The following is a 72,089-nucleotide window of genomic DNA, read 5'->3' as shown; positions in this document are numbered from 1 at the left end:
TTTAGCAAGCAATCAAATGGCAAGGCTTTAAATATTTTGCTGTTTTCCTTCCATTTCTCCTCAAAAGTGTTTACCTTTGGGCCAAGCTGGAACTTACCACACAGCAAGACCATGTCATAGATAAGGTCATATCCAGATCTTATCATATTCCACTCGTGTGGTATTCCGGTCTTTATGGCAAACATGGTAACTATCTTTGTGATGTCATTGAAATCTTGAAAGCAATAATACATTGGGATGCCAAACAGCATAAAAAAGCATAACATGGGCAAAAATAAAGGGGCTCTTTGGAGACCTAACAGCTATACCTATATGTATATGTATACCTATAGATGTAGATGTAGATATAGATGTTTCTTCAGACACTTCAGTAGAGGTTCCTCATTTTCTCCAGTGCTTTGACAGCTCCTTTATCTGTGTACTTTAGGAAACGAGCCCACACGTTTTTGGCCAGGCAGATGTGGGAATTAACATTAAGTCAAAGCCCACGGAACGTAGCGGGGCCCACCGTGGAGAATCAGGCTGATGTAGGAATGCTTGCGTTTGGTATCGATGGCTATCTCTGTTGAAACATATACAGTTCATATGCTCCAAAAAAAAGAAAAAAAAAAAGAAACACTGCATATGATACCCTGCCTGTGCAGCTTTTCGTGACTAGCTTGAGTACACGGACTCCTGCCAGCACAAATCCCTCAAGGCAGAGTTAATTATTTATAGCAGCCGTGTCGCCCGCTGGAAGAATGCTATAAGTTTGATTTCGAGTCACTTTTGTCTTACTTTTCTACCTCGCATCCTTGTTCCATACTTTATAACATTCATCCCCCACCCCCCTCCCTCCCCCTCCCATCAAACTTCCACCCCTTAGGGCGAGGATTCTGCTTCGTTTAATACAAGCGGAATGTCACACAGCTCAGAGGCACTGGCATTACTTCCGGCTGGCTGGCGTCCACCTGCCCCGTAATTAATAAAGAGCTGCCATTTAGCGCAGCTCTCCGTCTTGCACTTTGATTCGCCTGTCAAAAGCTATTAAAAGCCCCTCCGGAGGCCCACAGTGTGGCGGCAGGAGGCCTCGACACAATCACATCATCCTGATTCCCATGCCATATTGAACAGAGCGTGAGTCACAATCCACAACAAAAGGTGCATAGAGAGCGGATAGAAAGAACAGGATGTCGAAACTTCCAGACAAGCATTGTTTGGATGGACATACAAAGGTTTGTATCAACTAAAAGTGGACAGTTTTGCTACAGGGCCTTAAATTAATTGACAATATCTCAAAGAAGATGAAAATGGAAGTTAAACATGATTTGACATGACTGCCAACTGATTCAATCGGGCAATCATGGCAAGCATAGAACATTGTTTCAGATAAACAACAAAAAAACTGATGTAAATCATGTTTTTTTAGGGAAATTACAAAATATGCAGTATCAAATGTAGATAGTCCCTGGGCAATTAAAAACAAGAATCTTCATTTTTTTAAATACTTTAGTTTACTACATAATTTGAACATGCAATGGCCTTCACACTGTCTCAACATTTCTTGATGAATGGGCCAATAGAAATTCTCCAAAATCAGATCTGATAAATAAATATTTTTTACATTGACTTCTATTGAAAGTTAAGAAGGTTTTATCATTCTCATGTACATTTGCTCTTTCGGAGATGCATGTTTCTTATTGGACAGCAACCATATGCCTTCTGTGCTTTGGAGAGCAGTGTGGCTAAACACAATTCAATGTGTAGATTTCAATAGATTTCAACTTTGCTATAAACAATTCAATAAAGATCAAACTGGTTGAAGCTCTGCTGTCAAGAGATGCCAGTGTTTAAGATATACTATTTGTTGCACAGGGTGCGTCCTATTCACTGAGCTCCTGAGCGTGACCTGTTCTTTCATTGATGTTTGTAGAAGCAATCTGCGTGTCTAAGAGCTTGTTTTTTACACCTGTGGCCATGGAAGTGATTGGAACCTAAGAGTTTCAGCAATATAGTGCATCTTAAATATTACACTCTGCTCCTTGTGAAAGTGTAGATTACACATTAGATATGTTCTGTTGGATAAAGTAGGTTCTGTAGCAACAACCCAGACTGCCATAGAGTGGCATCACTGAGATGCTTATCACAACAGTCCTGTGTGGCCACAGCTGTCCACACTCATTTATCATCTCCGTCTCTCTTCCCTTCCATGATCTGACTGTAGCTCTGTTCGTCTGATCTCTCCCTCGCCTCTCTTGCTCTCCATTATTCTCTTTCTCTCTGTCTCTCATGTCTACATGCTTCTCTTCCTCTTTCGTCTGCTCTCTATCTCTCTCTATCTCTCTCTGTCTGTCTCTCCCTTTTCCTGAGCACTAACCGGCTCTTTTGTTATGCATTTTGATGTGTTTATTTACCCTGTGGATGCCTTTGATCCTACATAGACAGAAATATATATATAGAGAGAGAGAGAGAGAGAGAGAAAGAGGAGGAAAGAGGACATGATAAATGCACAGCAAGCATCTCCACATCACAAGCATTCAGGGTTATTGTCAGCAAGCCTGATTGATCAGAATAAGAGGGAAAGATAGCAAAAAGGATGCAAGAAGAAGATCAGAAAGATGTGCAAGGTCAGAGACAGAAGATAAAAGGAGAAAGAAGAGAGAAATATCCACAGATCTGCTCAACATCACAGTACGGGCTCTCTGTACTGTAACCGTTCTCTATGTTCTGGAAAAAGCTTGTAGGACAGAACGTTAAGATTATAATGAAGGAACAAAGGAAAACAGAAATGGGATTAGCGCAAAGAATCAACATACATGAACAACAAACAATGGAACATGGAGTCTGCTCATGTACAAAGACTAACTAAACACAGGTGAAAACAGTGATGATGAAGGACAAGAAAAGAGACTATAAATCTCCTGCAAAAATGTATGGATATCTTGTAAATGTTAAGATGGATGAATATAAACTGTATACTTAAAAAAAAAAAAATTTCTGGCTCTTTTTTTACATTTTACCACAGCTAGTTCTGACCTTGCAATTTGATTTGATTGGCTGAGAGGTGTTCTGTGAGTGCCGTTATCAGCCGATTATGCACTGTAACCGAAGCTCTCCATGTATTACTCCGCCACATACAGGTAACCTAGCAACAATGCAGCGCTTACAAACCAAACAGCGCAGCTACAAACAGAGCAGCAATGGAGCTATTTAAACCAAACAGATCTAATTGTCTTGTCCTCTTTAACTCAAAATCTTTCAATAAACAGCGCTAATGGAACTGTGGTATGATCGCAGTAATACCCAATAATAAGGTTACAAAAATGCACAATATTTTAAATAAATGTAGCATATCATTTTTGGTCATTTTTCTAAAACACCTAAACCTACATAGGTCTGAATTTCACTACATGACTTAGAAATATGTTTCTCCAGTTAATAAAATTAAATTGTTTCTGTTATAAGATAAGAAAAGAGTAATAATTTACAATACAGCTACAACTTATTTTTAAGTACAATTTATAACATATAAAACGTGTATTATTATATACAATTACAATTATACTGTATACAATTATAATTATACTATATACAATTATAATTATAAACACGAATAATTCTTCGATCATTTCAAATCAGCTTTATTTCATTTATTCTTTTGTTTTAAGTATGCAAAACCATGCCAAGGCCACTGCAGTACTGAGACCCACCAACCTAATAATACCTGCTGTGGGCATCAGAGGTGATTCTATCACTTGCAGCATGCACAAGCAGAATTAACTATGCACTATCTAGCATCAGACAAGCAGCATTAGTGATGCTCTAGCAAAGTTTACAGCTCAAAAATGATTATTACAGTATAGATATAGGCATACTTCATTGATTTATCTTATTAAAATCCAGGTGTTGTGATAGAAAGGTGTGTTTTATCATTTATTTTACCATTGTTCCTTATTTACATACACTGTAAGGGCTTTATGAGCTATGAATTTATTTTGTGCAATATTGTCAGACATGAAAACATTTCATTTCTATACAAGCAGACAAAGAGTAAACAGTCTTTAACCAGTCAGGGAAGTGCAGGGTTTGCCAGACAGTGATTTAGTGAAAGTTGTGGAATGTGCTCTACCATAAATCAGATAAGAAGGCTTTAAAGACTAGAGACTAAAGAGCCTGTGTACAGAAACACAGCCTGTTCAACGTTCATGTCAGTCGGCCACTTATAAAAGCACTAACCTCTCTGCTCAGGCGGACGCAGACAGAACACTTCGTTATGTAGAGCCAGACGGTATTAACTCTACTGGATCAATAGTTTATATAATGATTTAGGACATGCTCTCATTTTATTGGCAAGAAAATGTGCATTTGTTATTGCTTGGGCTAATGGCTTAATCTGGCTCATGATGAAGAGCGTTTGTCCTTCTGCAAAGCATGTTTGCGTAAAGCGTTATTAGCCTCTCACAATATATCAATTCAACATGCCCCAGTGAGGATCAGTGTAAATCAATGCATTACTTAATGACTGCTGCTATTGCTTAACATTGCGTTTTGAGGTTGTTTGGGTTGCAATAACTTTATGTATTGCACAGAAATCTGTTAAGATTTTTGTTAATAAAAACTGGCCTTCATGGTATATAAGTGAAAAGCTCTATTATACAAACACAACTTGTTTTTACACCATAAACCACAGGTGAATAGAGTCATTTTAACAGTAGACATCACAATGAAAGCAATCTGAAAAGCATGTTTTGTGTCCACAGTTACAGTTGTAAATGAAAATTAGATTTTTTTTTTTTTACTCAGAAATCCTGTATAATAATAAATAGACTAATACAAATAATCCAAATAACATATTTATTTTACTTTCTCTTTTGTGTGATGATGGTTTAAACTATACATTAAATTAGTATGTTGTATAAAAAAAAAAAAAAAAGAGACACCGGGTATTTTTGTAAATGTTTATTGCATAGAGAAGACATCCTCCAAATCAGGGGTGGTCAATTAATTTTCCGGCCACATAATACACTGGGAGACAGTTTTAAAGGGCTGGGCCAACAGATTCACCCCAATTTGGCTCAATGCTAATTTTATCTAGTAAGAAATGCAGCAATTATATGGATTTGATAAGCTATTATAATAAGTTTATGATAAGAGTAGATGTTACAATTAACATTATAAAAGTTGCTATATTATATTTTATCATTATTTAATCAATATTCACATAAACAGTTGTAAACAAAATATGCATTCCTTTGTAGTAAACACAATTTAATTAAATTCACTTAAAACTAAGTAAATATATATTTAGTTTGTAGTCTTCTTACATCATTTCCTGTTTTTCAGTACTGTTTTTTTTTTTTTTGGTGTGTTGTGATGCTCACTGCTATCTTACAACCCACCAACTGTCCATAACTGTGTAAAATAGCGACAGAGTTTAGAAATACAGTATATCTACGCTAATGGGGTGTTATGATCTGGAAGGGATGTGTGTTCAGGTAAATTCCTGCTATTGTGTATTGCTATCTTGGCAACAGAAAACACAGATGCATGCCCCAGGCCGTAAAATTCTCCAAATAGTGGAATTTTATACAGTGGTCTTTATGTTTTACTTCAAGGATGGGATGGATTGTGATTACTTTATCTTCTCATGTTATTAAAACGTAACAAAGTCTGTAGATGTTAGAGCAGGTTTCATAATAAATGTGTGGAGAACGAGTGGAGAAATAAGTAACACATCGATGTGAGGAGAAAAGGAGTTTACTGATAAAAAGTGTTCCTTTGTGTTGATGGGAGGTATCCTGCGCTGACCTGGCCTTATTTGGAGGTCATGCTGGTGTTTTCACTTGCTGGCTCTTTAACTGGTATTGATTGGTGACATCTCTCACATATTTAAGCACACCCACACACACACACTTTTCCCTGACCCCATTAGCAGGTCATGGGAGGACGCCATGGAGAGGCACGGGGTGTTGTGTTATCAGTCTGTGGACGTCCTCCTGAAAACAGTCGTATCAGAGCACTTTTTTTTGGAGTGACCTCTGGAATCTAGGTTTAGGCACCAGTTCCTCCTCCACTGCATACAACTTTGCTGTAGGCCTTATTTCTGTCAGCTAAATCCCAAAAAGATAACGCCTGTTCTGTTCAGCAAAACCACTGGTTTTCCACTTTATGGAACTTTAGAAATGATCTGTAGGACCCTCTCCTCATTAACTAATGGTTGAAGCTTAGTAATCAATAAAAGTCAAAATTACTGATTTTTGATTATTGATCAAACTGATGGAAGATGCAACAAATTTACTAATTTAGTTAATTAATTTTCACCTCAAATAATAAAAAAAGGCTTATGACTTACGTCTTTTGCTGTCACAAAAGATTCTAAACACAATATAACATTTAATGGCCTTTCAATTAATTGTTTAATTACCTTCCTAAGTTTCTTTAGCACTTTTAAGCAGTGTACTCTTATGATAGAGTGCTAGATGCACAGTATGGTGTAAAATTAATGTCATAAAAGTAACAAAATAACACAATAAATTAAAGTCGGCAAATGTATGCGAAATATAGCTGTGAAAATATCTACCTCGACTACAGGGTAGCTTCTGCAGCTTGACCGATTTTTTGACATATTTTGGGTTGGAGAGTTGCAAGAGGCCCATTTGGTCCCTCTATTTCTGTAGTGATGAGGTTTACCCCCTCTGAGGGTGAATTTTTTTCTTGGAAGCACTTGGCCTTCTCTATGCACTCTAGTCCTGTGCTCATAATGTCCAGACAGTTAGGCTAACCAGTTAGCCTCTTTTCCCACCATGTTCCTCATTCGGGGATTTTCAGCAGCTTCTCTCCTCCAGCCAAACTTTGATTGCTAGCAAGTTATTCAGCAAAATTCATCTCCTGAAGGTTTCTGTCTGCAATTGCCAAACCCTCAGGCTAATGCTAGTGACTATGCTAGCCAGCTAGCCTCTCATTACCTGTGTGGCGGAGCTCATTTGCAGTCTTTCCCCTCAGTGAACTACAGTAGGCTAATGTGTAAGGATCAGTTTTTAGGGTCAGGGTTTACTATATTTGAGTGACCTCTTCACCTTGGTTATGGTTAAATGTTGTAGCCTGAAAAACTACATGGCAAATCTCCTTTACATGCACATTTCTCAGTCCCACAGTGGACTTCCACAAACTCTGTATAATTTCAGAAAATATGACTAGTTTTTAGTGACTTCTTTGCCTCAGCTGCAGCTCAGCCTACGCTCTTCTACACACCACCTAAGGTCTCATATTAGCAGGGTGGTAGATAGTTAGTACTTAGTCACATGTCACCGGGAGATCCAAAGACTGACATTAATTTATCTGAATAACAGGTAGCACTTTATGTGGATGGTCCATTATAGATGCCTCATAGATGCTCAACTAACATTAAAATGTCTAATACACGCAACTGAACTCTTAGTTTAAGTATCCCTACACCTAACCTCAACCCTAAACCTCACCTTAACCATGAATTAACCCAACAACCTTAAACCTTAACCTAAACCTTAAATCTAAATCTAAAATGTTAGTATTGGAGTTTTGGTTAGAGTTAATTATAGGCTTACATTCAATAGAGAATCATCTACTTTCACCTTACAGTTCAGTTACATTTAATAGACATTCAGTTTAATGTAGTTGAGCATCTATGAAGCACCTATAATGGACCATCCAAATAAAGTGGATAAATAAATAGAATAAAGTACCGAATAACCCAACGTTTGTTATGTTTCAAACTAATTTCAAGCCTTCATTGCAGCTAAAAAGCTTAACTACCTTTTAGCCTTCACTGCAATTAATCTTAATTTTGTAGAAAATGACATTTTAATGTTCGTAAATATTGTATGCAAAACTCTGTAAAAGTACAGATATTGCCTGCATTTTAACAACCCAATTTCTCGCAATTTTTTTCTTGTTTTTATAGAGAAATATACTGTATTATTTAAACAGTATTTTATTACTTTTATGAAGTAGATGAATGCATTCGTAAAAAAAGGACGTTCCCAAACATTTGGAAATAGTGTGGCTCATCACTGTCTTCACAGTGTAGCTTTTCCAAATAGCTACACTATTTCCAAATGTTGGGAACAACCTTTTTTATGAATGCATTAAAAAAAAGCTTTATTTTTCAGAATGTTCCTCACAGACACTGGATTTCTACATTTTCCAATAATTAGCTGCTGGCAAATTGCAGCCTTTGCTGTTTAAGGTTCAGACCGTTTGGAGGTCAAGTGGCAGTTTGTGTGGCATTTGGCTTCAAAGCCCCTAGTGGCCCAGATCCAGGACCTGTAGTATTGACAAAGTTATTAAATAATTATGGGCTCGGTGGTGACAGGGCCATGGCAAGCTGCAGCTCCGGCCCTTCACCGCCGGTGGATGAGCGGTGTGGCTTGCGCCTCGCTAGGCCAGATCAAAGTGGGGCCGCATCATAAATAATAATGCTCAAACAGGCCTGTTTTTGCTGTTTCTGCGATAAGCCCTACTCTCTTGTTCAGAGAGCTTGTCCTCAGATCTACCCCAGTCTTCTATCTCTCTCCCTGTCAAACATGAAGGCCTTTCCCAAAAAAAAGATAAGTCTTCAGTCTCAGGGAGAGCTTTTTTTTTTTCTTCTTTTTGTAACTTCTTTTATGCATGCTGTGCTGCGTGCATAATATCAACCAGTGTGAGTCCTGCTCAAAGAGTGTCGAACGCACCTTTAAACATATCTTTGACCCACTAAGTCTCCATTTATAATTGGAAATATTTCACTTCTTAGAACAACCCAAGGTGAGAATTTGTCCCTAAATCCATGTGCGAGTTTTCTGCTGAGTTATTTATGCATCTGTCTCCTGAGCCAATCAGCTGACCTCTCGTTCCACTGATAGATTTTTTTTTTTCCCCTAGCAAACGTTCTTTGGCATTTTGCAACAATTCTGAACATTCTTGTCATGCATTTATGCATTAATTCATTCATCTCTTCTCTCATGAATACAAATGTGCCGGTGACCCGCCGTACCTCAACCTCCGGCAGTGTTTGAGGGAACGTGGCCGTGGCTTTCTGATACCTGGTCCCCCCCCCTCATGAATACACATATCGGATCAGACCCCAGCGACGGCATCCCGATGACTGCGAGTGATGCGGCATCAGTGCGCCGTGCGCTGTTTCGCGTGCTGCAGGTTGTATTTGCATGGATCAAAATGCAATTTCATTTGGTCCAGTTCTGGAGGCGGATGTCGCCTATTTCCACAAGAGCCAATCCATTTGATGTTACCCGCAAAACACACACTGCTCCCTCAGACTCGCAGAAAGTGATAATTATTCGTTTTTCGAATCCTTACTACTGGAAGTAAAACATTTTAAAGTTTAATGTTAATGTCATTTAACATATTAATACGTTTTGCTTCATGTAACTTATATATATATATACAGCACCAGTCAAAAGTTTGACTTTTCTCATTCAATGTGTTGTCTTTCTTTTTATGATTTTTTAACTTGTGAATTTGATACTGAAAACATTAAAGCTATATAAGAACACATATGTGGAATTATTTCGTAAACAGAAGGTGCACCTGTGTCTACCACTTATCTCTTAGCTCTTAGAGATACCCCACACACATACATCACTCATTAACTCCCTCACTTGACTGAACACATGACACCTCCCAGACTACAATCATCAGAGTATTGATTTCACCTGTTCCCCTTACTATATATACCTCTGCACTTCATTCACTTTACTTCCTAGCATTAGATTTGGTTCTGTCCATCTATACAAAGTGTTTACCTGTGTATTGTTTATTCTTTGTTTGAGCCAATTTTGTATTTTATTATGATTTAATTACCATTGCCATGCCTTGGTATTGACCTGAACTGTCTCACCATTCTTGGTATGTTCTCTGCCCTTCATGTTTGCTTTTTGATTTAGACATTGCCTCTATGATTTTGAATTACCCTAATTTGATTAAGCCCTTTTATTGTATCCGCTACTCTCTGCCTGGCCCTAACAAAATGTTAAACAAACCAGAATACATTTATACTTTAGAGTCTTTTAAGTGCCACATTTAGCTTTAAGGAATAGTGGAATAGTTTTCTTAACATTTTAAAGGAGTTTCTGGAGGTGCTGAAGAAGAGTTACTGCTTTTCCTTCACACTGTAAAGCTACAGCTAATCAAGTCTGACATATATTAGATAGAATAAAACAAGTAATTTATTTTTGTTAGATGTGGGAGAAATGTTTAGTCATGACCATATTTAATGAGGGCCAAATTGTAATTGGTAGATTTCTAGGTTACCTCAGCCCCCTCAGGTGGGATGTGGGCTAGGTGGGTTCCAGGTGGGCACAAGGCTTCACATGAGCCAAATCTAGGTCCTATATACAGTGTACAAGCCAGATCGGCCCATGTTCAACCCCTTCTAGTCCCATAACTGATCATGATGGGACCCATCTTTAAGGTACAAATGTGGGGCCAACATAGAACCTATGAAAAAAAAAATCTGGTTCCCAGTTGAGCTTCTGATACAGGCCTCAGATGGGCATGTTATTTAGGCCAAGGCTTGTTGGGTGCCCCTGTTCATGTGACCAGAAACCTACTGATAGTGGTCTGAGGATGAACAAACAATGGACTGGCGACAAGATGTTGGATGCTCTGGGCTCACTACTGCATATTAGACAGAAATGATCAGTCTGAGTGCTAATGGTAACCCAATAAAAGTGAAAATATTGCTATGTATATGTGCTGTTTATCAGGAAGAATAAAGGAGCCAACTTGCATTTCTTAAAGCATTTAAGGACCTGATGCTAAAATATAGTTTAGAATGAGGTGCTGTATTATGGCCAATAATTAGAATTAGATCTTTTATGTGATGTTTGAAATATAACACTTGATTTGAGAAATATTTCCATGCTGTATAGATTTCCTAACACATGCAAAGACATTGAATAGCTGACAATTTACAAACAGCTTATGGTATATTTCAAGTCAATTGAATAGACATAAAGAGCCTTATTTTATTCCAATAATAATAGATAGTGAAGCCTAGATAAAACCCTAATGTATCAGATCTATAGAGATTGTATGGTAATTACCAGGTTATATGTAGGTCTTCAGTAAATTAACCAGTTTAATTAATTAATATGGGAACTCAATAACAGTGTTCTAAACTGAAAAAAAAATCTATAAAATGGGTGTAACTTTAGTGAAGCACCCTTATATCAATACTGTGACATTTACTCCATAGCACAATTATCTCATGTTGTGTTATTGTGTTTACTAAAATAACCTGGTCTGAAATAATCTAAATATTCCAAATATCATGTTATATGCATGTTATTACATGCTTATGCATGTGTTATAAAGTTAAAAAAATTGTATTCTTTGAATATGAATGCAGTGTTATTGGAGCATTTGAGGATGAACGAGAAGTTATATGGGAATGCCCTGTTACAGTGTATTTACACATATTTTTTACACACATTTTTTTTATTTGATCCCTATTTTGCTGGCACATAAGATTCTAAAATTAGTTTTATTACAATTTGTTTTGTTACCATTTGTTTTGTCATAGACTCATCAAATGCATTTTGTATTCTGGGCAGTTTATTACAAATTATTTATGTTGAAAATAACTACCATATGTTACACATTTATTTGGAGGCAAATTGATGTAAAAAAAAAACAAAGAAATGTATTAAGCATTTGCCGAATCTGCAAACTGAAACTGAATCAGCTGTCCAGCCAGACAGATTAATGTCAGGACACCTTTAATCTCTGCTTGCAGTGTTTGTGCATGTTTTATTTGTTTTTCTGTGCAGTTTGCATTCTTTTCATCGGATCACTTACCATCGAAAGTGTAATTCACTGTGTTCCAAAGGAACAGATCCGAGCAACATCTGTAACAAATATCCTAGTTTTTAAACATTTAAGTAATCCTGAATCTTGTATTCTGATGTTTAATAAACTCTTTAGGAACGTTTTATGATCACAGCATTAAGAATGCTTTATTACTTATCAAAGATAAACTAAAGCAGAAATTATTTACCGACTTAGTAGATCACCTCCAGAGAATATACTAAGCATGTGATTATGTTTATAGGTTTTGAAACATCCACACTCCCAATTCCCCAAAAAATGGAATGCTATGTCAAACAAAAAAATAATGCAAATTAAAAAACAGATAACAATAATTTGTGAATCTCATGGACCTACATTTCATTTATGATAGAACATAGAACCCATATCAAATGTTAAAACTGACATTTTGCCATTTTTTTTAAACCTGAACTCATTTAGAACTTACACGCATATCTAAAACAAGTTGTGACAGTGTAACAAAAGGCTTGAAAAGTAGGTGGTACTAATAAAAAAGCAATAGAAGAAAATTTCCAACTAATTTGCATGGCTGGGTATAAAAAATATCACTTTAGAGATGCAGAATCTCTCGTAGACGTAAAGCTGTGTATATGTTCACCAGTCTACAAAAAAAAAAAAAAAAACTGTTGTAACAAAATGTTGCAAAGGACAAAGCCTTGGCTGGATGGATGTTGGTGATCTTCGGGCCCTCAGGTAGCACTACATTCAAAACAGACATGATTCTGTACCGGAGATAACCTTAAACCAAAACTCTCAATGGAAAATTATTCATTAAATAATCAATTGAAAACAATTAACAGTTTAACGTCATTATTAAAACCTGACCTATAAACTGTGCTAAAATATTATTTGAAAGATTTCCTAGAAAGTTACTGTAAATGAGGTTGAAACAGTCTGGGAGCATGAGGAAAACATAATATTTTGGAAATTTGGGGAATATTCCCAATTCAGTAATAAATAAAGATTAAAGATTACTGAGATCATGCATCATAATGAGAGGATCACACTGCACAACTTCAAGAGTGGTTAGATAATTGTATCATTAAATAATGATCATGCTACATAAAAAAAGTGTAATCTGAAATTTCTTAGTGGTTGTGCTTTGAACACTAAGTGACATGAGGTCAGGAATTACAAGATCTTTTATCAGGAGAAATACACGGCTAGCCTGACTGCTTTCTAAGAACATATTTTGTTGCAAAAAAAAACAAAAAAAAAAACACATGTAAGACATGATGCAATGCCATGGAAACAAGTGATACAAATTGGCTGAGACCTGATTTGCAGCACAAACACAAAGATAAAAAAAGAGGAAAGAATTGTAACAATTAGTGAATGTTCCTAGAACGTTACATTGCTGGTGAAAAGGAGGTTGCAGTAATGTTCAATTACCAAAGCCTTCAAATCTGCTTTTCTGTACTGGATTTTGTTCTCACTGGAAGTTTAGGAGATAATCATTGTAATTAACTGACTACATAGTATCATGTCTACCAATAATTATAAAGTTTTATAAAGTTCAGGACTAGGAACTGGATTCAAACTGCAGATTTAAACAGCTCTGTTTAACTGTATTTTATTTTTATGTTTCAGGGAATCATTCTTGTATTTTTATTTTATACTTTGAACATTAAAGGTTAAACAATGATAAATTGTTGATAAATTGTCATTGCGGGTAAGGATGAGGTCTTATTTTGGGAACATTGTAACTGTAATGTTCAACAAGTAAATTTTTGCATTAGGATGTTCGTTCTTTTTGCAAATAGGATCAAGATAAACTTCTGGAAAAATGTGCAGGCAACTTAAAAAAGCCTTTTTTTGCCAACTTTCTGAATATTCGATGAAAACTCAAAATTAACATTCTGACCACCAAAATGAAGAAGTAGGTATGTTGGCCAAGTATAAGGTACCCACAATATAGCACAAACAATGCATACAAGCTAATATTTTCCACTGTATTCTCATGTTCTAGAGAGTAGAGAGTTAAACAACAGGGACATTATTAGAGACAGCACAGTAAATGCAACTACAGGGTCTGCATAAAAAAATGCTAAAGCTACTGTTCCATACAGTCTGGTCACATATCTGAAGTGACACTGATGGCTGAACTTAAAATCCTAAAAAAACACACCTGTTTTACAGGCCTCTAGCAGTGTAATGAAAGCAGGCTGCAGCAGCAGAGGCTGCAGTCGTATGATTGAGATGAAATCGGGAAGCGCAGACCTGCAGCCTTTCCTTCAGGATCTGCTAAAGCCCTTCATTCCCCCATTTCATAATCCAGAATGCTCCAATCCTAAGCTTGCATGACAAACAGGTTTATTGTTGTTCGGTTTCTCTGAACGAGGTCAAGCAGCTTGTGAAGACATTACACATCGAGCAGGACTAAAGGTGTAATTTTATTAAATATGACCTCTGTATGACCTTTAGAGAAAGGAGCTTTGCCAAGAATTGTTAGTGTGTGGAGTTAGCTCTAAAGGTAAAAAAGAAAATATTTCCATGCAAATATCTCCTCAGACCATAGCTCAAAAGAGGTAACTTCCTACAAGTTTCAGCTTCATTCAGCCAATAAAAGACTTTTGAGGGCAGTAATAAGTTGAATCATTTGCAAGCGATTATGGATTGATAAAAGTCTGTGGGAAGAGTATAAATCTGAGGGGCAGGGCTTCAGACTGCTGGAGGAAAGTCTGTTAGCTGGCCAGCACAGTCTGAGATGCCTAAGAGCTGAAAAAATATTATATTTCCAGTGATCAGCATGAAAGGACTCAAGGCCTTCCAAGCAATGATGTAAAGTCACTCTGGCAAAAGGACATGGAACCCGCTGAGGTGTGCTGTAGAAAAACTCTCATGGCCAGTCCAGAAAGCTCTATAGCTGCAATGTGTAAACACTCAGGGAATGTCAGAGCCATGTGTAGGCCTGTTGCAACAAGGCAAGCAAACCAATTAATTGCTTAGGGCGCCCAGAAAAGGACAAACTGTGTGAACTTTAGAAATCATGAGGTGGAGTTATCCATCAAAAAGCCAGAAAAGATAGAAAGAAGAAAAAGAAAAGAAAAAAACAAGACAGCAGAAATGTATAATTTAGCTTTGAATGGCCCCCAAATGTATTACTCACACAAGGACATGAAGATAATTCACTGCTCTAAAAAATTGTAGGAATGCTAAAATATTTACTGACATTAGGAACAAAATTACAAAATTACATGCAATGGAAACCAAAATCTCAAAAAAAAAACAAAACAAAAAAAAACTAATGGAGGGCTGAACTAAAATCAAAGTAAAACAAAACAAAAAAGGTACCACTTTAAAAAAAAAGACTACCTTTATAAAGGGTTTATAAATGGTTTACAATTACTTTATTAATAGTTACTAATTACGTTGTAAATGACTTAAAAATCATTAATAATCAGTTATAACACATATATAGAAAGGGCAACAATATAGATGGCTGTGAGTTCACTATTTGGTGAACAGCAGGTCATTGTTGCCCTTTCTACGTATGTGTTATAACTGATTAATAATGATTAAGGCATTTACAACCTAATTAGTAACCATTAATAAACTAATTATAAACCCTTTATAAATGTAGTCTTATTTTAAAGTGGTACTAAAAAAAATCATACGCCTATCCAATTTCCATGAATTTTGCCACCTTTCTTTGAGCAATCTGGACAATGTTCAAACTCAGTAATATAACAAAGGTAATGCCTTATAACTTTTACAGGTGGGGAGATTTCCATTAGGATCTCTTCATTAGGAAAAATGTATAATCAATTTATAAACATTTTATTAATCTGTAACTTTTAGCATGTCAGTGCATTTGTCTATTAAAGCAGACAATGTCAGATAACTATTTTAATTGTAACGGAGTTTAGTCTGTTGTCATTGGCAGCTTCTTTTCCATTGGCTTCTGTCACAATCTATTTGCATACTGGGTGTGTCCAACAGTTTCTGACTTACACTTACCATCAATTTGTAGTGGTTTTCCCGTGGGCTACCTTACAAATAAATCAAGTTCCCCTTTATTTGTAATAACTTGATGTTTTAATTTATGCTAACTCAAGTTTTCATTCCCCATTACTTAAAAAAAATAAGCAAACCGGCTGCCTTAAATAAGTTAAGTAAACTCAACTTATCCGGCCTTTCAGTATAATAAAAATAAAAAAGTTAAATCAACTTCCCCTTTAGTTGTAATAACTTGATGTTTTAAGTTATGCTAACTTAAGTGTTTATTACCCATTACTTTACTTTTTTAAGGCAACCGGTTTCCTCAATTTTTAAAGTAAATTCAACTTATCCGGGCTTACAGTGTAGAGTGCAGTGTGTTGGGCTCCTCCTTGTTCCTCCTTAAGCAAAGGAACAGATACTAATCCTGATGCCCTTCAATGGCTTTGTAAGTGCCTGTGTTGGTATCTTCTCTTTGTTCTTTAGACTACTGGGGGGCACAGCAAATCTTCTTGTGACAGCACATATGGAGGTGCCATCCTAGAGGAGGTGGAATTCCTTTGCAACATGTAGGGGCTTCTGGTACCTACCCCATGTTACCATTAGTTACAAGGACACTATCATAATGCAATACTAGAAAATAATCAGTCGTTAAGGATAAAGAAAGAGAATTTGTCTGTGGCCATCACCTGCAAAACCATTACCACTTTAGGGGTTGCCTTGCTGTTGTCAACACAAATGCTATTTTACTTGGATAAGTATAGTATTAGTATAGTGGTTGCTACCCATACTGGTCATGGGAATGTACAGAACTCATAAGCATACAACCATATGCTTCACCGTTCACTTTCAGAGGTAATATCAATGGCCGTCTAAGCTCCTGATTCCGAGACTTCCTGAACTTTTGTTTTTTCATTATGTGTTTTTGATCTGATGTCTGTGTTTTGACCGCTGCCTGTTCCCTAGAAGAAGAGTGTTTTTCCTCTGTAATAAAGCCTTTACGTAAATGCAGCCTGCTTCACTCCATTCTTTACAATGGAGACAACACAGAGATCAAATTAAAAAGAAAATGAATACAAAAAGAAAGTTGACATTTTAATTGAGCCACATCACAAGAGAGATGCTTTAAAAATATGTACTGAGGTAGACTGGTTAATAAAACAGTGGAAATTAGTTTTGCAGTCCATGAATGTTATCGCCTTCAAGTGACCACTTGAAGGCTTCTTTTATAAATATATTAATTTATCAGCATTCAAATATACACAGATTACAAATCCCCCATCACATCCAATAAATATATATGCAGTCTGAAGTTTGCTTTTGTTGTTTTGTACTACTTTTGTAGTCATTATACATTTGCTTCAAACCAGATTAAGTGGTTAATTATTCATTTCTAATTGATTTGATTATTCTTATATGGCATATGTCGTGTGACAGGAACTAGTATATTGTAACCAATGATGCTGAGCTGAACTATGGGATATGTGAGTGGGGTCTACTGACTGTGAAAGTGATTTCTGCCAGAATTGTTTGTTTGATCGCATGGACAATTAAAGCCTGATATCACCAGTCACGATCATTACCACCACTTCCACTGTCCACTAAGGGTGGTAATGCCTTCTGTGTTATATTGCCGGTATATTTGTGACACTGTGGGTTGAGAAATGTTAAATGTCTGCACATCAGGCCTCGCTCAAACTCCAATAATTCACACTGCCTTGCCTCGATCAGATAATGCCTCAAAACCCATGCAGGAATGAACATTCCCAAGCTGACCTTGAAATTTACTTCATCCATGACTTTTAACATGTTAATATTTGGTAGTTTTCTATTTACACAGACAAATGTGTGGACAAAAGACAGACTAGTACTAAAATTCCTAGTAGTATCAGTTTAACCTCTTTACAGGCCTTGGAATGTACTTTATACAGGATAAAAGTATAGAGGATACAAAACTCTTTTTCTCTGCAAAAATAAAAAGTAAAATAGATTATTCACATTCTGAAAAAATTGAGGGCTTTAGAGACTCCCATAGAGACACTTAGAAAAGCTTGTTTTCTCTCTACTCCACTTTATAATTCCAGATCAGTAACATGAATTAAACCCAAATTCTGCATGTTTGAAAATGGACATAAAAACTAGATAAACATAACAAAACTACAGGTTCTGTAAGGAACACAGGAACCATGCAATGCAGAGCCAAGTGCTGAACTTGAACACTGAACACTGTGATTTATTTACAATAGTGACTATGTACAAAGTAAACAGGGCAGCAAAAAAGCAAGACATACCAAAATAGGCAGAGAGAGTGGTCTAACAAAGCAGTGGGTCAATAACAAGGACAGTACTAAGAGGGCTAGGCTAAAGAGTGGTCTAAGAAACTGAAAAAAAAACAGTAAAAAAAAAAAAAACAAGAACGCAAGAAAACGCGTTGTAAAAGAGCTGGAAAACCAGGTAATACTCAGCAGGGAGCAAAGGGAACAGGGGGGCTTATATACAGGGGACCACACCTGGGAGTAATTAAATAATCAATCAATTAAACTCAGGAGAAGACGAGCGTGACTGTGTCACATAATCAGATGTTCAGTCATTGTAGTCCATTGTGAGAGCATGCTGGGAGTTAGAGTCTTTAGGGCTAACAGGGACTAGAGTAAGCAGACTGATAGCATCAGGCGTGTAATGCCTGAATAGAAATCATTAAAATTTAGGTGTGTAATATCAGGCCTAAAATTATAAAAAAAAAAAAAAAAAGCTGGCCTGTTAAGTGCTTAAATATAGTACTTCTTAAAACTGATGAGTCCTGTTTATATCTTTGATTCACAGTTCATAAAAAAAGCAGACAATCATTACAGTAGAAGTGAAAGCTAGGCATCAGCAAGCCAGTTCAAGGACCCTGACAGTAGACTGTGCAGCTGACTGTCCAGTTTATGTGCGCTTCAAGTAAGGCGCACCGTGTCTTTGAACTGTCATATGGCTGTTTCATCTCTCAGATCATACATTCCCATGTCCCACGGCCTTCCCACTCAGCCCAGGTGAAATGACCTTAGACTTCTGCTCCCTCACACACCTCATTATTTAAGCAGACATGTGAGCCTGGCAACAGGTGCCGCTGCTTTTGTTGCGCGACCTTTGACTGCGGCTACTATGAATAACGCACCTCCATGTCCTCCCCCTGCAGCTCCTGGTGCAGGTGATGGCTAGCTTCATTCACTGTCACAGTGCGTTTGTTGCCCAAGGAGAAAGCAAATGACTCAAAGCTGCTGGTGTCAGTTGGTATTTTTGAGGTTTGTTTGAACATTTCAGCATCAATCTGTATCTGTGAAATCAACAGTGTTGGCAGAGTTACCTTGAAAAAGTAATCCGATAACTGATTACTTACAGATTACTCCTTTAGAAATTAAGTTAGTTACTTTATGAATGACTTGATTTTAAAAGTAACTAAGTTAGATGACAATTTACTTAATTAGTAACTTTATTAGTTACTGACAACTCTGGGGGAAAAAAAAAATAAGGGAACACTTAAAAACCAAACCAAGCTGAACTGCTTGAATTATTGCACCAGATAGTGGCATAAAGTTATCCAAAAGCAGTGTGTAAGACTGGTGGAGGAGAACATGCCAAGATGCATAAAAAACTGTGATTAAAATCCAGGGTTATCCACCAAATATTGATCTCTGACCTCTTAAAACGTTATGAATATGAACTTGTTTTCTTTGCATTATTTGAGGTCTGAAAGCTCTGCATCTTTTGTGTTGTTTTAGCCATTTCTCATTTTCTGCAATTAAATGCATTTAATGACTATATTTTTATTTGAAATTTGGAAGAAATGGTGTCTGTAGTTTATAGAATAAAACAACAATGTTCATTTTACTCAAACATATACCTATAAATAGCAAAATCAGAGAAACTGATTCAGAAACTGAAGTGGTCTCTTACTTTGTTTACAGAGCTGTATATTTATATCAATAAATACTACCATTTAAATATTAGGCAGGTCAGGTTGACTAGAACAAATGACAGTACTCAGTGTTTATACTTCAGAATTTCTCCTAATAGTAACCTAGCTGTTATCCATAGCTGCTACTGTAGCTCATATCTATGCAGTTTAATGCTATTATATCAGAGGAAGTTCTACTTTTATTCCTTCTGTAAGAGGTAACTCCCAAAACCACCCGCCCACCCCCACCTGTGACTGGCTGCTCTCGCCTATTACTCACTTTATTGGAAGCTTTGCTCCACCTAGTAGGACTTGCTCTGTAAGTTTGACTGTGCTGCTGACACTCTAAACATATTTTCAGCTCTTACATTTTGTTTCTCAAGCTAGGTAGCACTTTTAGCAGCGCAGAGTCGACAACCAACCTTGATACTGACAATAAAGCCGATACAAACTCAAATAGGGCCTTTATTTCCAGGTCGAAAACGAGCATCTCTGTCCTCCCTGCATTGTATGCGTTTGTGGTGCTGTGTGGTATTATACATGAATTGTCCTCATGCTGGAAACGTGAATTAATTGTCTCGTAGACCAGACGTCACTCCCCAAGATGCAAGACAAAAGCAAAAATATTTCTTTTTACTAAGAGAAGTGACAAAAAATAAAAAAATGCACATTGACTTGGATAAGTAAATTTAATATAATTACTGAATTAGAAATAGTAACACATTAGATTACTTGTTACTAAAAATCCATTCTCTGGAAATCAATGCTGTAGTATTCATGGCAGCAATTAGCAGGTGGTGCAAGCCCAAAGGTTATCAGATGATGCTATTTATGTTACAAACCCCCGATATCTCCAGGGAGGCTACTAATCTTCTTCTAATACCCCTCTCAGTCCTAAGCCCTGTTTTAAAAGGTGCCCTAAGTCCTCTGGTCTTTCTCCACACTTTGGTGACAGCAGACCAAAACACCGCTAGGTTTAAAAGAGTGCCTTTGGGACATGCCTGTGTGATGTGCTAGGTTGCAAGGTTGAGATTGTGTTATCAATCGGACTCATTTTAATGAGCTAATTTGCTTATCTACAGTGGCTCAATTCAGATTGCAGGAATAATGAATCCTAAACAAAGGCATTTTTCTCACACTGGAGTATGCCATGTTGGTCAGAGAGCTGTAAACAAACCGATCCACTCTGACTGGTCCTGGCTTTTATCTTAGGTTCTTTGGTGCTCTGGGATTACCAAAAGGTTACTTGTAGCACATGCAGACATTTATTTTTCTTTTTTTTTTTACATTTTCTTTCAATTCTCCCCAATATGGAAGGCCGCTTACCCCACCCACTCATTAGGACTTCTCTTACTATTAGTAACATAGTAACACTAGGTGGAAGAAACAAAGCACATGCCCCTTCCGTTACATGTGAAGTCAGCCACCACCACTTCTGCTGATATGCACTCACCAGCCACTTTATTAGGTACATCTGTCCAACTGCTCATTAACGCAAGTGTTGAATCAGCCAATCACATGGCAGCAACTCAATGCATTTAGGCATGCAGACACCAGTTGAGCATCATGTCAATGCCACAGCCTACCTGAGTATTGCTGCTGACCATGTCCATCCCTTCATGACCACCGTGTACCATCTTCTGATGCTACTTCCAGCAGGATAATGCGCCATGTCATAAAGCATGAATCATCTCAGACTGGTTTCTTAAACACGACAATGAGTTCTGTACTGTACTCGAATGTCCTCCACAGTCACCAGATCTCAATCCAGTAGAGCACGTTTGGGATGTAATTGTACTCTTCTGATGAAAAACTGCCTTAAAAGCGTCTTCTAGTGTCATCTGTGCTCATTGCTCACACTTGGCTTTCAGGTGGAAGTGTTGCTAATTAGAATTTGTTGCAGTGTTGAACTTAAATTGTCAGCTACTTTAACTTTGAGTTGTTAATGGTTAGTTAATGGTTAATGGATTCAGATTTAAATAATTTATTGTCATCTGCACAGTAAGAAACAAGTTTCCTCGTACAGTGAAATTCTTTCTTCGCTCCTCCCCAAGTATGGCGCATAAATATAAAAGTAGAAAATATACAATAAAGAAAGAAATAAAGTGACTAAATATGAATATTAAATTGGTGTTAAATTTACATACAGGATGGAAATATATACATTGAAACAGTAGTGTGCTATGGATTTATTTATTTTTTTTAAAATTCCCTCTAGGAAATCGAACTGATTAGCTAGTGGGTATATAGTAAATTAAATATATACCACCTCTGGTTCTTCGGTTTTCTAACACACAGATTTCAGGTGTGCTGTGAAAGAAAAAAAAAACATATTTCCCTCTCAAACCCAGCAGTCGCCGAGTGCTAACTGAAAGCCTAGCCCGCGGGCCACGTCTGCTGACTGTGAAGGCCTGCATATTCTCACGAGCCCGACTTCAAACCTCAGTTTATTTTCCACCGGTTTGAAGCCTGTCCTTCATTGTATGGCTAAAAACGTCACCCGGATCTCTCTCTCTCTCTCTCTTTCTCTCTTTCTCTCTCTCTTTCTTTTGCACCCGGTGTGCCTAGTTGCTGACAGATGTCGCGTTATTCATGAATATGCGGAGCAGAGGCAGCGTCGACGAGCCTTTGATCCTCGTTTCAAAAGAGGCGGCTGTCTGTGGCTCCGCCAGCCGCTGCTCATGACTCACTGCCACCGCAACCTGTTTGTTTTAGAGAGGGAAAACGTCTCTCTCTCACTCGCGCTGCCGCGACGGGGGGATGCCCGCATTAGTGGCCTGTTACGCCTTTTTGTCTCCGTTCATCTCAAATCATGGCGGCGTGATGAACGCATTACTCACAGAGGAGGTGAGAAGCTGAGGACAGCAGAAGAGCCCTATTGGCTGCTCTCCTTGTGGGAAAAATTGATGGAGTGTCTCATAGGGTGCACCTTCTTGCAATAAATCACGAAAATGTGCCCTCGAGATAAGGAAACTTTGATAATATGTCTAAACGAGTACCCATCTAGGGGCGTCCTTCTGTCCTTTTAATCAAAAATTATGTAATTTTAAAGTGCCCTCTATGATACTCATACTACACAGTCTTCCAAAAAACATGCCCTTTCCAGTACTGGTGGACTTAAGGCAAAAGGCAGGTGGGACAACTGCCCCCCTTGATGCCCCCATGGTTGAAAAAGCATCGCTAAAGTGAAAAATGCTTTTCTTGTATTAAAAAAGCGATTGAGTGAACTTTAAGGTGCGATTTCTTGCACTAATTATGGTGATGTGCCCTCTAGAACATCAAGACATTTTAAAAATGGGCTCCGAGTGGTCCAGTGGGCTAAGTACTGCCACTATGATCAGGAGATCACCGGTTCGAATCCTGATCATGTAGCCTTCATGTACTTGGTTGTGTAAATTGTGGAGAAAATGGAAAATGTATATACATATAAAACAAACTATTTAATGATATTAATAGTACCAGTCTACACTTTGGATGCACCTTAAACGTTTAAGGTACTACATGATCCCTTATATGGTCCTTCATAGTCTGGATGAATTCAGCATTTATATATAATGTTGGAAACAAAACTGAATGAAAAGGTGGGTCTTAATGAGTGTCCATCTATGGTTGTCCTTTTGCCCTTGAAGTAGAAATGACTTATGAAATGCCTTTTTTTGCCACCTCTACTATACAGTATCCCAAAGGGTGCCATTTCCAGTAGAGAAAATAGAACACATTGATGAACAGGGTCCTAATACAGGTGTCCTCTAATGAAGAAGTTCCTCGCCAGTAGATTAAGTGTAATAAGGTGTGCTGTAGGTTTCAACTTCAAAAGGATGAAGTGTATTTAATGGTACAAAATAATGTAAAATCTTAACATTTATACATTTTAAAATGTTAAAAACATTTTTTCACCCTGGCACTTTAAACAATAACCTGAATCTGCCATAGATTTTCACTATAAGAAATTATATGTAGAGCTGTATAGGATTCTCCTACAGGCCAGAGGTGGAAAGTAATTAATTACATTTACTCTAATTACTGTAATTGAGTTGATTTTATGAGTAATTTGTAATTGTAAAAAAAAAATTGTCTGAATTAAAAAAAATTGGCACGGATAATAATAATAATAATAATAATAATAATAATAATAATAATAATAATAATAACGAGGCAATAACGTCCTCATGCAATTCAAAATGTGCCTGCCCTGCCAGACAGAGCTGTCAGCTTTTAAAATTTCCACATCAAACCTGCGAAAGCATGTGGTATAAGTACTTTTATCATTAAACAATCTGCTTAAATGTTAAACAAAACATGTAAATACCAGTTAAAGCAGAACAATGGCAAGTTATAAAATAATAATGAACTGTAAAACTATAAAATTACGGTTTATAGTCACCTATATTGTGACTATAAAATTGTGAAGCTAAAAGAAAAGTAAAAATTGCAACATTTTTGTACTTTTTAACTTTTTTATTCATTTTTCTTTATTTTGTACAGCTCCTTTGTCTGCAGAATCTGCTTCACATACAGTCAGACTGCCATCAGATCAGCAACAGTGCAAAAAACACACAGGAATTAAAGATGATCTAAGTTGGCAGTGTTTTCAAACATAAGCAGGGCAGCTTCAGTAAGCCTCTTTGTCTTCCATTAGGCCAATAATTTATTTTTGTTTTTGCCACTCAAAGTACGGCGCCAGATATCAGTTTCATTAAATCGTGTTCTGACAGGCAAAGCATAAATACACCAGCACACGTTTCCCACTTACAGATGCACATGAATGCAGAGCTCTAGAGCGCTGCTTTGACTAATTTGTTGTGACACCAACAACAGTTCTTGAAAAAAAACTACAAACTGCAAAAACAATCCTTCAACTGCAACAACAGAAATACAGAGTGACAGTCTGACTGATAACCAAACTCTTCACAGTGTCATTCTGTATTTACCAAACCTTTACAATGCCTTATAATAATAATAGTAATAATAATAATACTATTAATAATAATAATAATAATAATAATAACAATAATAATAATAATAATAATAATAATAATAATAATAATAAGAAGAAGAAGAAGAAGAAGAAGAAGAAGAAGAAAAGTAAGAAAAATCTGAATTTAGTTTAACCTTCTGCCAAATTTCTGTCTGTTTTAATGTGAAACATGGCTGACTTTTGCTTTTAAATGTTAAATGCTAATTAAATAAAAGATATTAAGTATATGAAGTTTACTCAGAATACAGATCATGGAGAGCTGTAGTGTTGATTCAAACTTCAGGAATCTCTTGTCTGTTGTCTCACAGGCTGCGAAGTTGTCTACATATCTGTCTAATCTAAGGGAAATTTACTCAGAACTGTGTTTTTTTGTTGCACAGTTTCACAGCTCTGAGGTGGCCCTACTGTCTAACTTCCTACTTAACAAAAGCATCAGTTCAAATCCCAGCAAGGGCTCATTATACAAAACCTCCAAGTCTGGAGACAGTAAACAAATTCACAGCAGGGTACAGAATACAAACCACTAAAAAAAAGTTTAAACAATTTCAGTTTTTTAATTTCAACTCAAATATTTATTGTTAACCAAATTTGTGTCACTAAACAATGTTAAGTTAGCTTAACAAATGCAAGGTGATTTAAGTTGGTCTGATTTTAGGTTTTCATCACAGTTCCAGGTTTGCCTCCAGTCTCAGCTGAGTTTTTGTACTACAATACCCATGATTTCTCTCAAATTAAAGTCCAATCATTACATTTTCACATTTCACATTTCATTTTCATTGCCTGAATAAATATAATTACCATTTTTTTCAGATTACATTTGTATACACATTGCTTAAAAAAATGAAAAATACATATATTTTTATGGGATTTTAATTGACTGTGAAATATCTTATTAACTGTATTTTCTTTTTACAGTTTACAGTTTGTTACCAGAAAATGTTTTTTTTTTTTTATCATTTTCATTTCATAGTTAGTTTTGTTAACATTCCAAACTAACCTATTAAAGACCAGATCATTTTTTCACTGATGCAGAGTTAATTTAACAAAATTACGAGCCATTTTAATGAACTGTATTATTGTCATATTAATGTAAGGGAAAATAGTATGCATGTCATTTGGAAAGTTTGTAAAAAAATAAATATTTCAATGCATGCAAATCTGTATCGCAATAGAAACTTCATTGGAATGCATAAATTGTGGTGGAATGAAGCTCTCACACTCTGCAATACTGTATGAGAATAATTAGGATTACTACTCGTTTGCCTACTTGTCAGTTGAGTGCATTACGTTTCCAGTGAAAGGAAGTTTTGGATTGTTGTTCCTTCCTAAGCCATGTGAACGAAGTGGCCTCGTAAACAAGGCGACGGGTACTCGCCAAGCCCTGTGACACTTTCCCATTAAAAACAATGAAAACACCACCATCTGCAGCCTGAGAGGCAGTGCTGTACCCGTGGCCCTCCTTGACCCCCTGAGAGAGCGAGGAAGGGCGCCTATAAAAAAAGCTCCATTCTGGACCAGGCCTCCATTCAGCGGCCAGTAATGATATTGGTTTCTCTCATCGAGGCCTTTGAGAAGCAGCCCAGTCTGGGGGGGCTTTTGTCTGGGATGGTGGGATGGAGGGGTATCCTCTTGCTCTCTGAGAGACGAGCTGAAAAGAAGAGCCCTCATCCGCAGCTTCTGTCTGGCCTCAACCGGCCACCTTCACTCATCAACAAAAGCACTTCAAACCAGCAAACCTCAATGGACGTCTTTTTCATTTTTTTTTCTACTGTCCCACACCCTGTATCCAATCCGTCTGAGCAGAAATCCTGATGCAACCGGGGTTTACGAGAGAAACGGGGCTAGTAGCCCTTTCGCTCAGCGGAGAACAAAGGGTTTTATACGCTTTTCTCAGTGTTGCCTCTAGTCTCGTCAACTGTTCATTAATCCTCTCATTATGGGACACTTAAAGGAGCATTTGTCTTGAGTTTATCTTCATGGCAGACATAGCTCAGTCCTTCAATTGGAAAAACACTTAAGCACCATTCGAGCATTTTGCCTGTCTATGGTTGCGTGCTGTGAGCAGTGGCTTGAATGTCTGATTGCTAATTAAACTCATCAGAGTTGTATTCAGTTCTAAAAGCAAAATCATCTTGTATGAACAGAGAAGGCAGCTAAAACTCATAATGTTAATTATTTTTCTATCACTTTGTCGGAGAGATTCATTTCCAGTGCGCTCATTAGGGCTACAGTATCGTATGGAACGAAACAAGGAAAAAAATGAAACTCACTCCAATGAAATTAAATACAGTAGAATGCCTCTACTCTACTCTAGAGCGAGTCCCTAACTGTGCACCGTGCAGCGTGATTTAGGGCGAGTGTCAGTGTGTCTTTGCTATTGAAACAACGGGAAAAGTATCCCTTGTGCAGCTCGAAACTCGCAAAAAGTATGAACAAATTATCATAATTAATCATAGGTGTGTTTTGGACATTACATAAAATAAACCAATCAGCATGTCACATGCCATTCCCTTGGCAAGAGCCAGGTCCTCTCTGACTTTAGCAGATTGCTATTTTAATGGTGCAATGCTTCTGTGCTTCTCTGCAGAGGAAACTGAACTACTCATTCATGCTGTTAAAGTGTATGAGCAAGTCATTTTCAGGAACAGTAATGCTATTTTATTTTGTTTTCTATTTATTGTTAATGTAAAAGTTGGGTCTTTGAACTTGTGTGTGCATAGCAAGCAGGGGGTGCAGGAGTTGCCAAGATAGCAATAGATGTCTGTGAGTTGATGTTTATCTGGCAAACCTGTTTTTTTTCTGTTCCCAAGATAACAATACACCTGAAACTTACCTAAACACACCTCACTTCCAGACCACCATGCCCATCAGTGTAGATTAATATGTAAGCTTCATCACTATATAAATGACGCAGGTGCAAGACATGAATATACACTGTCAGTATGGTGTAAGGTAGCAATGCGCATCGCAAAATGCCTTGCGTAGAGGGAAAGATAGGACTTTACCGCTTTCAGATTCATGAATTAAATAATCCACAGGAAATTTCTGTTGCATCGGCTTTAAACCTACAGGTCTGTGAATGCAGTTTTCTTTTCTCTTGATATTTGGTGGTGTACCTAGATAGGGCATCAAACCCTAGTCTGATACATAGGTGGTTTAACATCCACAAATTTGAGGGCATTTTTCTTTAAAAATTCTTGGGCTAAGATGAAGATATAGAACTATTTGCCAAAGCCTATTTATGCCAACATGGATCCTTCCTAATTTCTACTAATGACTAAATCTGTGAAGTAAATGACCATTGTGCAGATCTATGGTGAATTGTCAATGTTATATTTCTGTATATCACATAATGACATCTACTGTCATAATAATAATAATAATAATAATAATAATAATAATAATAATAATAATAATAATAATAATAATAATAATTACCACTCAAAAGACAAATAAAAACATTGTAAAAAAAAAAATGTTAATCTTGTATATTTATGTTTACATTTAAATCGTTTATATTTATATTTATAATATAATAGTATATATAGTAAATATATATTGTAAATAAGAACTTGACAACATAACAATATAATGTGTAACGTGTAATAATGTGTAATATTATTAAAGGTTGAATACAGAACTGGTGATATCCATACATTGTCTCAAAGCAATACATAATAGCATATATAATCTATAAAATATAGTTGCTAGATAACACATGCTTAATATACAGAACAAAACTTAAGACACATACCCTTGCATTTTATATATACAGCATATTTGCAAATACTTGAATAGAGGACCATTATAATAGAAATAAATGGAAAAAAAGAAAGAAAGAAGTTAAATAACGTAAAAATATTCTTAGAAGGCTCATAAGGCTTTTGCAAATCTCAAATATATGCAAAAAGCTTATTGTAGGTAGTGAAAATATTTCCAAATGAGCATTTTTATTTTATGTAATTTTTTATTTAATGGATTAGCCTGTGTTGTTTAATTCATTCCGGCTGAAGGACCTACTTCCGACTGAGTTTTGGAAGGCAGTCATAAGTTACGTCATGTTAATTAGATGATGGATTTCCGAACGCACCTCTGCAGTTCATATGCTGCACACTCAGCCAAAGTCAGAGGAACATTGATGAATGTACCTGCTCTTGTTTGTGTGTTTGTCTAGTTAGGTCTTACCAGCACAGGCCTCATGAAAGGTTGATTAAGTGCTGCGATAGCATGCAGGTAGAAGTCCCTCCCTCTCTCTCTCTCTCTCTGAGATTAACCGTCTCTTTGACCTCAACCTGCTTCCTCCGTAACGTGCCACGGTCTAATTGGTGCTGGCAGGGCGCAGGCTGTCCGCACTAGCGATTTGGGCTAATTTAGCAGCTGCATTAGCACCGAGGTGACACCACCAAAGTGTGCCAAACAGAAGAATGAGGAGACAGCGCTGCAGGAGTCAAAAGCCTGGCATGCAGCGAGCGAGCAATCCTTCTCCTGATGCTCCCTGTGGAGAACGCATGCACGTAATACACTCACGGACACTTTATTAGGAACAGGGCCTCCTTTTTCCTGAAAACAGATTCAGTTCTCCAGTTGTCGTGGCGTAGATTCCACAGAAACATTCCTTTGAGATTCTGGTCCATGTTGAAAAGGTTGTGTAACACAGTTCCTGCTGTATTTTTTTTTTTTTTTTAAATCAGGAGCACCTTCATGCTCTGAATCCCTTGTTTTTCCACATCCCAAAGGTGTTGTACTGGATACAGATCTAAAGACTGGGAAGGACAGTGAAGAACACTGAACTGAACTTATTATATACATTACATCAGTTAACGAGACTTTTGTATAATGACCTGGTTTATCATTTTCCTGAAAGTAGCTGATAGAAGATTAAGGAAAGAGGAAAAGCTTGAAGTCAATCTGTGGTCATGAAGGGAAGCACATGGTCAGCAACAATACTCACTGGTGTAGGCCAGATTTTTTTGGTATTAACAAGCTCAAAGTTTACCATTACAATTACCACTACAAAATTACAAAAGCAATTCCACCAGCCTAGACTGTTAACAAAAGGCAGGTTGGACCCATGGATTCAATCTGTTGGCATCTATTTCAGTTTATTTTTCAATACTAATAAAAAATAAAAAATACACAGCAAATGTGCCAGTGTTGAATCAACATAAGCACTAATACAAAACTGTGAAGGTTCATATATAAGACTGACAGTGTTAATGTAACAGTAATACAAACAAATTTGCTTAATACATATTTGAGTTTTGGAGACCCCCGTGCTAATTATAAAATTACAAATTATAGTACATTTAACTTACTTACTTGGTTAAAATGGAAACCACGTGTATAAGGGCTTAAAGAGTTTTGTGGGTATTTTAGTTTATTTAAAAAACTGATGTGAGCAAAACGTGTAAATTATAAGACATACATATGTATAAATAGTTTTATTGGTATATATTTTGGTCAGAAGGTGAAATGAGCACTCAAACGCTCAGGTTTAACTAACAAGGTTTGTCTAGCTATTATTTGATGCCAATACTTGACCCTTAAATATATAAATATATATATATAAAAATATACATATATGTAACATAAATAACCAAAGGCAAACAGATGAATAAAGACCACGTGGCACAGAGGCCAATGGGGGTCTTTAGGGTTAATGTTTTAACACGCATCTCTGCATGCTGAAAACAGATTTATACATACATTGCATTTAACCAGAGCTGTGTAAAACTCATACTATGCATATGTGAATTATGTATAGGCACACATGCATGCACAAACGTGCTTACTGTGGAGATACACAGGAGAAGCCATAGACAGCCTGGTTCTTTGCTTTAATATTTTACTATTTCTAATCATACCAGCACCAGCTATACCACTCATACCAGCACCATGCCAGTGCCACTGCTTTGATTTATGGATCTCTGGTTCAAATCTTGCTGCTTGCCATCAGCAGCCAGAATCCGAGAGAGCACAATCGACCTTGCTCTCTCTGGGTGGATAGATGGTGCTTTCCCCATACATCACTCCCACGGTGATGTTCGTCAGCACATGCCTCTGTGCTAGTCTTCACTCTCCTAGTGATAAAGGAAAAGGGTTGTAGTAAGTGAGTTGGGTAACTGGAATTCCAAAATTTAGAAAAATTAGAAAAAAACAATATGTTAAAAAACAGTTTTCATCACCCTGCCCAGTGTGGTCTTATCTAGTCATATTAACTGCCAAATGCAGGGAGGAGGGACTCTGTCAAACATGAGTTCACCTGTGTAGTGGATGTTTCTGATAATATGGCCAGTGAATAAAGGTGCAAGGCTCATTATACCATATGCGCAAAAGTGTGTAGCCACCTGCTCATTCAACATTTCCTGAGATCAGCAGTATTAATAATAAGTACCACCCCCCATCCCATTACTACAGTAACATTCTCTACTCTCCTCCTAACAGCAGTACTGTTTTTTCTGCATTATAAGTCGCACTTAAAAACCTGTAATTTTCCCAAAATTCGCCAGGGCACCTTATAATCCGGTGCACCTTATGTATGAATTCTACCAGTCAGGTTTTAAGGAGCAGAAAAGCCAGGAGTTTCAGTTTAGTTCTCCATCAGTATTAGTATTACCTGCTAAGCGTTAGCTCTTTGGCCGTCCAGAAGTGAGTATTAAAGGCCTATAGCCTGCTGCAAATCCCAACTAGCACTGCTGGAGCAGCATTAGCATTCACCTCTAGCCACGCTAAGCACTAGCTCTTTGAACTGTTTATAGGTGAATATATCGGACTATAGCCTGCTGCTGATTCCGACTAGCACTGCTTCAGTTGAAATCTGGATATCTAAGCTTAATGTAAATGAACAGAAGTGCTTTACTCACCCAAATGAACAGTTTTTAGCAGAGAAATCTGTGTAGATTAACATCCAACACCTGTTCGTCTGATTTGAATAAAGTCTTTTTTTTTTTTTTTTTAAGAATTACAGTGGTGAAACCTACTGAATTAGAAGGAAAATATGGCAACACCCCTGTTCCTTAGTAGCGTTGCATAATGTGCCATAATCTGGTGCACCTTATATTGCAAAATGCGATAATCTATTATTATAATCTCTTCATATATACCAGATTTAGACTTACATTATAACATACATTGATTAAAAGATGGTTTGACAGAAAGATACAGATGTGTAGATGCCTGTCTAGACAAATTCATCACTTCAATGTAAAATTAATAGACGTACAATATAGCACAGTACCCAAATAAAGTCAAATAAACAGGCAACTCAATGCAGAATGCACGTTTTATTGTGTTTGAATATTAATGTTGGCATCCTGTTCGGAGCCTGTGAACCTCCCCGTTCAGCCACTTACATGACCATTACATGCTCTCCTCCCGAGGTAAAGAGAAAAGGGGGGAAGCGAGGACCCGAAATGGCTCTTATTCTGCCCAGGCCGAGGATAATGTTTTATATAACGACTGCTCGCTGCATGGGAAGGATGAGATCTTTGAAAACAATCAGAAAGCAGCAAAAATCGTGAAGCTTGGAGTTCATAAATAAAACATGAGTTAATAATGGGATGTTATGGAGCTGGGGGAGAGAGCGAGAGAGAGAGAGACAGCTCTAGCTTTGTGTCCTCTGCTGCAATAGCTGTGAGCTGTGTGTCAGCATGTGTGTGTGTGTGTGCTTGAGGCTGTGTGTGAGGAGCTGGAGGGTGCAGGCTTTGAGAGGCCTAATGAAGATCTTCCACTGACAGCCCTCATCCCCTGACATGTGAAACACATACACTACTACTTCTAACACACTTCTCACACACACCAAAACCAGCAACCCTGGAGCGCATGCAGACAGTGCATGAACAGAGATTGAAACCCATTTTGTGTTGTTAATTTATTAATAATAAGTTGCTAGGATTTTAGTATTGATGTATAGATTGGGACTTAACCTCTAAATCTTTAGTAGAGGGTTCTGGGTGCCTATTTCACAGAAAAAAAAATCAAAAACGCAATATATATTTGAGTAAAATGAACAATTTTGTTTTTTTCTATAAACTATGAACATATTTCACTCAAATTCTAAATAAAAATATTGTCATTTAGAGCATTTATCTGCAGAAAATGAGAAATGACTGAAATAACAGAAAAGATGAAGAGCTTTCAGACATCAAGCAATGAACATCTGATTGTTGAAGTCTGTCTAGGTTGTTTTTAGTCAGTGGTGCACCTGTGTTTTCCGTTGCCAAGATAGCAATATGCAAGAAATGACATGAGCACACCTTATTTTGAGATATATTCAAAAGCCTTGTTGCTATTTAAGGGATGCGGGTCGAATGCATGAATATAGACTGTTGATGGGGTGTGATAAGCATTGCCCTGAGCATTAAAGCCCTTGCTGTACCTGTAATTTCACTGTTAAGATTTTCTTTTGCTTTATGGAGATAAAATAGAACTATTAAATGTATAGTTATTTAAGTTTTGTTAATTTGTCTCATATTTACAGGCCTAAGATTTTAGATTACATAACAATTTACAGTGAAATTTTAATATATAGACTAGACCTTGTGCTATAGCTCTGTCAGCCACTCTCATCTCCCAACCCCCCTATTACTGGATTACGCAACACATTCTTTTTTTATTGGACGCAGATTGACAACAACAATCAGTTTAAATACCATGACTAGCTTTGTTTGTTGGAATCTGCTATGTTAACCTAATTAACTAGCTAACAAACACATAACAACAGGGTAAAAACTCTGGTTATAGCTGGTTATATTGCTCATATTCTTTTCACAAATGCATACTGTATACAGGCATCTTCCCTCTCTAAGCACTTACTGTTTCACTCTGTAAACGATGTAGGCTTACGGTTATCTCTGTAAGCTTTTAGCCAACACCCAGTCACAGCTTCAGCTGTTGCCGACTGTCTCTCCAGTCTGTCATCTTCCAGGAGCCAAGGCAGCGCTGGATTAGTACAGTAACAGCAGGGTCTTAGGTCCCGGACCCTTGAACCCCCTGCTACTGTATTTTCCAAAGAAACTTTTGTCAGTGAATAATAATTTGGGTATATTTTGTTGCACAGTTTTTGCTTTCCAAGCACAAAAAAGTGCCTAAAGTGCTGAGGAGTGCTGATATCACAAAAAAGAGCTAAAAAGATTATAAAGTCATATGTAGCTTCATCACAATCTACAGTGACTTTATATAAACATAAACAGCATATCTCATAAGTCTAGGGATATCTTTCAATGACAGAAATTGTCATTTTCCATCCTGTTTTCAATTCCAACAGTTAGTTTGCACTGTGCTTATATAGGTACATTATTTATTTGTTTTTGTACATAATTCTGCTATATAATATACAGGTTCAGATTTAAGTGAAACCCTTGACTGCAACAGACCATCTGCCTTACATAGAGTAAATTGTAATTAAGCTGTCAGGTAACTTCCTAGTTATAATCATACATTTATTGATCATGTGGTGTTGTGTTGCTGGTTGAATTAACAGACACTCTGTACAGATATATCTCCAGTTGTTTTGATAAGTGTAGTGTTAGTGAAAAGAAAAATACCAATGTGTTCTAATACGTTGTTAGCCACTGGCTATGGGTAGTGTAGTAGACATCCTGGACACAGTAGTATCTGTAGCCAATGAGAGATTCTGTCAACAGAGTTGAATTTCTAACACCAGTCTTGGCCAGCATTCTTGACAGAATCATTTTCAAGGTTCAGCCATGTCCAAATAACATCTAAAGCAAGATATATTCTTTAAATTTCAAGTACAATGGACTATAGTGCATGTGGTTCATCTTAGCACTTGAAAAAAGCAAACATACCTGAGCTCTGGTACTGTAATTTAATGGAAATGTACAGGGGTTGGACAATGAAACTGAAACAACTGTCATTTTAATGTCATTTTAATTTTAATTGGAGGTTTCATGGCTAAATTTGACCAGCCTGGTGGTCAATCTTCATTAATTGCACATTGCACCAGTAAGAGCAGTGTGTGAAGGTTCAATTAGCAGAGTAAGAGCACAGTTTTACTCAAAATATTGCAATGCACACAACAGTATGGGTGACTTACCAGAGTTCAAAATTGGAGTTCAAAGGTTCAAAGGACAAATTGTTGGTGCATGTCTTGCTGGCGCATCTGTGACCAAGACAGCAAGTCTTTGTGATGTATCAAGAGCCACGGTATCCAGGGCAGTGTCAGCATACCACCAAGAAGGACAAACCACATCCAACAGGATTAACTGTGGACGCAAGAGGAAGCTGTCTGAAAGGGATGTTCGGATGCTAACTCGTATTGTATCCAAAAACATAAAACCACGGCTGCTCAAATCACAACAGAATTCAATGTGCACCTCAATTCTCCTGTTTCCACCAGAGCTGTGCGTCGGGACAAGTTTTATTGTCCAACCCCTGCACACTTACTGTACAAACTTAGTATCAAGTGGACAGTTCAGCTTTGTCAGTGTTCTAGTCCTTAAGGCTAAGCTGTAAACTCAATAAAGGCAGTCTGAGATGCTTGGTCTTGGAGAGTGGGATATAGACGTGTCTGGCACCTCTTCTGCTTTGTAATGTGCCAACTCTGGTTGCAAGTTTAACAAAATTCTAGACATTTACCATATATTTACCATCTATAGAATAGATGAGAAAGGGACACTTATATACAGTGATTGAGTCATAGGAATGACAAAGCAAACAGCCTCATTCATATCAAAACCACTTTTAAAAGCTGCTGTTCTCAAACCCTTTGATGAGCAGTGTAAGTGAGCATGCACACACACACACAGATACATGAGAAATCTTCTCAATATCTGTCCCATTATAATTGATGATATGGTCATTAGAGACAAGCTTTTATAATCAATGATACGGTCATTAGGTTGAACAGTGATGCTGAAGCTTTGCCGGCGCTGTTTGATGGACAGCGTTGGAGTAATTGGTCATTTTCATTATGAATGTAATAGCCCTGCAATGAGCACTGGCTTTCTGACTCTCTGTGTTCATTTAGCAATCAACATCCTGTGATTTTAGATCATTAAAACAATGATAGTCATACAGCACATATAAAATCTCTCTTTATCTCTGTCTTTCTCTCTCTCTCTTTCTATCTCTACATTTCCCTGTCTCTCTCAGATTGCCCTACAATCAGCATTAAAAAGAAAGATAAAGATTATCAAGAACAATAAATAGTTTAAATGTTTAGATATTTATTGATGTACATATCCACAAGTAGTGAGTAGTACATGTGTAACACAGTGTAATGTATGTCTAAAGCAACATGCCAGACATATCAGTGATGGATCTAGGATTTTTTGTTTTTAAATATTTAAAACATTTTCTTTTAAAGACAAAGGAGCGCTAGATGTTAATCTACACAGATTTCTTTCCTGAAATCTGTTTATTTGGGTAAGTAAAGCACTTTCATTTATTTACAGTAATCTTAGATTTCCAGATTTCCACTAAGGCTGGGAACAGCAGCATTAGCATTATCAGCTAACCACTAGCAGTGCCCCGACAGCACTACACTGAGGAATCCTGAGTGTTTCTGTAAGCCAAGGTGATATTAGCTAACTGTTCCTCACACATAGCTTATTTTAACAAGATAAATGCGCAGGCTACAGCCCTATACACTTGCCTATGAACGACGAAATAGCTAGCACGGTTAGCAGCTAATGCTAATGCTGCTCCAACAGTGCTAGCAGCAGGGGTTAAAAGAGCTAGCGTTCTCTGTCTCATTTTTTTTTAACAGGACTTTCTTCTGCTCTGTTTGTTCCTTTCTCTCTCTCTCTCTCTCTCTCTCTCTCTCTCACAAACACACACATTTGTTTCTGCTTTTTCTTTAATGTTCTGTACTTTAATTAATGACCACTTTGGTAAAATACATAAACAACTGAACCAGTAACATGTGGCAGGCCTGATCCAGCCATGCTTTATATACTATATAAAACCCATAACAGGAACCAAACTATTGTGCTCGATTCAATTAAGCCTGATAACGAATAAAAAGAGCAAACACTTCACTCTGAATCAGGGAACCCTGCCCTGACCCGATATAACCTCTACACACTTCCAATTACACTCATCTGCCTGCAACAAGTGCTCATAAAGCCTCTCCCGCTACACAAAGGTCTGATGAGAGCTGATCGAGTGTAACCGTTTCAGCACAGGCCATCTGTTGTCAGCATGTTGTATTATTTATCGCTACACCCCTCGTTTTTCATCAGCGAATGTAAATATGCGTCAAACCACACATATTTCCTGGGGGGATCACGGATGGTAACCGATGTATTAAACTCTCTTCGCCTTTTAATTTAAGCTCAACACATCTGGCCTGTCTGCCTGATTCACTGTGTATCACCAGTAAACAAAAGCACGGTCTGCTCGTCCCATTTGACTTTGGTGTCAGTCAGGATATAAATGAGATTATAAGAAGAAGATTAAGGGTCTTTTCTAGGTGGGATGATCTTATTTCTTTGTATATATTGACCATAATTGTATACATTGCTCATAATTACACATCCTCAACATTATAACGGCAAATTATTGTGGATGCCTTTGTTTTAGAGTGACTCGTAATATCTGTTTATTAGAAACACTTACCCCTTATTTCCACTCCATGGCCACTTTATTAGAAACACCTTTCTTATGCTACCACTCACACTGATAACTTGATCAGAAACAACTACTTTATACTTCCAAATGTGGCCACTTTATTAAAAACGTTTAACCTGTCCTTCCACTCAATGGCCACGTGACTAGAAACACAAACCTTGTGCTTTAGCTCCATGGCCACTTTATTAGAAACACCTAAATTGTGCTTCCACGTCATGGTCACTTTATTGGAAACACCTACCATGTACTAACACTCACTGGCCACTTTATTAGAAACCTCCATTTTGTCTTTCAGCTCCAGGACCCCTTTATTAAAAACACCTAACTTGGCCTTCAGCTTTGTGGCCACTTTTTTTAGAAACACTTAATTTGTCCTCCCACTTCATGGCCACTTTATTAGAAACACCTAACTTGTGCTTCCACTCCATGGCCACTTTATTAGAAACACCTAACTTGGCCTTCAGCTTTGTGGCCACTTTATTAGAAACACCTAATTTAACCCTCCACTCCATGGCCACTTTATTAGAAACACCTAACTTATCATTCCACTCACTGGCCACTTTATTAGAAACATCTAACTTGTCCTTTCACTTCACGGACACTTTATTGGAAACACTTACCATGTGCTACCACTCACTGGATACTTTATTAGAAACGCCTAACTTGTCCTTCCAGCGCCATGGCCATTTTATTAGAAACACCTACCACATACTTTCACTCACTGGCCACTTTATTAGAAACAACTAAATTGTGCCTCCACTCACTGCCCACTTTATTTGAACCACTCCTCTTGTAGTTCCACTTACTGGTTACTTTATCACCATTTTTTATTTGATGACTTGGAGAAGGCCATATTTCCACTTGTTGGACACTTTATTGAACACCTTCTTTGTATTTCAGTTCATTTGCTACATTAGTAGAAATGCAAACCTTGTTTTTTTCACACACTGACCACATTATTATAAACTCCCTTGTACTATGTCTCTTTCTCAAGCTTTCTTAATCTCTCTCTCTCTCTCTCTCTCTCCCTATCTATCTCTCTCTCTCTTGCTCCATCTTTCTCCATCTGGATTTCTCTATGGTTTACTCTCCTATCTTCCTTGTTTTTTTATTTGTTTTCTATTCTCACTTTGTCTTACACTTTCTTTCTTTTATCTTTTTTGGTTTGTCTTATTATATCATGCACTCCTTCACTTTTTCATTTTCTCATCTCAATCTACAATGTCTATATAGGCTCTAACTGTACACAAGCATTATTGAGCTGGTTGTTGAAGTGTTGTATTTATTTATTTTTATTTTTTCTCTTTTTTTTATACATTTTTCTTCTCAATTTACAAAGTCAATTACCCAACCCATTCATTAGAACTCCCTCTATCACTAGTGATGCCCCAAACACCAGGAGAGTGAATACTAACACATGCTTCCTCCGACACATTTAAATTCAGCCACCGCCTGTTTTCGAGCTGCTGCTGATGTAGTATTGCCGCGTAGCATCACAGAGACCAACTCAGAGACAGCAAGGCCATTTGTGTTCTCTCAGGGCTCCGGCAGCTGATGTCAAGCAGCATGGCCAGGATTCGAACAAGTAATTTCCCGATCAAAGTGGCATTACCTTAGTCCACTGGACCAATCAAAGCCCCTCTTGAGGTCCTTGAGTAATGCCATTTACATTGTATACAATAAGTCTTATACAGTAAGCATTTACGCCAGTATGTAAAATATGATTATATGTTTTCACTTCATGAAAGACAGAAACCGATCACTACCTGTTTATTCCCGCCCCCACACACCCCCGCAGGAGCCTGTAAATTTCCACATGTCCCTGTGGACCGCCCACCAGAGCCAGCGCTCAACACAAGCAGGTGGGTCTGAATAATCAGTCTCTGTAACACAGTGCAAACGATTCAGCAGCTTTCACAAAGATCCAAACTTGCACAAAGTGAGAAAGTGAGTCAGCAGGTTGAGCAACTCATCAATAATGAAGGATTCAGAGTGTGCCAAAACATTACTTTCTCATGAAGATCGGCTGTTAGTTTAGGATAAAGTAACAATGATGATAAAAAAACAAATATAAGTGTGTGTGTTCGCTGAAGAAGTTCCGTGAAGAATTTCCCGTCATGCTTGGTGTCTCCATATTGCTCTTTTGATTATGTAAGTAGTCATCAGTCGCGTTCTTGCTCTAATTCAAAGCCAGACAGAAAGCACTGCAGGCCTCATTTGCTTTGCAATTTTAAAGGTAAATGATATTTTAATGACTTAATTAAGTTGAGTAACAGGAACAATGTAATTCCAAATTCAGTCAATGACTAATCACAGTGTGCTTGAGGGGAAAAAAACAAGCGTTTCTCTCTGTTTTGTCTTCCATAAAATTTGTGTTCACAGGTAGTTATTATATTGTGCATCCCAAATTCATCACAGAAAATAAATTAACGTGTGTTTGTGTGATTAAGGGGGCCTTTAAATATATTAAATATATGTTTTTGTCTCACCAATAAAGCAAACCTCTGATATCTCTCTTCAGCCTACCTCTTTTTCATCCTTTTCCACATTTGTCCATTTTTATTTCCCTACAACAGCAGGAAGAGAGAGTGTGTAAAATAGAACATGGATATATTATGTGGTTAAACAGATTCAGGTGCCACAGTTTGGGTCATCTTCTCATGTTCCCATAGCAACATCATCTGTAAATTGTCATATCACCCAGACAGATAATTCTGAAGATTTCCCAGGAGACTCTTTTTGTACTATAAAAGTAAATGTGCTTTTCATGTATATATATAAATTACAGAATTCTGGTTTCACAGAATATTTTTTGTGACTATAATACTCCGGCATCTTGAACCATATCAAAATCTTACAATAAAAGCTAGCAAGAGTACAGCCTCCACACAGATGGGTTAGTTTTAGCACAAAGCTACCGTTACTTAAGCACCCGAAATAAAAAGTGAAAGTTATGTGAAGCTTATAACATGTGAATTTAACCCAAATGATTTGAGAATTTCTGATGTAATTGACCCAAGCATTTGAAAGAGCACAGAGCTGGAGTCACATTGGAGCGAACAGTATATATCATATCGTAAAAATGTTTCGAATAACATCTCTTGATTATACATAAGTTTTACCTAACTCTGCTTTTCAGATGAAACTTATAAAAAGAATAATAGGTGTTTTTCTTTGCTTTCTTCATCTCTTTTTTTTTACTTTTTGGAAGTGTCCAGTTGTAATAAGGATTTTTCTAATTAAGTTTATTTCTGAATGGTTAGATAAGACTGCGATCATGTCCAGCTCTTGCATTAATTTAAAATGATCTTGGTTTAAATTTGAAGCTAATACAAAAGAAGCTAGGCTAGGGGCGCCGAGTGGTCCAGCGGTCTAAGGTGCTGCCACTATGAGCGGGAGGTCGCAGGTTGAACCCCCGCTCATGCAGCTTTGCAATTAAGCTGCCGGCGTCAGAGGGAGCAAAATTGGCCCTGCTCCCTCTGGGTGGGTAGACGGCGCTCTCTCCCCACATCACTCCTAGGGTAATGTCTGCAGCACAGGGCATCTGTGAGCTGATGTACCAGAGCCGAGCCACTGTGCTTTCCTCCAAGCGCGCTGGCTGCTCGGCAATGCTGCATCAGCAGCAGCTCGAAAAGAAGCGGTGGCTGACTTCACATGTATCGGAGCAAGCATGTGTTAGTCTTCACCCTCCTGGTGTGTTGGGGCATCACTAGTGATAGGGGGAGTCCTAATGAGTGGGTTGGGTAATTGGCCGTGTAAATTGGGGAGAAAATGGGAAAAATTAGAAATAAATAAAATAAATAAAAAAAAAAAAAAAAAAAAAAAAGAAGCTAGGCTCAACAGCTTATATTAAGGCTTTTTAAAGCAATACTATGAGCCTATTATTCTGTTAGGAAAATATAGCTGGAGTATTTTTTTGGACATTTTATTCCTGGAAGGGGCCTACAGTCAAGGTAAATGGGAATATTATTAACCTCCAGTGGTTCTATTCAGTGATGGTTTAGTTACTTTGAAAATAATTTGAATTTGAATATTAACAAATGCTTACACATGACACTTATTTATTAGCATGAATATTCATATTAAAAATGTTAGCAAATTATTAGCTCCTCAGAATTTGAACATAATACATTGTTATAGCAACATTTTAGTGTCTTTAAATCTGAAAAACAACAGTTATTAATTATTAATTAATAGTATATTAATACAAATATTCTAAAGTATTACTGAACACTCAAATAAAAATAAATGTGTATAAAAAATATAGTGATGGATAGTATGGATTCAAAAATTACAGAAATGTAAAGCTTAAAAATCTTTTATAGTTATGCCACTGTCTAAAACAGCCACACATTCCACACAATCAGGCTGAAAGTTTCTCAACATTGTCCTGCTTTCTATTTACTCTATAATTAAAAAAAATAATAATAATGATGAATTCAGTTTGGAATCTATCATCAACCAGACAATTGGCAAGCATGTGGAAACCCATTCGTCAGCTAGCTGTATCCGGATATGTGTGGACAGAGCTGTGGTTTCAACTGGATTCAAATTTGTTATGCAATTTGTAATCAAACTGGCCACATCAGTTTCAAATCTGCCACTTTTATCATTATTTCCATTAGAAAGCAAATGATTGGACTGTAAAGCAGTTTTCCACGTATTAATCAAACGCAGACACAAGTATGTGCGGTGAAGCGGGAGCACAGAAGGAACCATTCACTGACTCATTTGCGATAATTAAGAGTAATTTGAAATTTATGTTTTTTAATACTTCACTTTAATTGTGCGGTATTTGTTCAGGGCTTGGTTACCCCACCCACAGTATGCGTGCTCTGATGACTTTGGCAGCACTAGCACACCACTTGCAGAATACAGTGCGTGTGTGGTTCTGAGCTCGTGCTGCTTAAAAAGTTTTCAGTTCCGCCCAGGAGAAATAAAAAAATGACTGGTCCAGACTGAAGAAACTGTTGTAATAGGTGTTTAAATGTAAACATTTCTTTATCCCATTAGACCTGTCAGCTTTGCTCATATTCGACATCATTCTCGCTGTATTAAGGCATTAACTCTACTGGTGAGTGTGTGAGTGTGTTTGTGCTGTCATTTGCCAGTGTGAAAAGAACAGAAATGTCTGTGATGAATAGGCTGACTGTGGGGATTTTAAGGGATAGCGGAGCTTATGTATCTCCAACTGAAGAACGGGGTGAAAAAGAGGTTACGGCAGTATGTTGTACTGCTGTACGGCATGCAGATAAAAGTCTTACACAAATCTGATAGGAATAAACTGGTTGGGAGTTTTGGGAGCTGTCATTTTTGTGAATATATCTGTTATGGAGTTACGGAAAGTATCAAGATGTTGTTTAAGGACTTGTGTCATTGAAAAAAAAACTGAAATTGAAAGTTTTTCAACATTGTTAAAGTTTCCATTCACAGTGTTTATTCCCGGCAGTGTGCTAAAACACCCTGTGGCAACTGGGAGTCCCTCTGCTCCAGCAACTTACTGGTCCACAGGGACAGAGAGATGGCTTCAACTATTTGTACTGTATTGAGTATTATCATGACCAGTTGTCATGAAGTTAATTTCAATCTCCTACAAGGAGATTATGTTTTTCTATCTATCAGCATCTTCAAGAAAATGGCTCTTTATCATATTGATCATAAAAACAACAGCTACTAATAACGACCACTGTTTGCAATCTAATCTAAGCTTTGTGATTGTAAAAAAAGTGCTAATAGAAGAGCGATTTCAGTGAGAAACCTCAGCGCTTGCTGGTAGATGGTTTCAGATGGTCTAAACTTCTACTGATGGTTGAATAATTTCAGGTGAAAACATACAGTACCATATGCTGGTAGTATATCTGCTATTTCTGGCGTGTTTCTATCTTGACAAAGAATATACAGGGAAATGCAGGTGCACCACTGACTGATTACAACCATGACAACAGTCAAGAGTCAGCCGCCCAATCATGTCTTAGCCATGCAGGAGTGTTGTGTGCACTGTGCTAGTTTGTAACTGATTTGCTTCAGTATGTTGCCGGCTAACAATTATTGGTCAGTAGAACATTTTCTGAAATTTCTTAGAACGTTCTATTTGTCTTCAATCTGTTTTCTGGATATTCTTATATGAAAAATATCTATATTTTAACAAGAGCAGCCTGTGCCTTTCAGTATTTCCATCAAGACACACAAAGAACTATATACAAAAATGTAATTTCTTTAGTCTAAATAAATAAAAATATTTAGTTCAAAAGATCTACATAGTAAAAATGTGCAAGTAAAATAAAAACTATATAAGTAGTGCCATATCTAGCTTTAGTTTCAGTGAAGCAGGAAGTTTCACACTTTTTCTCTGGACACTTTTGAGTAATTTGCTGATATTATTTGGTTTGAGACATCATATAAATATGTTTGAAGCACTAAAGGTAAATAATATTGGTTGGGGAAGGAGATCTCACTTTTTGAGTTTTTTTTTTTTTTCTTGTAGATTTAGCTTTACCACACCAGGATGGCATCACGCTGTTTAGAAAGAGTAAATTCTGACCTTTCTAACCATATATGGATTATGTTTAAGTGTAAAGAAATTCTTGAGTAATTAAGCAGAGAACCCAAGCAGCGATTTTGGACGTAAAATCCAACCGCAGGGTTCTAAGAGTTAATATATCACATGTATTAAAATGTTCCTAGAACATTGTTATTGGCTAATCTTTCTGGAACCTTTTAAAAACATTCCCAAATGTTCACTTAACCTTGTCTGTTAGCTGAGCTGTTGTCTTATTATGTATTATTCTTACTTGGCTGCATTCCTTTTGGAAAGGCAACTGGAAAGACATTTTTAGTGGGACCTAAAGCTTAAGATATGACTTTACTGTCGTACATTAGCCTGTGTCTGTCCTGTGAATTTCCCTCTTTTGGTTTTCTGTGCTTCTGCCCTCTGTTTTCCTGTCTTGTGTTCCCAGCCATGGGCTTTTTTTTTTTAGCACATGGCATTGTTTTGTTATTGTCCAGTCTCCATTCTAGCAACGCCTTAGCCCTGCCCTAGTCATTAGTGTTATTACCTTGTGTCTCATTTGTAACTCCGCCCCCTCATTACCTCCACAGGTGTCCCTAGTGTGTGCCTGTGTATAAATACCCCATGTGCTCCTTTGTTCTCTGTCGTGCTTTTTGTTTGACCTCCTCTTGTTACTCTGTTTGGAATTTGTTTGTCTGTGTTTGTTAAGCCTTGGACTTGCTGTGTTTTTGTCTACAGTATTCTGGTTTGTTTTCTTAAGTTTGTTTCTTTGTTTGCTTATGTTGCTTGTTTGTTTAAGTCTTTTAGTTTATCCTTTCTTTTATAGTGTTTGTTTCAGTATCCTTATTCATTATAGTTCCTCCCTAGTGTTTTGTTGTTTGTTTATTTTTGCTAAAAATGGAAAATAAAACCGACTTGCATTTGCATCCTGCCGCCTCTTCCATGTTACATTTACCAGGTTCCATTGTAGTTGCTTTCTTGCCTGTTGATCCATATGGTAGATTTACTGCATAGACTGTAAACAAACTGTAAATAATACTTTGATTTTGAAATATCAAATAAAACAGGAACCCCTTCCTTTCATACTGAAGTTATATAGTCCTATTTAAGCTATTTAAAGGCAAGCCGTAAACCGCACACAGTGCAGCTTGTTTTAGGGCGTTTCAATGTGTCTTTGCATGTGCATAATGCGCAAAAGTCATGTACTAATTCTATTAGTCATAAACATGACGTGTTTTTTGGGCGTAATGTGAAATAAACCCATCAGCGTGTCACTCTCCTTTGCCTTTAAGAGACAGGTGCGCTATAGTCTAGTGCTCTATCCTTCAGAGTGATATATGTACTGTAGATATATTTGTAATGATCTTTGCTATTTAAATGACAGGCTGAAGGTGTGTTAATAGATTGTTGATGCGGTGTAAGATAGCAATGAGTATCACAATGTGCCTTGTGCAGGATGTAAGATAGGGCCTATGGTGTTTCTAAATGTTTCAAAGTACAATGCAGCCAAATCAGAATAGAACTCATGTACACATCAGTCTTAACAAAACAGAGTAAATAACCAGCCTGTTCAAATCTTAACGATAAATATATTTTTTTATTAAAAACTTAATGGTAACACTTTTTATGAATGTCATCTTTTAGACTCTATAACTACATTCATAATATATTATTATGCATTCATAAGGCATAATAAACATGGCTATAAATATTTATAAAAATGCATAACCCACTATAGCCAGGTTAATTAAGCATTATGACTTGTGATCATAATACATTATAAGCTATGCTTATGATATGCATGTTAAAATAGCATATAGCTATCGTTAAAAATCTAGTCCCACAATGAAAGTCTGTCACTTTACTTAGAGCGCACAAAGACCTGTTATAATGCATTATAATTGACTATAACTAATATTATATTCAAGACAAGTATAATTTGTGAGTGGTTAAAATATATTTATAGGATTACTGAGGGTGTGTTTATAAGTTGGAAGCTGTTTTAGTCATGATAAAGTCTGTAAACTGGGACTGAGTTTCTTGGTATTGCTGTATAACATGTTATAAACACCGCTATTAATGCATTATAATCACAGTTCATGATGCATAATAAACACGGCTATGATGAATTATAGAGTTTTATAAATATGTATAGCCATGTTTATAACACCTTATGAATGCATTATAATGCGTTATAAATATGTTTATAGAGTCTTATAGAGATGACATTCATAGAAAGTGTTACCAACTTAATGAATGCTGAAGGGACACAGAAACATCACAAGTGTAGTGTGAATAACGTAGGATAGAAGCTCTTCTGAGACGTGGTCTGTTATGACTGAAAACGAGTCAGACATAAAATCACAAATACAAAGTGAAAAGAATAACGCAATGCTTCATTCATACCTGGAGTATTCACCTGTGGTTAAAGGACGTGTCGTGCATATTTACGTTTGACTCTTACATTCCATATGATGCAACTGCAGAGAAATCAGAGAGGCTGACATATCACGCTCGGATGAGTAGGCCAAAATTGACAAACAACATAGAAACAGCATCTCTAATAGAAGGAGGACGAGTGGGCTGGTGCTTTATCTGTTTCTGTAGGTTGCTGGCACGGTGAAATAGCATGTTTACTGGGAGATGCCCAGTAGTGTTTAGCAGTTGTAGGCATCTTGCTGATTGGGCAGCTTTGTTAATAATAATTGAAAGCTACTGGGAACCTACAGTTTTCTTCCTAAATCTCTTCATTTGTCTTCCCAGGGCTCACAGTGTAAATGTACAAAATCTAACCCCAAATTACTAAACCCCAAAAGTAGGGACATGACATTGCAAATAAAAAAAAGTGTAGACAGTGATCGCAACTTCATTTTATGTATTGATGTACATTCATCCCTGCATTTTAGTTCTGCAGCACATTCCAAAAAGTGTGGGTAAGTAATAAGGGAAAATATATAAATATAATGAGGTAATTTTAAGGTTTCTACTGCAATTACACAAAACTTTTTATTATTATTATTTTTTACACTGTCCAAACTTTTTTTGATGTGGGGGAATGTAGATCTTCTGTACTTTGGCCCAGGACACAGCTGTCTCTGAACTAAATAAGTGTGCTATCTATTTTAACTTTTTCTGAGGCATAAGGAATTAAACAGTAAATGTAAAAAGTTGTTAACAAATCAAAATACTGTGGCTAGTAACTGATTATCTTATCCTGTGCAGGTACAGGTAACTCTTGTTGCTCTCTTCTTCATTCCTGGGGCAGTCCTGATGAGTGCCAGTTTCATCACAATGTGTTTGATGGTCCTTGAGACTGCACTTGAGTGTATTTTCAGGGTAAGCTGTTGAAAATGTTTCATTTCTTATAGTATTTTTTCTTTACTTAGTTGAGTAGTTCTTGCCATTATATATATGGATTATTAAAATAGAGCTATTCACTGTATACCATCTCTACATTTTCACAACTTTACAACTGATGCTCTCAAACACAATAAGAGGGCAAGCCATTTAAGAAATTAACTCTTCATAAGTTCTTAGTAAGTTTCATGAGGTAGAGTCACCTGGAAAAGCTAAAGCTTTTTTCCAGGTGACTCTACCTCATGAAACTTACTGAGAAAATTGAGCCAAAATGTGCAAAGCTGCCATCTTAGCAAGAAGTGCTACTATGAAAAATATAAAACATTCTGCTTTGTTTACCACTGTTTTATTTACTTAATAATTCCATCATAGTTTGGATGATTGTAGTATTAATCTGCAATGCAGAACATTATAAAATAATGTAAAGTGTGTCCAAAATGTTTACTGGTACTGTAAATCATCTATATAATCATCTATTATATAAAAATCAAAATGTTCCTATATGTCCAATATGTTTTTGAAGTCTAGACCCAGGCCTCCTGTGCATATAATGTACTGTGTATGTTATCTCAGCCCTTCCTTTACCTTTATTAGAGCTTCTTGTCTGTTCTGGAGACTCACTTTAAGTATTTCTACTGAAATCTGCAGGGAAATTAGAAGCTGGAGGAACATTATATTCTTGTCACAATCAGGTCTGAACTGAGCTGGTCAGTTCATTTTTTTTCTGAGAACACCAGCAGTTTCAGCAGTTTGATTTGATCAAGTGTTGTTCTTTTTCCCTGGTACAGGCTTCTTGATTAGCTCCTCATCTTTTCAGACACCTGTTTTCTTCAGAGTTTTTTTTTAGTGTTTTTCAGAGTTTCAATGTTTTTTTCAGAAGAGGGTAGTTCTGGTGGTCTACTGGGACTACCATGAAAAGGCCCAGTTTACCTTACTTTTGGATCAAGAGTTAAAGTTAAAGATCATTTACAGATGGCAGAAAGTAGTAGTCTTCATTTTTGTTAAGATAGGGTAGAGTAAAGTGTTACAGAGGCACACTCCAAACAGAGGGTAATCACAGTAAAATCACAGCAAAGATGGCTGCTGGAACCTATGCTGTAATATTATATTTCCATTGTTAAAAATATGATAACTTTTGCATTATCTTAGTTTAATGCGGGTTTAATGTATTGTGGCTCTTTTTTCATAACAAGAAGAAAATAACTTGTAGTTCTGTTAGAAAACAGACTTTATTATAAAAAGGGGTAATACATAGAGAAGACAGATTGTGCAATGTCAGTAAACATACCATAAAACAAGTAAAATTCCAGGTTTCAAACACAACCAATAAGTAATGCAGGGCAGGCAAAAATCAGATAAAAAAGCAGAAAAATGGTTGTAACAATAAGGCAATGAAGGGCAAGGAAAATAATGCATTGTAAAGCAGGATAAACCAAACTATAGTCAGCAACATGTGTGTGTGCTTAAGGCGTATATATTCTAATGGTCACAGGTGAAATCAATATCCCGGTGATTTGCTTCCTGGAAGTGCCTTGTGCAGTGTCAGGGGATCATGTGAGTGTGTAATGTCAGAGGGACGTGCATTCTGGGTATCGTAGTCCAGAGACTGGAGATCGCAAGTAAAGCTGAGTGCAGGAGAGATAACAAATTTATGACAAATTTCTTTTGGTAGCTAAGGTCAAACATGACAATTAGCAAAAATAAGAAACCTCCTAATCAGAGAAACATTAGAGGTGGCTAAAAATTAATGGATGAAATTGGTCAATGGGGGGAACATTTTATAGGGGAGTTATAGTATGACAACCCCTTGGTATCAAGATAAATTAACCTAGGGTAGATCATTGGTGGAAATTACAGACAGTGGTCAACAGAAATGTGGCAAAGTTCATGAGTGTTTTACAGCAACAGAACAGCACATGCCTGAAAGCTTACCCATACTAAGGGGGGTGGTGGCTCTGTTTTCCTGTGGGGATTTTGGTTTACTTTTTCAAATGCATATTTACAATTAAGGGGGTTATAAAAGGTTATTTGAGCAATGACCCAGAGGAACTGGGTCATTCTTAAAGAACCACAGATACAGATGTTCAAGTATGAAGAACATTTTTATTGGCTATGGGATGGGAGTGGTCTCATCCAGGACAAATACTGTATGCCCCTCTACAGAGATCATGGATCATTACCAGGAACTTCTATAAATCAAGCATTGTGGTTATGTGAGTCACCAGACATACTTTAACACAAGACCTATCCGAGATTTTACTTCAGCGCTAGACAGAGTGTTTACCGGTGCTCTACACCACCATAATCCAAACATTTATCACAACACGATGGAAGATCTATACAGTTTGTTCTGAACAAATAGTATCATCTGGAAATAGCATGTGGTGCCATTTGTCATTCATTGCTCACAAAAAACATGACTTGTATTTGAGTCATCAGCTTGTGGGAAGAGTTGTAGCACGGTGGTAAGCAAGACTGCAACCAAGTATTTCCTTGAATGAGTCTGAATCTTTCAAAGAATAAAATAAACACAGATGATAAAACAATAAATTGATATATATACAGGTCCTTCTCAAAAAATTTGCATATTGTGATAAAGTTCATTCTTTTCCATAATGAAATGATAAAAAATAAACTTTCAAATGAAATATTTCAGGTCTTTTATTGTTTTAATACTGATGATTTTGGCATACAGCTCATGAAACCCCAAAATTCCTATCTCACAAAATTAGCATATCATAAAAAGGTTCTCTAAACAAGCTATTAACCTAATCATCTGAATCAACGAATTAACTCTAAACGCCTGCAAAAGGTTCCTGAGGCTTTTAAAAACTCCCAGCCTGGTTCATTTCTGAAAACCGCAACCATGGGTAAGACTGCCGACCTGACTGCTGTCCAGAAGGCCATCACTGACACCCTCGAGCAAGAGGGCAAGACACAGAAAGAGATTTCTGAACGAATAGGCTGTTCCCAGAGTGCTGTATCAAGGCACCTCAGTGGGAAGTCTGTGGAAAGGAAAAAGTGTGGCAGAAAACTCTGCACAACGAGAAGAGGTGACCGGACCCTGAGGAAGATTGTGGAGAAGGGCCGATTCCAGACCTTGGGGGACCTGCGGAAGCAGTGGACTGAGTCTGAGTGCAGGAAATGGGCTACAGGTGCCGCATTCCCCAGGTCAAGCCACTTTTGAACCAGAAACAGCGGCAGAAGTGCCTGACCTGGGCTACAGAGAAGCAGCACTGGACTGTTGCTCAGTGGTCCAAAGTACTTTTTTCGGATGAAAGCAAATTTTGTGCCAGAGTCTGCAGGAAGACTGGGGAGAAGAAAATGCCTGAAGTCTGGGGTGCCATGTCAGCTGCTGGTGTTAGTCCACTGTGTTTTATCAAGGGCAGGGTCAATGCAGCTAGCTATCAGGAGATTTTGGAGCACTTCATGCTTACATCTGCTGAAAAGCTTTATGGAGATGAAGATTTCATTTTTCAGCAGGACCTGGCACCTGCTCACAGTGCCAAAACCCACTGGTTAATGGATTACTGACCATGGTATTACTGTGCTCAATTGGCCTGCCAACTCTCCTGACCTGAATCCCATAGAGAATCTGTGGGATGTTGTGAAGAGGAAGTTGAGAGACGCAAGACCCAACACTCTGGATGAGCTTAAGGCCGCTATCGAAGCATCCTGGGCCTCCATAACACCTCAGCAGTGCCACAGGCTGATTGCCTCCATGCTACACCACACTGAAGCAGTCATTTCCGCAAAAGGATTCCCGACCAAGTATTGAGTGCATAACTGAACATAATTATTTGAAGGTTGACTTTTTTTGTATTAAAAACACTTTTCTTTTATTTGTTTGGATGAAATATGCTAATTTTTTTTTCTTTACTTTTTTGCCAAAATCATCAATATTAAAACAATAAAATATATAAAAGTCTAATGTTTATCAGTACATTACAGAAAATATATGATAAATATATGAATGTTTATTTTTTTATCATTTCATTATGGAAAAGAATGCATTTTATCACAATATGCTAATTGTTTGAGAAGGACCTGTATGTATTTCTGTTAAAAAAAATTTCTAGGTTCAGAAAATTAATACCAAAGTGCACTATTCTGGTGTTTCTAATGACCACTTCATGCTGAATTATTCCATAATATTTCACCACTCTGTAGTTTATCATGAAATTTGGGTGAGAGTCAGTGTCTCAAACTCACACACCTGGCCCTGATAGCACTTTCATCTCTCCCAACACTCATCTCTGTCTGCGATCTGTAGCCTACGGACTACATTGCCCAGGATGCACCACACACTGACACCACACCCAATCCTGATCACAAGACACAGCATATGACACTTCCAGGAAGCAGGTCACCTGAATATTAGCCCTATAAAAGGGGCTCATATGCTCTTAGTCCTTGCTGATTATTGGCGGTTTACCCTCATACAAAATATTTGCCCATTTCTTGTGTTCTTTCTCGTTTTGACCTTGTTTTGTATTTAATGAACTTGAATTTTGTCTACACTCTGATATTACCTTGCTGTGTTTTGACCTCTGAACTGTTTATCAACTCTGGTATGTTATCTCCTTGTTGCTGCTGTTTACCGGTATTGACTTTGCTTTGTCTGACCATCCCTTTGTCTTTCACAAACATTCACTCAACATTATCTGGACAGCACAGCTGATGAATGTACTGTTAATGGCACTGCATTATAGCATTTCTGCTGCTATATCATTTCCATTATTGGAAACAACAGATAGTAAACCAGCTGTAAGCTGTTACCTAAGTTGTTAACCCATTAATTGTTTGCCAAAAAAAAATGCCCTCTCTAAATTTAAATTCATCTATTTTTTTAAACAATAAACCCTTTCTCTGAATGTCATCTCTATTAGGCTATATAATCACATTCAAAACATGTTCTAATGCATTCAGTATAAGGCATTATAATCATGGCCACAAATGCATAACTACGTATAGCCATGTTCATTATGCATTACGAATTATGATCATATAAGCTGTGCTTATAATATGTATGTTGAAAAAGGAAATATCAATCATTAATAATCTAGTCCCACAATGAAAGTCTTGTCACTTTACTTGGAGCACATAAAGACCTGTTATAATACATTATAACAAAATCGATTATAACTAATATTTTATTCAAGACAAGGATAATTCATGATCACGTCAAAATATTACTACTATTACTACTATAAGTACTACTGAGTGTGTGTTTATAAGTTGGCAGATGTTTTAGTCATAATGGATTCTGGGACTGAGTTTCTTGGTATTGACGTATAACGTTATATACACAGCTATTTATGCATTATAATAAAAATGGCTAACATGGGTTAGACACTTTTATAAATATGTATAATTGTGTTTATAATCTCTTATGAATGCATGGGTATGTTTATAGAGTCTTATAGAGATGACATTCATAGAAAGTCTAACCAAAGTTTTTTTTTTTTTTTTTTTTTTTTAACAATATACTATTTTTAACAATGCTAAAATAGTTTTAGTACTTAGTACTTTTTTAGTTTCTGGAGGTGCTGAACCATTGCTGTTGCTGTGAGGCTCCAGCTCAGCCCAAATAACCTCAAATCACCATCAAACACTATTTTATTTTATTTTTTTGTTTACTACGTAATTCCCTTCCCTTAATTTGTCCCTTTTACTGAACGCGAGCGGCTGGTGGAGCAATGGAGACTTCAGAAGAGGGAACTCAGACCTCAGTAGCTCATTCACTCATAGTAAAAACAAAGCAACGAAGGAGTGAAGTTTCTGACTGATTGCTCTCTCTCTCTCTCTCTCTGACTGAACATAACCTGGATACGGATTCATCCACTCGCAAAGGAGACCGTATCACACCCACCCAGTTTAAAATGATGCAATTACCCATTCTCACCAGAGAGAGCCCTAAATCCCCCAAAACGTACAGACACTAGCTATAAAATGAATGTGTTTTTTATTAAAACCTCTAAAATATCCATGGTCACTAAAGAAAACATGTTGGCGTAGTCACACCCCTGCTTAGCACAGAGCTACTAAAGGTTTCCACCCACTGACTCAATTACAAGTTGTGTTTTTGTGGGCCATGGATCACAAACGCCTCCACATGCTAGCACCACATGACGCTAGCGCTTAAATCAAACACTTCGTCACGTCAACAGTTGTTGCTATTTCACCAGTTTCTTCTCGTCCTTTAAACCTAAAGCGTCCGTTTGTACGTGAGCCTAATTTCAGTAAAGCTGAGTGTTCAGCTGTAGCTCTTCCAGCCGGGCTTCTTCAGTAGATCCAGACTCCAGCGTTTCTCTGTGGGGCTGTCGGAAAAAGGCGGGAGTTAGCGCTCTCATCCTCTCTTTTTCTCCCCCTTCTCTTTTTCGCCCCACAGCCTGAGCTGGCAGAGAGGCTTAATCATATCCCAGAGGCCCAGATGAAACGCTCTCTCCACACTGTCTGTTTACTGAGAGGAGTGTTTGAAGTTGAGCTCAAGATGTCTTCATTTCAGCACCAGAGAAACGCTCCAAAGCAGGAGAATTGTAATTCAGATAGGGGGTACGTGAAGAAGATGTGGGGAGAAGGGGAAAAAAAAAGGAAAAGAAAGGATGGGGTGAGGGGGGGTGGGATCAACCAGTGTTTTTTTCCAGACACGTGCTATAAATAGCACATGACAGGAGAACACCGCTGCCAGGAAGCCTGCCCTTTTCTCACAGACGTCTCTATTCCAGTGAAGATATGTGGGAAATGTTTTAGCGTGTTGCTTCATTAATTCATTACGCAGCTCACGCAGCTTCTTAACACCCTGGCTCAAAAAAATAAAATAAAAAACACACACACTGACGTTAAAAAAGAACTGCTTATTATTTTATTTATGTGCTTATTTTACAGAGAACTGATACACAAACACACAAACAACCAAATAAACAAATAAATAAATACATGAATGAATAAGACAGCAACAAGTGTTATGTGGACCTGATGATGGTCTCAATCATGAATTTTCTTTTCCATTGTGTTTCCTAAAGTGGCAGTCTGTATTATGTTGTTTCTATACTAAAAGCAGAAGCATTTCTGAGTGGATAAGTGATAGAATATTGGTATTGTTAATATTGGTGATTAACGGTACCAGTGTGCTGGAACAACTATCCCTGCTAAGCCTAATATATTCGTTCTAAAAACTGGGGTGTCGGGTCACTTTCGCTGGAGTTCTTCTGGCCACGTCACGCGTCTTTACGCACCTACCTCCTTACATCACACGTACAGCCTCTAAAAGAGAATCCGTCTCAGTTTTAATGAATATAAGCAGCTGGTGGAGCAATGGAGACTTCAGAAGAGGAAACTTAGACCTCAGTAGCCAAAATGTTTACACTGACGAACTGACAACCATATATAATAACTCTCTAACGTCCTCTGAAAGCATTTTCTGACTGAGTGCGCTCTCTCTCTCTCTTTTTCTGACTGAACATAACCTGGAATCGGATCCATCCGCTCTGAAAGGAGACCGCATCACACCCACCCAGTTTAAAACGATCAAAATCTATCTTTTCTATCAATCTATCCAAAGCATAATGACATGATGAGTTCACCATGACATCACCTGAACTTCTCACTCCTCTCCTCAGTCCACACTAGATCAATATTATATATACATTCTTTTGGTATTACAGCATTTTAACAGTTTATTTCATGGGCTCTGATCTGACCTATCAGTGTGTAGTGTAGTGATAGGGGTAGTCCAGCTGAGTGAGAGAAAAATTTGCATAGCAAAATTGGGGAGAAACATGTGAGGAAAAAAAAAAAACATATATATGCCATAAACATGCTACGTCATGACATCAAGGCTGACTGTTATTAGAGTATGTTTATGGCATGGTTATGGCATTGGGGTTACTCAATTCTAGTGCAGGTTCATTAGAACTTTCAGTAGACTTTCTACTGAAAGTCTATTACAGTTAGAGTTTGGTCTAAACCAAAATAGCTAACTATGGTCTGGACTAAAGGGCTGAGAATTGGTCTGACAAAAAAGTTGGTCCTGATCTGGTTCAACCAGAGACTGTAAAAAAGATGGACGCCGTGTCGCCATTCCCATTTATTCAATGAAAATGAAGCCAAAATCTTCCGCCATGTTGGAGATCCTGAAACCCGAGTCTGTGAAGAGACCAGAGGAGGGAGCAAGACTGTGGAGAGCAGCCTACTCATTTAAATAACCCCGCCCCTGAGGGCTGCCTCTACAAAGCTCACACAGTCTATGGTCCCACCCATACAGTCATTGGTCCCACCCCGGCTAGGTTTTACAATAACCACACCTTTTTAATAGAGCTAAATAACGTTTTAAAAACCGAATTCTGGTGGGATATAAAAACTTGACAATATAAGCAGAGGTTACACTAGATGTTACATTTAAATATTGGAGTTAGAATTACAGTATATTGAAAGTAATGTGATTGAAAGTTGTCTGTTTTGCCATTGAAACCTATGGGGATGGGTGGGGTTACACAGCTTCTGCAACCGAACAGCAGGGGGCGCACGACCAGTGGTGGCTTCACTTTTGAGAGACGATGCTCTGTCCAGCTATATACAGTCTATGAGATCAACTGAACCATGATTTAGTATTTAGTACTCTAACTTTCTGCAATTGGTCCAAAAGCCCAAACCATCTAAACAATAGAAAATGAAATATAATTAATGTTGCTATGAAATTCCACTTGTGATTGCTGTATCTACTAGAAATAGGGTCTACAAGATCTACCGTATTCTAGCAGTAGGGTAGAATTTGGCACAACATATAAACTAACAACACTCTACAAACCAATCAATGTAAAATGAAGCTGTGAAACCTGTTGTAAACACAGTTAGCTTTTTTATAAATGAATGCATGTCAGATTTACAGATAATGTAATGTTATGTTTCTGAACTTTGAGTCTTACATGAATCTAACAGTGTAGGTAGTGCAATGATCTTATATTCCCTATATTATATTGCTTCTGGGTTTGAAAAAGAAATTGACTGAGAAACTTTTCAGACATGGTCTGGAGTTAAATTATTAACCTTCACTTGGGTTTAATTTCCAGACAGAACTGTACTCTCTTCATGCTTCTATCGCTGAAAGAATAACACAATAGAGCGCCCAGTATTGGCCTCCTGTTCTTCAGCTAAGCAACTGCTTATCAGACCACATAAGACAAGCATTGATTCCCATTACTCTGTCCTGTTTTTGCTGGGTCGGATTGCTGAAGGCAGAGTTCATTGCTTAGCACTTAAATCAGTACTTACAGTGTTGAATTAGAGCCAATTAAGGCTTGGGTCACTCCGGGGCAGAAGACTGTGGTCATTACTTGAGCAAAACAGGATGTCTTCACATTGTCAAGTGTTTTCAGTGGCTCTTAAGCAGCGTAAGTCTGTTTGTTATCAGGCTCGCCAGCGGTAGTTTTACTGCAGCTTATCTTAGGAGGATTTGGGGGTCGATCCCTCCATTTTGTTCCATATAAATCTGAGACGTTTACTAGGCGCTGAGATGAGAATGTACTTCCCGTGTCATGTCTGCTTGCAATCAAACGCTCTGGACCCTTCTGCAATAGCAGACCTTTGATCTTTTAGCAGAGCACACATTTTAATAAGCATAACACAGTCTTTACTGAAGCATCTCTTATGTTATATTGTGACAGATAGACAGTGAGTTTGATGCAGTAATGGATAAAACATAGATAAAACAAGTGTTGACAGGGTCCATCAAGTGAAGAGTTGTGAAGAACTTTATTGTTAGCCTACATAATAGTATATAGTACAATAAAACTCTGTTCTACCAGGCCATTGGTGTCAGATACTAGACAAGGTCAATATTTACTGAGCCACAAGGTCACTGTCATATTAACTATTGTAGTACTGAAGTCTGGTGTCCATTTCAGCACTGCCTTGGACATTCAAATGGATGGTCTTTTTCTATTGTTCCTCAATGTGATTTTGACTTGGAATTTTGTTCGTTAGAAGAAATTAGGAAACCCTAAAGGCCCTTTTTATTATTTTATTAACCAATCACTGTTATTATGCTGCATACAATTTGCCTGCTTCTAGAATTCTGTACACACTCATCATCAAAAAAATAAATAAAAATACTGTTGCACCCAGAAGAAATCATCTGACAGGAATGAAACTTGATACCGAGTTGTTATGTGCAGGATGTGTCATCTTGCTGTATTATTGCCGCGTTTTAAATGTCAGGGCTCTCTGGATTCTAGTAAGGACGTGTGGAGCTACTTTAAGCCTGGGTAACAGCGAAAAAAGTGATTTATCGGGGCAAATTTTACTGTGCTACCATTCCACAAACACCACTCCACTCCAAAGGGTGATGTTGATCAGCACAAGGCATCTGTGAGCTGCACTGCGCTGCACTTTCCTCCGAGCGTGCTGGCTACCTGGTGATGCTACATTCACAGCAGTTAAAAAACAGAGGCAGTAGCTGATTTCACGTGTCTTGATGGAGATATGTGCTAGTCTTTTCGTGTCCTGGTGTTTGGTGCATTGGGTGGGTGGGTGGGTGGAATAATCAGAATAGCTTAATTGAGGAGAAAGGAGATAAAAAAAACCCTACACCATATATTCAATCTGCATGGGATAGATCATCACAGGAATCTACAACTTCATGTATGAACATGAGTTTCCCATATCAGTCTAAATCTTTAAGCATTTATGCTTCATGATTAATACCTTTATCTCCCTATGTGATACTTCATTCTGTGATCAACTATTGTTGCAAGCATTTCTTCGATAATGACTTTATTTACACACCTAGAAAAGCTTAGTAACATAGTTCACACAATGGTCTCCCGCTGTTTGTTGGATCACTTCTATATGAAACATCCTGCTAGTTGGTTTGTCGTTTGCATGGTGTAGGCTAAGGTAAGGCTAGGTAGCTAATGGGCCTAGTGTGTGTGTGTGTGTGTGTGGTGTAGAGTAACATGATTTGATGAATATCTTACTAAGAAGCAAAGCTACTAGACAAGCTAATACCAGTGAGTGAACTGGAAGCAGTTTTCTGAATTTCGCTTTAGCTTTAGCCCATAATGGAGCAGGTTCACAGAGTGTGCTGTGTGAGGAGTTGCAGTACTGTAGACGGGTCTGAGTGTACTAGCCCTGGTTGGAGCAGAGAGGAGAGACAGGGGTCACGGCCATGTCTGCCCCAGGCCTCTCTGACAGACGCGATCACAGCCCTGCCAGACACACTGACAGTGCAGAAAAGCCTCTGATTAAAGATACTCAGCGAGAGAGAGAGAGAGAGAGAGAGAGGTGGAATGCAATGCAGAGGGAACGAATGAAAGAACCAGTCAAACTGTCAGGCGAGTCGTAAAATAGCTAGCACTAGCTAATAGCTAGCCGAAGGACACTGCTCAACCTCAGCTGACAGCCCTCTCTCAGCGCTTTCTTTTTTCACCCTCTCAGTCTCTCTCTCTCTCTCTCTCTTTCTCTCTCTCTCCTCTGTCTTCTTTTTCCCTTTTTGTCTTTCACCGATCACCCTTGAATTAGACATGTCTTGTTGTCCTACTTTTATTATCTTGGGTACATTTCATTGGCTACATTAAACAAGCATGTGTCATATTGATGTATAGCCACACCCTACAACAACAACAAAAAAAACATAAATAAGGCAATACATTGTTTCTCCATATATGCCATCCATGTATTTATTCATAATTAATATACACTTACAGTACCAGTCTTAAGTTTGGACACACCTTCTTAAAAAAATGGCTTCTTTATTTCTTTATTTAATAGATTTTCTACATTGTAGATTAATATTAAAGACATCAAAACAATTAAGGGACACATATGGACATATGTTGTAAAAAAAGGGCTTGGGTTTGGCCTCCACAATCCTCTGACTTAAACCTGATGAACTGAGATGGCGATTTGAGGTGATTTGGGATGAGTTGGAGCAGCAACTATTGTTCAGCACCTCTAGGAACTCCTTGAAGATGCTGAGAAACTATTCCAGGTGACTCTCCCTCATGAAGACACTAAGATTAAAATACCAAGAGTGAGCAGATCTGTCCTCAAGTCTATATGTGGTACTTAGAAGAAACTGAAATATAACGCATGTTTCAGTCCTGACGCTTTCAGTCTGCCTTCTCTGGACTCATTTTCCAGCATTTTCACACTCAGAACTACAATGACTCATTGGATCACGTGGCACTCCAGCGTTCCGGTTCGCCCAGCTACTGATTGCTGCACCTGGACTTTTGAGTATAAATACCCCTCAGTTTGCACTCATAGTTGCTGAGCATTGACTCTAGGTTTCCTAGCTCTTCTACGGCACATTTCTCTTTGTTTCCTGTCTTATTGTTTATTGGCCCATTTCTGTATTTACCATTTACCATATGTTGCCTTGTCCAGTGTATTGCTTGTTTTCTGTTGCTGACCTAGCTTGTTATTTGGACTACTTATTTCCCTTTCCCCTATTGCTTGATATTCTGTGTACCAACCCTGCTTACTGTACGTCTCTACTCCTGGTATTACTGTTACTGACCCTGGTCTGCTCTAGACTATCCTTATATGCTTGTCCTCTTCATTAATAAACAGTTTAAACTGTTTAACCCATATCAGCATGTGTCTCCTGGTCCTGGTATTCCTGATAATATTCTGTTTTGTTTCACTTTCTGATTTTATAATATAACACAGCATGTGTTAAAGCTCTGTAGAGCTTTAATGGCTTCAATATTAAATTTACAATGTAAAAAAATCATACAAAGAAAGAAAACACATTGAATAAAAAAAGCTGTGCCCAAACGTTTGATTGGTACCGTGTATGTATTTGTATGGAACTCAAAGGTCCGCTCAACATCAAAGTGCCCTTCAACTACTGACCATATGAGTCACACATTTAAATCAAATTCATGCAAATAAAACATTAGTTTGATTTACAGGTTTGATCATGTTGTTTTGTCATGATCTACGGCTATTGAACTACATCCTGATCTACCTGCTTTCCCCATCTCTCTCTCTCCCTCTCTCTCTCTTTCGCTTACTCACTCTCTCTCTTCCTTGTTTTGTTTTCCGTGAGATTTCAAATCTCACCACAGAGACTATTAACATGATAAAAACATCTGCTTTCAACCACAGCACATGATATTTTAATAATATTTTAAACATAAAACAGTAATTATGTTGTAATTATGAGTACACAGTGTTTCACCAATTTCAACTGTATATAAAACACAGGGTGTCGACAGAATGATGCAATTCCCTGCATGTAGAGAATCTGAATATGGTTTTTAAATCTCATCTAAAAAAATAACGATTTACTGTTGTTGTTTTTTTTTCAAACCCAGGACACAGAACACCTGATAACAAAACAAAAATAACAACCCTCTTAAACCCATCACAGGGCCTAATTAGTCTATTTAAAATAGCAAAAAAAGCCTCATCTAACTGTGGGCAAACAGCGAAGTGTAGGGGCCGGATGCTTATATAATTACAGCAGTGTGGATCAGCAACAAACTCTTCAGCACTCAGCAGATAATGCTGAAACTGCCAGAGGGGGTTATAAAGCATCTCACTTCTACAAACTACCTCACAGATTGTAAATTATTCAACACTTCAGTGAAAATACTGCAGATGTCAACACAGCCGTATGAGCTGTCTTCCTGAACGGATCCGTGAGCAGTTTCATGGCTTAACTTAATGATAATTATGATTATTAATAATAATACGTTTTTAAAGCAGCTTTCTTAAGACACAATTTTGATACAAACAACATTAGCAATGTATAAAAAGTCACTGCCTTAACCTTCACTCAAAGGCTGCCCACCATTCTGGGCATGTGTGATCCCTATATTACTGTGTGTGTGTTTGTGTTCCCTAGTGAATAAGTGTATGTGCACAGAAGGGTTAAAGGCAAAAAATACATTGGTGCATCTTAAAAAAAAAGAATAGCATTGAAAAATTACTTTATTATATATTTAAGTAATTTAGTTCAACATGTGAAACTCACAGAGTGATCTATTTGAAGCATTTCAATATTGTATTGTTCAATATTGTATTCTGTTTCAGTTCACACTCAGGAAATACATTTCTTTCAACATCAGGAACAGAAACGTAAGGATAAAGTTAGAGAGACGGATTAAATTGTGGTTTTAATCTCACAGACTGATGTGGAATTCACCTCTATTGTAAATCCCCTGGGAGCAAATATAATTAAACCTCACTGCATTCAGTCTGGAATTTAAAACAGATCTGTTTAAGTGTTTCTATCATCAAGAATTCATCAAAATGATCTGCTACACTCACCACTACCCAGGCTGTGCTTTCCTGCACAGCATCAATGCCAAAACCAAACACATCCGATCCTCTCCGAGTCCAGAGTATTACCCATATCAAGAAGGTGGACTTTTCAACATCCTCAAGTATCTTCGTCCAAATCTGACCAACTGGAAGTCATCCAACCCGTGGGGATTTATTGACACTGCAAGGCTTTTGTTCTTTGTGTGGAATCTTTCAATATCTCTCCTCAAAGCCAGCAAAAAGCACCTCCGTTCGCTCAGAGAGGCGAGGCTGCAGCGGACGAGGCGATTGATGGACAGGGGGGGCGTAGAAAGGAATATAAATGATGCACTCTGATTCCTGCACTCCCCAGGGAAACAAGGGACTTTTCCCTTTCAGGAGCAGAGGACAGGAGAAGAGATTCTGGAAGAGAAGAATGCAAGAAGACTGAGAGGCCTCTGATTGGGTAGACAGGGATGGACTGGAGGTACTGTAGTTCTGCAGTTTAGAGATGCATAGCAGAAGCTTTAGAGATTTTGTAGTCCCCTATTCAATTTCTAAGAGATTGTAAAATATAATTTATTTCATATTTACTTATAAATCACCTACATAAAGCAATATCTTCATAAAATGTCTTTATCACTTTTTTAGAATTACAGCCATCTGACTGTTAGGATGCTTAACTGACATATTAGTGTCTTCAAAAACAAACAAACAGATGAACAGATGAAACAGATGATGTTTAGATGTTAGAATGGTCCTTGTTTTCAATAATGTGTCAAAGCATGGCCCATATTTGTAGATAACAATATGCTATACCTATGGTTGAGATTACTGAGTAAAAATGAATAGTATAAAATATATATATGCTTACTTGATTTCATTTGTTACACTGAAATTGAATTTTACATTTAATGTCCACCAAGTTTAAAAGAATGAAAAAGCTTAAAATAATGAAGAATGGTTAAATGCAAGACAAACCAGCATACGGAGAGATTAAGTTATGTTAACTTGTGTTAGATATTTAGCCTGATTTTAGATGCCACAATGTTTAGCTTTTAGATTTGTTACAGTGTTTTTGTCACTGTGGTCAAACATAAGACAGACAAGTGTGGATATCAATCACAGAATTTATTAAATAGGGGGTTAAACTTAGAGAGTAAAATTAGTCAGGGACAGGCAGGATCATTAACCAAAATAAAAGCAATAGGGCAAGGTCTGCAATAAAAATACTAACAAACAACAAAGGGCTAATCAAAAGAGTAGTCGTGAATACAAAAAAAAGGGTTGATAACAAACAATTGAAAAATCTAAAGAAATGCTAGGTAGAAGAACTATACAATAGATTCAATGCCGGGCACAGAGGGACTGAAACTGGGGCTATTTATACAGGGGAAGACAGGTGAACTAATTAGAAGGCTGGCGACCTAGAACGCTGAAGCGTCACATGCTCAGCAATGTCTGGGATATTAGATGCAGGTGTATCCTGGGAAATGGAGTCTTTAAAGAGAGAACTAATGTCATTGACAGGACTGTCAGTTTATGGCAAATCAAACCATATCAGCTTTGTTTTTCTCCAATTAGGAAGCAAGAAGATGTTGTCTTAATAGTTTATAAAGGAAATCGATCAATTACAACTAAAAAAAAAATGCTCATAGCTCCTTACTGGGATAATAAGCACGCTGATTTGGTAGTAATCCTTAGGCGGCTGTGTGCACAAATTTTAAACCATATGCACTGAAACCCTTAAAATGTTTTAAGTAATGTTTACTGAAAACTTTTTGTCACATCAATTTCTTTGCATAATAATTTTACTTCGAATGTTATGTTCAGTTAAATGAAATAGATTAGTATTTAGTATTTTCTTTTTATTTAATTTAAGTAAAATACAGATTTGAAAAACTCAGATTTGAAAGAATATCTTGATGGTAAATGTCAGAAATTGGGGCACACACCCAGTATGCAAATAGATTGTGCCAGAAGCAAAAAGAAAAAAAAAAGCTGCAAATAAAAACATACTAAACTCATTTATTATAAATTGATTCAACTAAAATATTTCCATTTGAATGTATATGTGCCTACAATGTTTTTTTTTTTTTTTACTAATGTTTTCCGAATCAATGTCACTCACTGCGCATTAAAAAAATAAGCTCCACTGACCTATCCAGACCTAAACAGTCAGAAAATCAAAAACCTATTCTTATTGTCACCCGCAACTTCTTATACTTACACGTACATCTTCTCATTGTACGATTCCTAAAGTTTGATTGACTGGTTGTAGTAACTGTACCAAAACCAAGCTTCACATACTGACATCTACTTTCTGATTTGATCTTTCCCTTGTACGTCTTATTACACCAGACAGTTCCAACATGACAGTGTGCTTGAGTGTCAGTCAATTAGGACTGTCTTTGGATGCTTGAGTGGTTTGATTGACAGATACGTGCCATTTCTTACTGAACCTCTAGACACTTACAAGTGAACGGTTTCATAGAAACATGTCAATTTTAACAGTCTGATTGGTCTCACATTGTAGATTGGATAATATAGAATATGTAGCATTTTTTTTTTTACCTTAAAATAAAAACTCCACAGAGAGAATAGCATCTCTAGCATTGCTTCCTGGGCCCACCTTGCTGGTTATTGCACTATTTACCCACCACTTTGTAATTTCATATGATTCCTTTACTGTCAGTAATAGTTCAATATTTCGCAGCTTGTCCAGAAATGCATGTGTGAAGTGTGTCCTATAGTAGTGGTTTAGGATTTGAGTATCATCGTTTGGTATAATATTCTGTAGAATGTTTTTAATAACTTTAATATTAAGAACTTTAATATTAAGATTAATTAAACGGTCAGGATGATATTTATTTTGGGTGGATGTTCTATGCGGAATGAATTACACTGCTGAAGACTAGAAGTATCTGCTCAAGTGGCTGAGTGACACTTTGAGACAGAAACTCTCACTCTCTCTATCTATCTATCTCTCTCTCTCTCTCTCCTTCCGCTCTGTCTGTTTCTGTCTGGCCATAATGATAACCCTCCCAGTCTCACCAGTGGAGCGATGCAGGTCTCATGCTGTGCCAAACTCCATCATTTAACTCTGCCTACCTAATTACACCACCATTCACCTGCATGTGTGCTCTGTAACCTGAGAGAGGGATAGTTTCTTCCCCTCTCTCTCTCTCTCTCTCTCTCTCTCTACATATATATATATGCTGTTTTCTTCTCTTCTTTATTACAGTTTATTCTTATCTCTCTCTGTATTTCTCACTCTATTCCCCTCTCCCACACTTTCCTTTTCCTTTTCTCACTCTCTAATTCTCTCTCTCTCTCTCTCTTATTTTTCCTCATTCCAATGTCCCCCTTGGTCTCTTGTTCTGCTTCTCTATATATTGACATTCTTCTTTTTAATTCCTTACTTCCATTGTTTCCCTCTCTTCCTCGATTTCTCCTTGTCTTTCTCTTTCTATCCTACTCTTCAACTTTTGGATCTCTATATCTCTCATCTCTTCTCACCTTCTCTGTCTTTATTTGCTTTTTTCTTCAACATCTCTTTAAGAGTTCTATTCTGTCTCTGTCTCTCACTCCCTTTCTCTTCCATTCTCTATATTGTATTCTCTTTTATCTTTTTTTTATTTCTCTCCAATCTTCATTTTCTCCCTTTGCTCCATCTCGATTTTAATCTCTTCTATAATCTTCTCACTGTCACTTTTCTTGTCTTTTTTCTCTCTCCTTTTTTTCCTTTCTTCTTTTTCATTTTCATTTTGGTCTTGTTTTGTTTCTTTTCTTTTCTTCTTATCCTCCCTCTCTCTTGTCCCCTTCTCTCTTGCTCACTCTGTCATTAATAAGTATTTTCTTTCTCACTTTCTCTCTTTCATCTCTCTTTCATCTTTCTTTCTCTATATCTCTCTCTCACCTGCTCATCTTTCTACATCTTTCTATCTCTCTCTTGTCTTCACTCTCTTCTCTTTCTCTGTCTATCATTTTTAAATCTTTCTTCCATCTTTGCTTTCACTCTTCTCTTTTTTGTCTCTTCCTCTCTCATGCTTTCTCTTTTTCTCTCTTCATTTCTTATTCATCTCTTTCATCTCCTCTTGCTTAACATTCTTTATGTATTTTTTCAGCCCCTTTTGTCTTTTTATCTCTCTCATCTTCATTGCCTCATCTTTCCTTTTCTCTCTGTCTCACTCAATCCTTATAGACATATAAAGATCATCTTTACTGTCTCATATTTTTCTCTCTCTCTCGCTCAATCTTTCTTTTGTCTTCTCTTTTCTTTCTTTCATCTTCTTTTTTATTTTTATTTTGGTCTTTCTTTTTTACTTATCTCTTTCTTCTCTCTCTCTCACTCTCCCTCTCGTGCAGGGTCAGTCGATAGGCAGTAAAAGCGGTGTTTAGCAGCGGTGCAGTGCTGAGGCTTGCTGGTCCAGGTGGGAGGTCCTGAGATGTGCTGCTTTGACAGAGATGGATGGTGTGGGCCTCCACAGCCTGCAAGGACAAAAGGGACACACAGGCAGGCAGGCAAGGAGAAGAGGGAAAGAGGAGAAGAGGGAGAGGAGGCTTCCCTCCGTCCTCACTTCTCAGCTCTTTACAACTGCCATCATTTAAAAAAAAAAAGAAAGAAAAAAGAAAAACAGGAGGGGCGAGGGGAGGAGAGTGTGTGCTGATGAAGTGAGGGACTTGTTTTTCTGACACCTTCAGTTTTTGTCACTGAGCAAACTATTCGTCATTACAGTGGGATCACAACTGAGTCACTTATATCACAAAACGAAAGAAGGAGTGAGTAAGGGAAAGGAGATAAAGAGATGCTGGGACATTTAAATATTTAGGGGAAATGCTTTATTTGAAATATTTGTATTGAACACTGGCATAAACATGTCATAAGCCTGTCCTAGTAGGTGTTTCATACAGTGTCATATAGTATATGTCATACTATACAGAGGTATGAAAAAGTTTCATGATCTTCATTTATTTATCATAGGTTTAGGCAGGTGCATAAATTTGGGCATCCTAACAGAATAAAATACATACTTATTTAGTAGATACTCCTTTTACAGAAAAAACAGCCTTTAAACGTTTCCTATAGCTTCAGGTTGGCCCAGCTATGTTTATAGGTTTAATGTGAGCATAACAAAGTAAGTTTACAGTGCCCAAATACATTGAAATGGTACCTGCCGATTGGCCTGTTTCCTAGTTTTTTTTTTTTTTTTTAAAGTGCAATAAAAAATCCAGAAAAGTTCAAATTAAAGCAATGCTGAAAATTCCCATCTTGCATTTTTGTCCATTTTATCATCCTGAGCTAATCTTTTGTTTGTGATGAAATAAAAATCATGCAATATGCAATCATGAGGTAGTTTCACATCACTAGAAAATTGTATAACACTTTACCCAATATATGTATGTGAATGTTTGCTGGACATAGAATAGATAGATATCTAGTTTAGTCAGGACTGGTGGCCATGTTGTGGAAGCTGACGAAAAACAGATGGATCATTTCCTGAAGTCTCATATCATATGGGCTACTGAGTTGATTCCCTGTAAATAGTGTTATTATACAGTAATATGCTTTAATCTTTCTGGACGGCTCTGTCTCTGTGTGTTGAGGAGTCTGACTTCCTGATGGATGAAGCTGTTGCAGAATCTGGTAGTGAAGGCTTGGATGCTCCTATATCTTCTACCAGATGGCATCAGAGCGAAGAGTCCGTGTGAGGGATGGGTGGGGTTGTCCACAATGCTTTGCGGATGCAGTGTGAGGTGTCCGTGATGGGGGGGTAGAGAGACTGTGATTATCTTTTTTTTTAGCTGTCCGCTGTAGGGTCTTGCAGTCCGAGATGTTGCAGTTCCCAAACTAGACAGTAATAAAGGTGCTTAAGATGCTCTCTACAGTCCCTCTGTAGAACATGGTGAAGATGGGAGGTGGAAGACGTGCTTCCCTCCATCTCTGCGGGAAGTAGATAGATAGATAGATAGATAGATAGATAGATAGATAGATAGATAGATAGATAGATAGATAGATAGATAGATAGATAGATAGATAGATAGATAGATAGATAGATTCATAAAGAAGTCCTACAGTAATCTGACTTTGAACTGAAGTGTCTTTGAGCTGGCACGTCTGTTCACACAAACGTGTGAAAGCAAGTTGGTAGTGCACTTTAGCAGAGCGAGTGAGCTCATGTGTTGGGCAGGCGGGAGCAAGCTGCCGTTACGGCACGTAGGTAGGCTTTGGATCAGTCTCATCCTCACCTCCCACTGCTAAACTCATTCAGAAAGTTCAGAACAAATAACTGCCGAGTCTCACAAATGAGGAACGGGAAAGTTTTAAGTGAGAACTTGAGGTAAGTTTTGAAAGATGTGCTGAAATAAATGCTGCAGATTGCTGCCTGTCTGAACAGGGTGCTTCATTACTATCAGTGTCAAGCTGAATCTAAATAGTACAGGGAAGTGGCAAGTATGACAATACATGTCAAATATAATAAGACATATACAGATGTCCAGGTTGATTCAGTGGTAACCTAAAACCAAAACACGACTCCGAATTAGTCTTTGTCTTTGCTAGGCAGGAGCTAACAGCTTTAAGACCCTGCCTTTAACCCTGTGTGTCAAGCAGGCAGTCGTGTAGGTCCGAGCAAACATGATGGAGAGCAGCGGATGCCTTGCAAGACACTTCACTGAACATACTCTGGACGTAACCTTTACACAAGAGGTTCTCCAATGATGCTTCAGCGCCACTCAATGACATGAGTAGGCTCACTTCTCGAGTTCTAGGCTGTGGGTGTAGGTCATCTTCTGATCCTGGTCTGATTAAGATTTGTGTGGAGAATGCGGTTTAAAGATCTGGAGTAGGAGTTCGACAAGTGCCGCTCAAGGTGATTAATGGCTGAAAGAATGAATGGATGGCTGAAGAGTTAGATGGATAGATGATTGTTGGAAAAATTGAGAATTCAAAGTATTGACAGACAAGTGCACACATGTGACTTGTCGTCACTTGTCCTTGGACACATTATTGTTTGAAACAGCCAGTTCATGCTTGCCTTATACCAAACAACTGTTTAGTGTAACGTGGTCAGAATATCTGGCTTGATGTTCGAACAGAATCAATTGCATTTAATATTAGCTCTCTTCAGTACCAAACATTATTCAACAAAGTAGCTACAGCAGCTTCTCTGGCAGGTTGATTTGTTGGGGGTGAGAATTATTGTGTTTTTTTTTTATTGCACTCAAAAAAACTGCTTCTGTTTGTGCTTTATTGTTCAACAGTTTCTCTAACAGTACTTGGCCGTTTAGAAGTATGGCTGTCAGCTTCATATGTCCGAAGTTATGTACCTTTGCTTTATTTATAAGGCCCAATCCCATTTCACCCTTTGGACCTACCCCTTGTTTCGAGTGAAACTCTTCCCCTAACCATTGGGACAAGCCTTCAAACACCCGATACACTGCTGGGGTGATGTGATAGCAGTGGAGTACTAAAGTTCAGCAACCTAGCTGCTGCTGGTTAACTAGTTAACTTTAGGTCAACTTTATGTCTTTAGAAAGGGGGAGACGATGCAAAAACTAATCATTACTGCCAATCTTAATTCCTCTCTAATGGAGAACAGAAATTAGCTTTGATTAGCTTTTTTTTATTCTTCCTCTGCTGTCTGTTGCACCATTTATGGTGGAACAGGAAAGCTAGCTAGCTAGCTACTGAGACAAACTACAAGTGATCTTTTTTTATGCTATGTTATAAAGAATTTGGCCATAAAACATTGAAACTATTCTCAGATCCCCTTGGTTTGAAGTGTGCCTCTAATAAATCTCCATATAAAAGGGCTAACAAGGGTGTAATGGGAGTGGGCCTTACACTGGTAGGAAGCATAATTTCCACAGCATATAGAGTTTTTATGAACAATACATATATATTATGTATGCATGCTTTTGAAGCATTCAAACTAAAGTGGCAACACATTTTCTATTCATAACCTACAATGTATTAAGCAGAATTCATCCATTATGGCATCACAACGCAGTATAAGCCAATATAACAGAAATAATATTTGTTTTTGTTTTTTTAATAAGGTATTATGAATGGGAAATGTGCTGCTACTTTAGTTTGATGACTTCCTATGAATCCTATGGAAATCATGCTTCATAACAGTGTCTTAAAATGTAGTTAAGGCACACTATTTTACCTTCCTAAGACAAAAAAACATACTTCTTATCAGTCCTGGTTGTATGAAAGAGAGAGAGAGACAGAGGGAAAGAGAGCAGAACTCAATCTGTAGTGTTTAATAGGGGAAACAAATGTGTAGTGTTTTAAATATAATCAAAGTGATTTAGTATAAAATTTAATTATACATGTTTTCATATTATTCCAATACAGTCATTTATTTAAAAAAAGGTTTATGCCATATTGTAAGTACTGTCATTAGCTATCCATACATAGTCAAATACATTGCTTTATAAATACACTATCCAATGCTTATAAATGTATTATAAAGCTCATATGTAGGTACCGTTCAACTACAGTGTTATCACCTTGGCTAAATGACAGAGTAAAGGGAAAATCTTTTGCTTGTATTTTATATTTTACAAAAGTATTCCTCAAAGAGGTCACAGCAGACTGGCTGGGTTCATTAGATAACAGGACTTGGCTGACATTTGCCAAAAAATCTCTTTGTTCTTCTGTCTGCAGAAGCTTTTCAGAGGAGTCTTGCAGGATTTGGAAGAATGTGAAACCCAGCAAGTTAGCAGCCAAACTGTGACTGTAATTACACCTGTGGGCCATTTGGAACCTTTCCTACCCCCTACATCTTTAAAGATTGGACATTAACACAGCCAGGCTGAGCCTTAGTTGTTGGGCTACCGTTGGTGGACGCCAAGGGAAATTGAGCACTAAGCACTGTTGTGGCCCTGAGCTGAGCTGGACTATCGCTCGCCAAAAAGAAGATAAAAAAATCTTAAAATAATAGTTTGGCAAAAAATCTAAATAAAGTAAAAACTTTTTTCAGGAAAAAAGTAAAAAAGTTCTACCAGGACTCGACCAACTATCAGCTTCCACTGGCCTTAATAAGACCTCAACTTCTCCCCAACCGCTTTCCTTTCCACCACCTTCACTTTGGTCCCACCAGTTGCCCGGGGGTTTTGCTACCCTCCCTGCCTTTCATGTACAGGATCAGGATCTGCTAGGGTCCAGATGTTACACACCTGGGCAGATGACAAAGCCTTAAATTTGCAATCAAATTAAATGAATTTCAATATTAGCCAAAGACAACACAAGTAAACACAAAATGCAGTTTTTAAATGAAGGTTTTCATTATTGAGAGAGAAAAAAAATCCAAACCTACATGGCCCTGTGTGAAAAAAAGTGTTTGCCCTCTAAACTTAATAAATTATTTTACAGCAATGTCAAGGAATATTGGCTCCACTCTTCTTTTCACAATTGTTTTAATTCCACCACATTGGAGATTTTTCCAGCATGAACTGTTTTTTTGGGTTTTTTTTTAAGGTCATGCCGCAGCATCTCAATAGGATTCAGGTCAGGACTTTGACTAGGCCACTCCAAAGTCTTCACTTTGTTTTTCTTCAGCCATTCAGAGCTGGACTTGGATTGGGGTGTTTTGGATCATTGTCCTGCTGCAGAGCCCAAGCTTGTTTCAGCTTTAGGTCATCCTCCTTCAGGACTTTTTGGTACACAGCAGAATTCATAGTTCCATATATAACAGCAGGTCTTCCAGGTCCTGAAGCAGTTAAACAGCACCAGACCATCATACTAACACCAATATGTTTTACTGTTGGAAAATGTGATGTTCAGTTATGAAACTTGGTGTTACTTTTATGCTAAATATAATGGGACACACACCTTTCAAAAAGTTAGGTCTCATCAGTCCACAAATTTTTATAGAAAAAGTTTGAGGATAATCAAGATGTTTTCTGGCGAGCCTTAATGTTCTTTTTGCTCAGCAGTGTTTGTTTGTGTTGGAGCGCCATTTTTGCCCAGTGTCTTTCTTATGGTGGAGTCATGAACACTGACCTTGATAGATCTATCTATCTATCTATCTATCTATCTATCTATCTATCTATCTATCTATCTATCTATCTATCTATCTATCTATCTATCTATCTATCTATCTATCTATCTATCTATCTATCTATCTTGACTGAGGCAATTGAGGCCTTAAGCTCTTTGGATGTTGTTGTGGGGTCTTTTGTGACCTCTTGAATGAGTCGTCGCTACGCTCTTGGGGTAACTTTTCCCTGACTAATAGATCTCAATTACTTTATTTCTCGTTTGTTCCTGAATTTTTTTGGATATTGGCATGATATCTAGCTTTTGAGTATCTTTTGGTTTGCTTCGCTTTGTCAGGAAGGTCATATTTAAGCGATTTCTTGATTGGGAACAGGTGTGGCAGTAATCAGACCTGGATGTGACTGGAGAAATTAAACTCTGATAAATCACAGTTAAATTAACAGAGGGGTCAATCCTTTTTCACACAAGGCAATGTAGATTTGGATTTTTATAAATTAGTTTGATGATCTGAAACATTTAAGAGGCAAACATACAAAGAAAAAAAATAGAAATCATGAAGGGGCAAATATTTTTTCACATCACTGTATATAATTGCTCTCTTTACATGAAAACAATTGTGTTTTTTACGTCTTGTTTCAGCATCGCCCACCTCATTCGTTTCTCCTTA

The sequence above is a fragment of the Astyanax mexicanus genome, chromosome 1, assembly GCF_023375975.1.
Source record: "Astyanax mexicanus isolate ESR-SI-001 chromosome 1, AstMex3_surface, whole genome shotgun sequence".
Classification (NCBI taxonomy): Eukaryota; Metazoa; Chordata; class Actinopteri; order Characiformes; family Acestrorhamphidae; genus Astyanax; species Astyanax mexicanus.
The sequence above is the reverse complement of the archived record's forward strand: the minus strand, read 5'-3'. Positions refer to the sequence as shown.